The 72089-nt window shown below is 43.0% G+C and overlaps 4 protein-coding genes across 9 annotated transcripts in view; 2 read left to right on the top strand and 2 right to left on the bottom strand.

Moving 5' to 3' along the window:
* Window positions 1-7938: 7938 nt before the first annotated feature.
* LOC142500888 (uncharacterized) lies at window positions 7939-9500 on the bottom strand. Its single transcript, XM_075610167.1, has 2 exons — window positions 9433-9500; window positions 7939-9069 (listed from the first exon to the last, which is right to left on the bottom strand). Exons 1-2 carry the CDS (start codon window positions 9479-9481, stop codon window positions 7976-7978), a joined length of 1143 nt encoding a protein of 380 aa, XP_075466282.1. The 5' UTR covers window positions 9482-9500; the 3' UTR covers window positions 7939-7975.
* Window positions 9501-13303: 3803 nt separating this feature from the next.
* On the top strand, window positions 13304-43304 carry MMRN2 (multimerin 2). Of its 2 annotated transcripts, XM_075610524.1 has the most exons (7): window positions 13304-13668; window positions 32329-32451; window positions 34128-34234; window positions 35241-35315; window positions 36652-36807; window positions 38000-39907; window positions 41635-43304. In XM_075610524.1, exons 1-7 carry the CDS (start codon window positions 13388-13390, stop codon window positions 42015-42017), a joined length of 3033 nt encoding a protein of 1010 aa, XP_075466639.1. In that variant the 5' UTR covers window positions 13304-13387; the 3' UTR covers window positions 42018-43304. The 2 variants fall into 2 exon arrangements, with proteins under 2 accessions (XP_075466639.1, XP_075466640.1); XM_075610525.1 differs by lacking the exon at window positions 36652-36807.
* An 11591-nt stretch (window positions 43305-54895) lies between these two features.
* Window positions 54896-66234, top strand: LOC142501134 (uncharacterized). Of its 2 annotated transcripts, none has more exons than XM_075610527.1 (2): window positions 54896-57765; window positions 61356-61672. In XM_075610527.1, the coding sequence occupies exons 1-2, from the start codon at window positions 56592-56594 to the stop codon at window positions 61670-61672; spliced, it is 1491 nt and encodes a 496-aa protein (XP_075466642.1). In that variant the 5' UTR covers window positions 54896-56591. The 2 variants fall into 2 exon arrangements, with proteins under 2 accessions (XP_075466642.1, XP_075466641.1); XM_075610526.1 differs by lacking the exon at window positions 61356-61672 and adding an exon at window positions 64669-66234 and having other exon boundaries at window positions 55248-57765.
* Window positions 66235-69703: 3469 nt separating this feature from the next.
* Window positions 69704-72089, bottom strand: part of BMPR1A (bone morphogenetic protein receptor type 1A) — a 113883-nt gene continuing 111497 nt past the window's right edge. For all 4 annotated transcript variants that reach the window (XM_075610531.1, XM_075610528.1, XM_075610530.1 and 1 more), the window contains one exon: window positions 69704-72089. This exon is cut by the window's right edge and continues 1649 nt beyond it. The gene's annotated coding sequence lies outside the window, so the exon portion shown is untranslated.

The raw sequence follows: 72089 nt of genomic DNA on the forward strand, positions 1-72089 counted from the left end.
GGACAGGTTTTAAGCATATCCCAGTTTTAGCACAAAGTGTCTCAATCAGTGGCTCGGTCTTAAACTGAGCCACTGATTGAGCCACCGGTGCTGAAACAGGGATATCCTGAAAACCTGACCTGTTGGTGGCGCCTGAGGACTGGAGTTACCCGCACCTGTTCTAAAGTGACACAAACCTACCTTGCTAATGAAAATGTAAGACATCTCATTAACCATCTCCTTCCATGTGACACAGCCACAAGCAAAAATACTAAGCAAGAACTGTTACTCCTGGGTCTAAATACATAGACTATGGGCCTCATGCAGTAAGCGTTGATAAGGGAAATATGGCCATGTTATAGCCAAAATTGGGTTTGAGATTCAGTAAGCGCCGATAAGTGCTTCATATCGCCAGGTTTCGGAGCCGATAATTTGGTTATGGCCAGTCGCCTGCCGATAAGCCTGTTTTCGACACTGATCGCCACTTTTTTAAATCGGCTGGATTCAACAAAAAAAAACAGCTTATCGGGGCTGATCGGCACTACGAAATTGAGATGTTATGGCCGATTTCTCCCGCCAACTAAAGTTGGCATTTTGGACGGGAGAACGATCGCTAAGGCTGCCGGAACGGCACTTAGAAAAAAAAAATCTTCTGTACATCAATGGAAGTCAATGGAGCGGGGACGTATAACAGTATAGTACTGTTTACGTTTCATTGCTCACAATACAAGGGGGATTTGCATTACAGTGTGGGGGCATTCCCTGCATTGTGTCACAGCTGATGTGTCTTATTTGCATAACATTCGACTTTTACATGTTTTCAGCATTTGCGGGTCACATTACTCATCATGTGATGATGTGGCAAGGGAAAATACTATACTACACTCTTAAAGGAGAACCTCACATCATATCACACATTTTACTCAACTCAGCGACAATTATTTACATGATGTTACACATGTCACACATGTCACACATACACAGTATATTCATCTTCCTTTACATTACACAATGCTTGTAATGTGACACGCATCTTTAAACGTTCATGTACATCTGTATTCTCATGTTTACATATACTTTTGGGTCCTCCCTATTTTCATGACGTCACTTATTGGACGCTCAATCACATTGCATGTTTACATTGTAACCGTTGCATTACAAGCACTTCAACCTAACTTATACACACATGTACAGTAATTCATCATTGGGACACCTTGTAAACTCATTCTATACCAACTATCCTCCTTACACAAATGCATGCATATGCACACGACTATTCATTGTTGCCAACATGTCACAATAACATGGATAATTACACATGTTACACAAAACTTTTCCCACGTCAATCTCAGCCTTTTTGTCTCATTACATGACTGACTCTTGCGTTCACAAGTGTTACATGCATTGCACATGCAACTATTTATTTGCAAGCAATCTTTGTACAAAGCTTCACGTCACATCATTGCCAAATATCATCATTCCCTGCAGAATACACACAACAAATACTTAGAACAACAAGTGCACACAGCTTGCCACAGAAGTACTTTATTATGTTAATGTAACACCTTGCATTTTACTATGTCACCTGACATCATCACATACCTATTTAAAGGACGCACATTACCTGCTCATTCACAGCTACTCATTTCAAAATGTTGCGAATGTTTAGGAGACGCAGGAACATTCTTTTCTATGACATGCTTGATGATCAAGAGAATCATATAGGGCAAGGTAGGGACACACCGAGGGACAGTGACAGTGACGCGGATACGACAGGGACAGGGAGAGGGACAGGCCGAGGGACAGGTAGAGGGACAGGAGATCAGAGGAGAAGACAGAGGAGACAACTTGTGCCTCGTCCGCGTCTGTACAGGGAGAGAACCCTGTTAGATGGGATGAGTGAGGAGGAGATTGTAAGTCGCTATCGTTTGAGTTCAGCAGCAATCTTAGCTCTTTATGAGGAGATAAGGGGGGATTTAGATTTTTTCACAGCCAGAGGTCGTGCAGTCCCTGGGCTTGTTAAAATGCTGTGCTCATTACATTATCTTGCTTCCGCGTCATACCAGACAACTGTGGGCATAGTGGGCGGGGTCTCGCAATCTACATTCTCGCGGGCCTTGACCCAGTTTCTCTATGCACTCAATAGACGCGCTAGGAATTATATTCATTTTCCTACAGAGGCGACAGAGTGGCTGGAAGTCAGGACTGGCTTTTATAATATAGCAGGGATACCATGTGTGCTGGGTGCAATCGATTGCACACATGTTGCTTTGATTGCACCTAGTCAGAGTGAGCATGTGTACCGCAATCGGAAGCACTACCATTCACTCAATGTACAGGTGGTATGTGATGCGACGATGAGGATAATGCATGTGGTACCCAAGTTCCCTGGTTCCAGTCACGATTCCTCTATCCTGAGGAACTCTTCAGTCTTCCATGCGTTCGAAGAGGGACATTTTGAACCTGGTTGGCTGCTGGGTGAGTACATATTTACATGTTCTAACACAAAACACATGTTGATTTAGGAATGTTGGCATTGTAGAATTTGATCACTAATGTCAGCTTATGTGTGCTCCATTCATTATAGGTGACTCAGGATACGGAATTAGGCCGTGGCTCTTGACTCCGGTGCTAAACCCTCAAACTGAAGCAGAGGACAGGTACAATGCAGCCCATATATCTACAAGATCTGTTATAGAGAGGACATTTGGCCTACTCAAGACCAGGTTTAGGTGTCTGGACAGAACTGGTGGGGCTCTTCTATACAAGCCTCAAAAAGTGTCTGATATTATCCTTGCCTGTTGCATTTTGCACAATGTTGCACTCAGGCACAATGTACAGTCAGACCTAGCTGAGGCTTTGGTAGACGAGCATCCCACCCATGTAGCTGCTGAAAATGAACAAACAGCCAGTGGTGGCCAGACACGACAGAATCTCATCAATTCATTTTTTTCTTGTAAGTACAAACTCATATGTTCCTAGTACTACTTTTATAGTTTAATTATGTTATATTAACAATAATGTTTCTTTATATAACCTTCTGTTAGGACACAGATGAATATGGGTTGCACACCTTTCTTTTCTCTGCTGTGTGCACAAAGGGATGTGGCACCGGTATGTTATTGTTGCACAGGTTATATAATCCCTCTTCAATTGTACTTTAGTTGTGTGTATGTGAATACAACTTGGGTAACAAAGCAATAATATTTTAGCATTGTGTTATTCCTTATGCTAAGACAAAACACATATTATGCCCATAATCATTCATGCTTCTAGTATGCTTACATACAATGTTATTGGTGCAGTGTAACATGTACATCCATATGATGTGTACACCAGGCTGATTTACATTTTGAATGTCATGAAATATACATGGTGTTGTACATTTAACACCAAATACACACTTTGCTGTGTTGTTTACGGTACTGAAGATGGCATGTCAATGTTTGCAATTTATATATTGTTCCTTTGCATTATAGGTATATCTCCAGTATGACTGATCATGGTATGTATATTTGCTGACATCTCTCATAAGATGTGGCTACCTCAATCTTCCTATAATTATTGGAACTAAAAACCCAACATATTGGTTTAAACACAAATGTTACATATATGTACTTTCTGTATCATGTATATGCATTTAGCTACTCTTGAGCTTTCATGTGCATTGTATTACAAAATGATTACTCACATTTCATCACATTTTATGTATGTTTCCTTATAATTTCCATTAATGTAATATAGAGGTGGTTGGAGAAAAGGGGATAACTGTACTTATTTGTTTACTTACGGGAGCACATTCATCACTAGCATAGACACACTTTTTAAGACAACTGTTTGTGTCTCTATCAATTGGTGTAGGATCCATGTATAACACCGACAAATGATAACACCAGCTTTATTATGGTAGCTTATATCATCATATTGACTATACTATGTATTTCTAAACGATTAATAAACACAGTAAACTATAGTTAGTTAGGTTAATGAAATATACACAGAAACGTACTTCATAACATGATGGTGATGTCATATTCAGAACATCATGCATTGGAGGGGACCATAACATCTGGCCACTAACATTATTTGCTACAGTCCCAAACCATTTTATCTACATACCCATGTAACAAGAGATTTTAAAAATAAATGGCTACTTGGTTGTAAGTGTCCTTTACATTGGGAGAAGGAGTGGCTCACTGAGTAAAGACACACACTGGCACTGATAGTTTGAAGCAGGGGAGTCTGGTTCAATTCCCGGTGTGGGCTCCTTGTGACCTTGGCCAAGTCACTTTATCTCCCTGTGCCTCATGCGGAAAAAAAACATTTGTACGTTCCACGGGCCAGGGACCTCAGGCTGAAACATGTGTCTGTAAATCGCTGCGTACAACTAGCAGCCCTATACATGAACATGCTCATATTATTATTATTATTGTTACATAGTTTCGACAGTCATACGTTCCATTACATATTAGAATACACAAATGTGTTAGCAGAGTGGGAATGGTTGTTATATATAAAACACACCATGTCATAAAATGTTAGTAGTCATTAAAGAACACTCAATAAAAATTCATGAGGCACTCTTTTGCAACATCATTATGTTAATTAAGTGCTTATGCAATATAGGCATAAGGGTATCACATTTTTAATTGTTTGTTAATAAGCGCTGCAAGCAATATAAAATTAGTTCCATATGTACTATAGTAGTCGGTGGCTCCTCCTCACAATCATCTCATATAAAGGTAGACTCTTCTGAAATCATACATTGATCCGATTGTATCTTCCCCGACATCTCTGAAATACAGCAAACACATGATGGTCAAAGATGGCACCTTACTAGATATGCATCCGTGACAACGCGTTACGCAGCTCTATATGATTGTGTAGATACACACGTCAGTCACTTATATGTTAGAAGTAAAACTGTTCATCAGTATGTAATGTTTCTTTAAATTTGTAGCAGGCATAACTATGTATAAGAAGTGAACGTTGCCTGTATACTGAAAGATGTGCGCGCACATCTTTGTGTGCGCACGCACTTCACGCTTGGCTCCACTAACTGTTAGCGCATGCGCAAAACAAAGCGTACGTTGTGCGTTCAATACATGTTGAAAATACCAGTAAACATAACATCTTTATTTCAAATACAATGAAGACGAAACTACATTCGTTCTAAACGAGTACATCTGTATTCTTTTTAAACAGACGTGTTTGAACAGAAAGCACGGCCGATAACACAATGCGCAAATGCAATACGTGTGACGTCATGTTAAGCCAGCGTGAAACGCACGCTAACACTCCTCCCACTCAATTAACATTCGGCTAACGCCCAGGGTACGCCTACAAACACTGAGCCGCACGCATCACACACTGCAGTTACCGTTACTATAACAAAACATGACAGCCAATAGGCTTTGAGGCGCGCACGTCGCTTGGGGGCGGGACTTACATCACTAATCCTTTTTAAGGACGCCTTGGCCCATGACAAGGGTCCCACGTCATACGTGGTGGACCCGGTTTTCAATGTTGTAGATGTTGCATGATAACAAAACAGGTATGTGTTAGAGTAATGGTAAAATGTTGCTAATATGTTTAAAGGGATAGGAAAGTACGTATATTTATTCCGTCAGCAATGTGTACTACTCTTTCAGGTCCTACTATATTGTATTAGGAAACAATTTGTTTGTGATCGCTACATGTTATGCAGTCTGCAATGTTATGCTGTATCCACGCATTGAAAGTGAAAATGGTGGTTACAAAAAAAAAAAAAATTTAAACGCAGAGTCAACGCATAACGATTGTTATATTTACCATTCTTCTAGAATTAACTCTTCGCCTGGCTGCAACTGGTCGCTCCAGAAATGCAAGCCATTTTCATCCACGCTTAACCCAACCGCTGAATCCAGTATGGCACATATCTCCTCCAGGATGCGCTCATAGGAATCGCCACTGCTTTCTTCAAATAATTGGTCGGGAGGTAGGTTCATTTCTTCCGGTTCCCATTCCAATGCAATTTCAGCTGAAAGGCTTGGTACATAATCATAGTACTTTTGTTCTTGTACAATGTGGGTTTCAGGAATGGAGGCTGCAGATATTGCAGCACGTATCGATTCAAACGGATCAGTAGTAGCGGATACATTGCTATTGCCATTAGGAATAAATATGCCTTTCACGACAATATAAGTGCCGTCTTTCAGGAGAAATTGTTTTTCCGGGGCAATCTTCCAGAAACCATAGGTGTGTTGTAGCTTATCCTGGTCACGTTCAAAAAAGTCATTACTTGATAAAGTGAATCTTATTGAGGAATTAAAATTCCGTGCATGCTTACGGTCTTGGTAATAAGGATATTTTGCTCGAATGAAATCATCGATTTGGCGTGTGCTTGCTTTCTGTCCGCGACTGTTCAAGATGGCTTCACAGATCATGTACTTATACCCTAAAAGGGGATTAATATTGTTAACGAATTCATCAGCCATGTCTGAGTAGCACAAAAGCTGTGTGCAGGTCTGTGTTATTTGCTCATCAAAATGAATGTGCTGAATGGCTAACAAACTCCTGTTTTTCCTTGTCAAGGTCAACAAAAGTAACTACTTTGACTCCTTATTTCAAACGCCAATTGGATTTGTTTGTCTAATTGGGTTAACAGTTGTGGTTCGTGATATGGGACTGTGGGAGAAACATTTCTCCTTCTTTTATCTCGTTTGTGAAAAACATCCCTAGACTGTGAATGCGTTCACATAGTGTTTTTTTGAAAACTAACAAAGACCAGTGTGTGAAAATATTTCTTAGCCAGGCATATCAGTAAAAACACACCTGCAAAAAGAAATGTTTTTTCCCCGCTTACATTTCTGTGTGTATGTGAAAGTCTGGTTAACTCCCTGTCTGCATGAGTTTAAATACGTGTGTATATATATATATATATATATATATATATATATATATATATATATATATATATATATATATATATATATATATATATATATATAAATATATCTCTTATAAAAATATATATATATTTATATATAATATTTTTTTTTTTTTTATATTGCAGGAGTACACACAACATTGATGGCATTAAGTATACCTTGTATGAAACCTATTTAAATGGTGAGAAACATGATTGAATTAAGTAATAAACATTTGTTTAAGCACAATACTGTTAGAGTCTCATACTTAGGATATTTCTCAAACATTAGGCCTGTATTATTAAAATAGTGTTTTCACAAGGAAGCATGAAGTGTATTAGTTTGTGTATACCAGTTTATATAGTACTATATATATATATATATATATATATATATATATATATATATATATATATATATATATATATACACACACATATATACATATATATATACACATATATACATATATATATACACATATATACATATATATATACACATATATACATATATATATACACATATATACATATATATATATATATATACACACACTCACACTCACACTCACTCAGTGTGTGTGTGTGTGTGTGTGTGTGTGTGTGTATATATATTATTATACATTCTGAGATGTTATAGAAACGAACACACAACTGATTAAAGGACAAAATTACAATGGCCAAGCAAGGCAAAGGTAAGTAATAATTTACACATAATCCTGCTGTACACGTACAAGAAAGATGTTTGCACTTACTTAGGTGTTTTAATAATTGCATGTGACTAATATGCATATGCAATTCTTACATCAATTAACACACCCAAATGCAATGTTTTGCTGCAAAGTCAATGGCAGCTTCTCTAAACTTAGCAACTGGCTCCTGGTGGACCATTACTGAACAGACGATTACAACATAAATATTTATAACACAATTAATTATGAGTGTTAACATTTCCAAAACTTCACGTGTACAAGAACATAGTTGAAAGTTTGGAAACAACACAGTCTTCAGCATACATACAATAGTAATTAGATAATGTGAAGTCAACAAAACAAGGCCAAAGACATATTTTCTGAATTATAACATTTATTTTTTTTGTTCCTTTTGCGAGCGAGTAACAGGCCTGCTTGTTGTCTCTTGAATTTTCCTTTTTCTTTTGCCACCAACTTTAGGCACAACAGAGCCACTTTGAGTGGCCTCTGGTACTTCACGGGCAGGGCTTGTGGCCAGTGACTGTTCACCTACGGGGCTTGTGGCCAGTGACTCACCTACAGGGCTTGTGGCCAGTGACTCACCTACAGGGCTTTTGGGCAGTGATTCACCTACAGGGCTTTTGGGCAGCGATTCACCTACAGGGCTTTTGGGCAGCGATTCACCTACAGGGCTTTTGGGCAGCGACTCACCTACAGGGCTTTTGGGCAGCGACTCACCTACAGGGCTTTTGGGCAGCGATTCACCTACAGGGCTTTTGGGTAGTGACTGTTCACGGACAGGGCTTGTGCCCAGTGACACATGTGAGCAAGTTGGTAGACACTGCACAAGTGATGGTTGGTCTGTTTCATGTGTGTCTTTTGTTGTTTTTGACCAAAAACTGGTCAGTAGTAACTGCTTGTATTTTGTTTTTGTGGGCTCCTTTGTAGGTGTCAGCTGCTGATTTTGTACAGATGGCAGTGGTAGTATGTCGTCAGGAACCTGCACAGCAATCTCTGCTACTTGACCGGTAACATTTGGGCCTGGTGAATGAATATCAGATGAATGTGGTGAAAACTGACCTGCATGAACAGATCCTGGCTGGGAGGTGTTGAATTGTGGTACATTAGTCATTCTCCAGTAATTAGCTTGTGTTTGCTGAACAACTAATGCTTCGAATGAGGTGTTGATTTTTTGCAACTGTTTAGGCACTTCAATGAAGACTCTGTGGAGATGTGCCAATTGTGATACTGTTTCTTCCTGCAGTCCAATCATCCTTTCCAGCACTGTCATCATGTCTGAATGGCGACGATTTTCTGCGTCCACTATTTTTCCCTCTGAAGCTACAATTGCATCGTATGTGGAAGTTGATGGACGATTTGGCGGTACAACAGTTTCTATTGGCACCTCTTCATGGTCACATGATTGTATTTCAGTCTCTTCTGTGGCGTCATCCTCATCATACTCATCATCCTCATCACCATGATGTTCTAAAAAGAAATGTACACATTATTAAATGGCATGTTAATGTATGCTGTGTTACTATGTAATTGTACTATGTCCTAAGTAACACCTAACATGTTAGCATACGTTTTATAACCTCATTAAAAACTACCTTGACTTACGAATAATGTTTGGACTCAGTATGAAATATGAATGAATGAAAAGTTGCTCTAAACTCAGAAGTCCTACATGATAATTAACATCACTAACACAATACATGTTGCCTTACACTTAATTTTCACTGACACTAAGTAATCCTATTTAAAGAAGATGTGCAAAACAAATAATGCACATGACAACATAACATATAGAAGAGCACATATTATATGGCCAGCAAATGATACACTCACCTTCTAGTAGTGTTGAGCTGGCTGACCCAGGTGAAGACACTTGTTCCATCTCAGGTGACACATGTCCTCCAGGGGCAACTATATATAACAATAACATAAGTTTTACATTTACATGTGTAAATATTGAACAAACACTTATTGTATGTTCTGTATTTATGATTAACTAACAACATCAGTTCCTTAACCGAAAATGTGTGTGAAAGTGAACATAAATAGTTGTAATAACACTGTACATGCCTGTGTACTTAGAATTTTTGAGTTCCCTAACATACAACATACTATGTTTCTGCAGTAATGCGTGAGGATAAATAGATTAAATGAGTACATAAAAATCATATGTTGTGTAGTGATATCAGTATCATAATGTACATAACTATCATGAGATGACCATTCACAATGGTTATCATGAAGGTGGTCATATTGCAAAAAGTGTTGTTTTTGGTAGAGGATATGTGTGGTACATTAATCGAAGATGTGGCACACCTGAATGTGGCTGTGACTCAACAAGACAACACATGCAGTGTGTGATAATGTGTCTTTCATAGTAGTTCAACTATAGATATGAGTGAACTAATGTGTGACGTACGCTTTGATAAGTAATGAGTTGTTGGGGCATTTAGTAGCTAGAGTTAAGCTTTCAAATGAGTGTGATTAACTTCAGTTGTGCTATTCAGGTTGTAAGAAAGGTATTCCCTTCCCCAAAAAGCCTAATCAGCCACACCTTTCAATGACTTGAAACAGGTGCAAATGGTGTGAACTAAGTTGACCGTGAAATGAGGCTGTAATTAGTGTGTGTGCTGAACCCCACCCCCTCTGTTGAAGTGTATGCTGTGATGAGATATTAATTGCAGCTGCTTTAACACAATGGTAGATGAGCTAAGTAGTCATCTGCAGTGTTTAAGTTATGAAAACAATGACATAACATATGCTACGTGTGCCTCATTATGCTGTCTGTATATGACATAAAGCAAAAATGGACCTTTTCATAAGCAACTATAGATGTGTTAGTGCCAGTGATGTTTGTAGGCCGTTACATGCAATTTCTTTGATGCATGCTTAAAATAGGCAGTAATGTCATGTTTGTCGGAGTAAAATCAATAAAATACACAATAACATGATACATATTTCTGTTCTGTACCTGTAGCTACTAATAATTTCTCATGAACATGTGTTACACGTGTACTACCCTGTTGTTCCCCATCTTCGCCCACCATCAATTGCTTCCACTGCAGCTATGCATTTTGGGAATTCACATGTAAATGAGCACGCAATGGCACGTGCTATATTAGTTACTGCTTTTAGTAGGACTACTACATATATGTCTATTTTGAGATATATATATACAGAATCAGACATATACATATATAGATGCAGGTATGCTTATATTGTGAAGACAGTATAAAAAGCAGTGTAACTATGCAAAATAACTGTAAGCAACGACACGCCTAGTACAGTAATATTTATCACCTGCTGGAAATTGTGACGGATAAATTCCAATGTCACGGTCACCAGCCAAGCCTTCCACGACGACGGTAAGTAATTTTGGCCGAAGCAGCTCCTCCAATGGAGTCAATATGAGACGTTGTGGTGTGGGCCCACCTCCAGTGCCAGTAGCATGCACGCGTTGGTCTTGTATTTTCTTTTTCAATTTGGACCTAATATCATCAAATCTTTTCCGACAATGATACTTGTCCCTGACACTATTCCCACAGGCATTGACACCAATGACTATTGTGTCCCACATTTCTTTTTTGCTTGCTGCACTTGTCCGCCCTTGAAAAACATATAAAAGATATGAGGTAAATGAATAATAATATAAGCACCAGTTTCCTACACTGCTAGCTGTTCCAAGTGATAGCAAACATGCTGTTTTATGTGTAATATGTGCAGCACATGAGCATTCACTACTAAACCTATACATGTAAGCAAGGTTGCATTCATATTGTATGCAGTTCTGGCAAATTGACCGCCTGTGTTTATTTGTCCTTGTAAGGCATGATAAAAAGCTGTGTTTCCACACTAATGAACATAGAAAGATATTGTGTACCCATATTTGCATATGAACAAAACTCAGATGACCTAGGATCACATGTATTTGAATAATAAATGTAAAGTTACACTTACCTACTAAATGTCCATATATACTGTCATAGTGCTCCAGAATGCCAGTGACAAGAGCCCTATTTTCCTGGTCATTGAAGCGAGGATTACGTGGCTTCTCCACACGTTTTTTCCGAGCAGGTTTAGGGTCAGAGCTTGGCTGGTGCTGACTGGACTCTCCTTCTTCCAATGGAAGAGCCTCCAAAAGCTGGCCACCAGCAAGCACGCCACCACCATCCACCCCATCAGCAACTGCGCCACCAGCAGCACTCCCAGCACCAGCACTCCCACTCCTAGCACCAGCACTCACACTCCTAGCACCAGCACTCACACTCCTAGCACCAGCACTCACACTCCTAGCACCAGCACTCCCAGCACCAGCACTCCCACTCACAGCAACAGCACTCCCACTCCCAGCACCAGCACTCCCACTCCTAGCACCAGCACTCACACTCCTAGCACCAGCACTCCCAGCACCAGCACTCCCACTCACAGCAACAGCACTCCCACTCCCAGCACCAGCACTCCCACTCACAGCAACAGCACTCCCACTCCCAACAACAGCACTCCCACTCCCAACAACAGCACTCCCACTCCCAGCAACACCACTCGCAGCACCAGCACTCCCACTCCCAACAACAGCACTCCCACTCCCAGCAACACCACTCGGTGCACCAGCAACATCACTCCCCTGAACAGAACGTTCACTCCGACGCGTACTCCCACGAGTAGCACTCCCACTCCCACCAGCATCACTCTTCCCACGCTTTGCGGGCATACTTCCAGCACTCACAAAAAACAGACAAGAAATGTACAGGCAATCACACGACCCACTTCCACATATAAAACAAGACAAAGATGTAAACAAAACAACAAAGGACAAAGCTCACCCAATACACAACAAGTCTCTCAGTCAATATGCAAATGTTCAATCGTCCAGCTCTGTGCGTCTCTCTCTCTCTCTCACTCCCAACAACACAGAGAATGAATAGCAGTACACGTTGCCTTTAAATATGGCGCGCAATCAAAAACATGCTTGTTTCGCCTGATTCAGCAAGATTTGTGATTGTGCAACCTAACAGCACCCCGCCACGCACGCCGATACACCTGTGTGTGATCGGCTCATCATCGTGAGAGTGGGCGGATTTGTTTTCTGGTTGATTTTGAATGTATTCGGCACTTACTGCATACGGAGAGGGAAAAACGCCAATAACATGACTAATCGATAAGCTTGCCGATTTCACATAATCGTCGCTTACTGCATGAGGCCCTATGTGTCTGAGACTATGTGCCTGCCTATATAGTTTTTATTTAGAGCAATAATTATTGAATGATTGATCTTAGTAACACACGATCACTAGTAGTATATGACATTTAGTGAATGAATATGGGACGTTTTTTTATATGATGGTTTTTAAGGCACATAATGTAAACTTTACTGTATTTGCTTTGCCTTAAACTAACATCCTTTTCCTCCCCTCTAGCTGCCCGATTACACCCACCAGGGAGAAGGACTCTGATAAGACTGTGTTCCTGTTCACAGACTTTGTGAGAAGGCTGCCAGCATCCAAAGCTTCCTTGAAAAAATATCTTTTTTTTTCTCCCTAACTATATTTTGTGCTCACCACACAGGAACAGGCCTCACATTGTCTGCTGACCTTTCACATTTCCACACTGGTTGGGAGGGACTGTGAGGTTTTTTTTCCGTTCTTTGTTGAAAGCCTCCCCCCCCCCCACCCCCCACCCCCCACCCCTTTAGTTTTTAACTTGAAGTCAGTTCAAAGGGGATTCCAGAAGTCATTCAGCTCTGGCTCTTGGAAGTTCAAGTGGGACTTGGTTTACATGAGAAAGAACCATGGCAAGGAAGCTGAATGTTATGATGTGCTCCATTGGTCTTATACACTTGGTCACTTCTTCTCTAAGTCGACAGACCTATGATGCCGGATCTTCCCCTTTAGGGGCCAGACTGGAAGTCCATGGGGTATCCACATACCCACATGGACTCCCTTCACATCAGAGAGACTGGGAGAGGAAAGAAGTGTTGGATCAGGGCCCAATCCATGCACCAACTACTGAAACGTCACAAAGTGGTGAGGCTATGTCCCCTGAAACAGAACCACCATACCCAAGAGGAGGGTAAGTGCAGTGGTCGGTCATTTCTAACATGCGATTGTTTTTGCTTCTTTAACTTTTATAACCATATTATTGGCAGCTGTTTACGGAGAGATTACATTTTGATGTACTTTGATACCTAAAGCAGTTTCAAACCTTCCATAAAAATCTTGCCATATGAATTGTGTTTGACCTGTTGGTAATATACATGTTTATTCCTAGGAAAGTGGACATATTATTTAGACGTTGGAGTTCTACAATACAACATTGCATTGGAACCAATCTGTTCATCACATGGTGTCACCCACACCTTCCACTCATTATCCCAATGGTAGGGACACAAATTATAAGTCCAGCTCCCTGTGGTTATGCCTTTCACATAAGATCAGAACTCAAGACTCAGAGGACAGTTCATGGGTCCACTAAATATGGAATTCATAGTTACAGGAAATATATTCAGATGTGCAAAAACCACCGACGTTAAGATGTAAATCATCTATTCTTCCAAAATAATTGTTCAGAAATTGTTTGTTTCTCTGATAATATAAACTGCAATGCTGATTTAAAGCACACATTACTTAATATATTAAATGACAAGAAACAGAGATAGCGTGAACAAAACAGCTTGCGCCTCTTACTAAATCCAACTGTAAGAAAGCAAGTGACTTGGAATAATCTGAACTAATAGCCCGAAGTCAACAGCCAAAATGTATACTCAATGTATTTGATATGAAATTTCAATGTCCAGGTAAAATAAGTCCATAGTCCATTATATATATATATATATATATATATATATATATATATATATATATATATATATATATATATATATATATATATATATATATATAATCAAAAAATAAATAGATGATACCGTTCTGTGGCTTCTGTGTATATAATTATATTCTCTGATCTGTCTTCATCTGTTGGGCGATCCAAAATGTGGCATAATTGTATTAACCCCTTATCTGCTAAAAGGAGCCTGTGACACATTGCTCTGGTAGTGAATGGGTTAAGAAATTGTTGAGACCACAAAGCGATTATTTTACTTGAAAAAGAAATGGATTTAGCCCTCCCATTTTCTGGGAACAAATATCGACTTCAATCGTATATGCATTTCTGCAGGAGGAAAGTGATGTAAAATTCTAAAACAAATCTTAGCCCGGCTGTCAGTGTGTGCGTTACGGATGCAGGATTTAGGTTGGATTTATGTTCATAGAATTGTACAGTCCATGCCATTTTATGTTACACTATAAATTACATTTGAACTCCTTTTGAATAAAAGGGATGGGAATCCGACTTATTTAGGAAGGCTAGCTAAATTAGATTACATTAGAAAAGAGGCGTATAAGAGGGGATATGATAACTCTATACAAATATATTCAGCGTCAATACAAGGAGCTTTCAAAATAACTATTCATCCCAAGGGCAGTACAAATGACACAGGGTCATCCCTTACGGTTGGAAGAAAGATTTCACCAGAAACAAAGGAAAGGGTCTTTACAGTAAAGGCAGTTAAAATTTGGAATGTATTACCCATGGAGACTGTGATGGCAGATACAATAGATATCTTCAAGAAAAAAGAAGTTGGACCTTTTTTTAGAAATTAAAGGTATACAGGGATATATCAAATAAGTAAACACGGGAAGGATGTTATTCCAGGGAGAAATCTGATTGCCGTTACTGGAGTAAGGAAGGAATTTATGTTGTTCCCCTTATGAGAATAATTTCTTATTGGATAATGTGTCACGGGTTTTTTTGCTTGCCTTCCTCTGGATCAATATACTGTAAATACAACTATGGGATAAAGTATCTATCTAAATTTAACATACAGTAGGTTGAACATGATGGACATGTATTTTTCAACCTCATCTACTATGTAACCTTCCTTGGCAGGAGTTCACTCTGGCAGCTAACATAGTACAGTAATGTGTATTTCCTTATGATGCCTGCATTGCTTGTTACGTTTGTTATGTGTACTGTAGCCCTTCTAGGGTGAAAGAAAATGTTTCATGTTTCTTACGCTGATCACTATCTCATAGTACAGGAGTGGCCAACTCCAGACCACCAACAGGCCCGGTTTCCAGGATATCCCTGCTTCAGCACAGGTGGCTCAATTAGTGGCTCGGTGATAAGGATTGGGCTACCTGTGCTGAAGCAGGGATATCCTTAAAACCTGACTTGTTGGCGGCCCTTGAGTACTGGAGTTGCCCACTCCTGTCACAGGTCATCATGCAAGAAAGCCTGTGAATGTTGCTGTGCATAAATGGTAAAGGTTATTGATCAAACTCCCATGGATGCACAGATGGTGCGGAGCGTAATGAAATGAAATCGCCTCAGATTCATGAGGCACAAATCTGCTTGTGAGCTGTAGAATTTGGTGCTGCTGCACTGGGAACATTGCTCATTAGCGGAAACATTACCTCAGTGTGCAACTAAAAATAGACGGGTCGAGACGTTGTGGTCTCATAAATATGGAACTAGAACTCAGGCTTGGAAGACCTTTAACCTTTTAAACACACCCTGTTCTTTCCATTGTCACACCTAAAAATCCTCACTTTTCAAAGAAAGCCAGAATTAAAATCAGATTTCTCAGAACACCCTCAGTAGGAGGGTGGGCTGTAATATACCACTGGCTGGCAGCTGCAGTTCAAAAAGCAGCACAAAACAGGGGCTTGAACACTTCATTTAGTACCATGTATGCGTATACTGCTTTGTTCAACTTTGTACCAGTGCAAGGAATTCTGGGTATACCTATACAAATGAGCCGTCTTTTCATTTTCTGTTTCCAAACTTATTTTGCAAGGAATCAACTTATATTTTTGTGTGTGAAGCAAAATAGATGCTTGGCATCAATGAATAATGAACCACAGGTTTCAGTGTATAGCACCTATAGATATGGTGCAACTTGGTCAATAGCAGATGCACAGGAGCAGTCAGTGGGTAGATAAATACAGTATACAAGTGAAGCCACTTCCCTGCACTGGAGAAATTCTTAGTCTCATTCCTTTGAATGGAGCTGATCTTTTCTCCCGCACTGGAAATCTCCTTCATAACTCATTGATTAGGGGCCTTAAAAGGGTCAAATCAAAGATCTAATTACAAAGAAGCATTTATACTATTGAGTCTGCGTGCCTCACTCTTCCCGAACTGTAACTGGGCATTAACAATATTGTTCCTCTGTCACCTAAAGAAGATGCTTTTCATGCCCAGAGATCCCACTTTACAGGTGGTTTCAAAGGTGCTTCCAAATAATAGCAGCAGAGCACGATGCAGTTGAAGTTGGTGGTACAGTGAGATTGTATGTCCATTCTAGACTGTTACACTGACTTAGAACTTCCATATGCCACTATTTAATAAGTGAGGTGATGTCATAATACACCATATGGTTGATTCGTGTGAATAGGTGTCTTCTGGAATTGCACCTCTTAATGAATATGGATCTTAGTGCAAATGTGGTCTTATTGAGTGCGTCATGTCAGGTATTTCATTTTCAGTCCGATCAAGATATTTGGAAGTATCATCTGACAAAAGATGTAGATCAGGGGTAACCAACAGGTCAGGATTTCAGGTTAATCCTGCTTTAGCACAGGTGGCTCAATCAGTCCCTGCTTCAGCACAGGTGGATCAAGCAGAGGCTCAGTCTTTAACTGAGCCTCTGGCTCAGTCTTTGACTGAGCCTCTGCTCGAGCCACTTGTGTTGAAGCTGGGATATCCTAAAAACCTGACCTGTTGGTGTACCTCGGGTTGACCACCCCTGATCTAGATAAAGAAACAACTTGTGTTCTCTAATTACTCTTCTGTTGGGTGACATAAAGGGGTATTTCAGATGTTTGATTCAGGAAGAGTTTATTTGCGCACAGACGCCAAACCCTGGTCTTAAACACAAGTCACACCAGAACACAGTAGAGAATACAGGGAGTCTACATTAAAACGTACATGTTTAATGTCAGGAAAGGGAATACATACAAGTATAGTCATCTCCAAAAGCAAAAAAAAGGTCTAAAACCAGTGTCAAATCCGGCCAGGGCTTGAGAACATACCATTAAGGCCTGAAGCATTGTGTCTGTTACACATTGGGGGAATGCTTTCTGTCTTTTAAAATTGGGTTTATACCTTTTTGTTTATTATAGAAGAGGAGAAGTATTAGATGTTTTAACATGTTATAACACACCAAATGCATTTAAAAAAAAAAAAAAACATGTGCACATACGGCCTTCTTGAAACGTTCAATTGAAGGTTTCTATAAAATCTGGGAACCCTGGTTAACCAATTAATCTGAATCAAATCAGGATATAACCCCAGACGAATCTGAACCACAGAAGGGCCGTGAAGGATGGGTGCCGGGACCCGACCGGACGGGGAGAGGGTGGAATGACTCCCTCTCTCTCCCCCCTCCCCCTCCCTCCCCTCCCCTCTTTCTTTTTCCACACCCCAGGGACCATGACGTGGCCTTAGGGGATCTTTTCTTTCTTTCTCTCCCCCCCACATGAACAAGGAAAATACAACTGAATTAGGCCAATACTGATAATGTAAAACCAATGTCTGTAAAGATGATTATGCCTAATAAAAACGTTTGAAAAAAAAAAAAAAACCATGTGCATTACCCCTTAACCATTGTTTTCGATAGCACTACAGTTAAACAACGCGCAAGCGTCACCCGTGTATCACGTTAACTGGAGCGCTACTGTCTGCTACGTCTGTATATTTGCATACATTCCTTTTTGATTAAGTCTCCCTGTGTTCCCTACGGTGCCAGATCACTGTTGTGTTTTTGCTTTTGATCCGTGGATGTTTGGTGCCTACCACATCTCCGTGCACATCATCCCTATACTTTTACTTTTTGAGTGTTGTCCGAAATCCCCAAATGGTTATACTGGCCATAACCAGAGCATTGGCCGCGGATCAAGCCCAGTGCAGAAAATGCCCTTATAAGAATGAGTCAGGAGGGGAAGTAAGAACAATACAGGACTTCTGAAAAGCTTCTCGTGCGTTGCGTTTCCAGGAAAGCTCTCGGGAGACTTAATTAAGCTTTTCCTCTAGTGTGTCACTGCTCAAATCCAAACCTAACCATCAGTGAGCCCAGCTCATATCGTTGTTGAACATGAATCTTTATGGAGAGGTTGTACTGGCGGTCCTCGCTATTCGTTGCTTTCCGACAAACGGATCATCCGATGCGGCCCAATGCAATCCGCGGAACGCATTATCCGACCCTCTACGCATTAGCCACCACCATCGCCCATTAACAGAGGATCGGCTTTACGACGCTTTAACTCTCCGACGATAGTTTCCCGGAAGAGATTCCGTCGGATAACGGTGGACCTCCTGTATATTAAGATGCTATCCTATGTTTAAATGACTTCTTCTCACATACTGTATATTGATCCAGGAGACCACCCTTTGCGTTCTTCTGCGGCAAATAAAAAAACAAGCTTAACCTTTTGGGTTTGACAAAGATCTTCAGAATTTCCCATTATTGCCAGTAACGTTCAGCACTTCAGCAACACAGGAAAAGCTCCTGCAGTGATGCCTAAATCTTCAACAATTATAACCCCTTCATTGTCAGGGGCCTGAAGTACTATACTAAATAAGGGTCAGCTCTGATCAAGAATATCACCTTGGCACTTTGTAGTTCACTATTATAACAATGTGGTTCACAGCTTTCATATATATTAGGATAGATTGTAGAGGAGAAAGATGCTTGCAAGCAGTCTTTCTCTCCCTCTAGGGGTACTAGTAAATTGATTAGCCAATCTATATACTAACATGACCGATATCTAGGGTCCAAGTATATCCATTTTTTAGCTATTGGGTATTTTCCAATAGTGACTCCTTGTGAGACTTTTCTTAACCAACCGTATTTTCAGAGGGACAAAGTGAGCCCAGAGGCTCATAAGTTCAGCAATGTATTAACAGGCTTTATATTCAGTCACTTCACCTAACTATGTCAGGACTGAACTAAATGTGCTGTTCTAACACAATAGCTATACCTATACCTCCTTAATGATCTAGAGCAGCGTTTCCCAAATGGTGGGTCGCGACCCGGCACTGGGCCACGGCACCAAAATTGCCGGGTCGCAGCGAGGCTGGCCGCGCGGTGTCTCCCGTCCCCCCGCTCAAGTAAAAAAAATGGCGGCGATTCCCCCCGCGGTGCCGCGTGCTTGCGCAGGGCAAGCAGGGCCCGCTCCCTTCCTCCCCCCCACTCCCAACGTGGGGCAGAGGAGGAAGTACCAGCTCCTCTGCGGCCCGCACGTTACGTGGGGGAGGGTGGAAGTACAAGCTCCTACTTCGGCCCGCTTCCCCCCGTGGCCAGCTTCCCGAGCTCACCTCCCGTGGCACCCCCTCCCGAGCCCACCTCCCGTGCCCCCAAGCCCACCTCCCGTCCCGGGCAGCAGGGGATATCGGGGACAGCAGGGGAAAGCGTCCGGCGGCAAGGTAAGTCACCCCACCCAGTCACTGCCTCCCACCCAAGTGTCCCTGGCCCCCTAGCAACCCACCCAAGTGTCCCTGGCCCCCTAGCGACCCACCCAAGTGTCCCTGGCCCCCTAGCGACCCACCCAAGTGTCCCTGGCCCCCTAGCCTCCCACCCACCCAAGTGTCCCTGGCCCCCTAGCCTCTCACCCACCCAAGTGTCCCTGGCCCCCTAGCCTCTCACCCACCCAAGTGTCACTGGCCCCCTAGCCTCTCACCCACCCAAGTGTCCCTGGCCCCCTAGCCTCTCACCCACCCAAGTGTCCCTGGCCCCCTAGCCTCTCACCCACCCAAGTGTCCCTGGCCCCCTAGCCTCTCACCCACCCAAGTGTCCCTGGCCCCATAGCCTCCCACCCAAGTGTCCCTGGCCCCCTAACCTCTCACCCACCCAAGTGTCCCTGGCCCCCTAGCCTCTCACCCACCCAAGTGTCCCTGGCCCCCTAACCTCTCACCCACCCAAGTGTCCCTGGCCCCCTAGCCTCCCACCCACCCAAGTGTCCCTGCCCCCCCTCCAGTCACTCACATCCGTTGTTGCCTGTAATTCACTGTTTGTGTCTGTGTGCGTATAGGGGAGAGCGAGTGTGTGTGTATCAGTGTCTGTGTGTGTGTGTGTGTGTGTGTGTGTGTGTGTATCTGTGTGTATCTGTATCAGTGTGTGTGTGTGTGTGTGTGTGTGTGTGTGTGTGTGTGTGTATCTGTGTGTATCTGTGTGTATCTGTATCAGTGTGTGTGTGTGTGTGTGTGTCTGTCTGTATGTGAATCAGTGTCTGTGTGTATCAGTATCAGTGTGTGTGTGTGTGTGTGTGTGTGTGTGTGTGTGTGTGTGTGTGTGTGTGTGTGTGTGTGTGTGTGTGTGTGTGTGTGTGTGTGTGTGTGTGTGTGTGTGTGTGTGTGTGTGTGTGTGTGTGTGTGTGTGTAGCAGTGTCTCTGTGTGTGTAGCAGTGTCTCTGTGTGTTTAGCAGTGTCTCTGTGTGTGTAGCAGTGTGTGTGTATCAGTGTGTGTGTGTGTATCAGTGTGTGTGTGTGTGTGTGTGTGTGTAGCAGTGTCTGTGTGGCTGCGTGTGTGTCAGTGGCTGGGTGTGTGTGTCAGTGGCTGCGTGTGTGTGTATCAGTGGCTCTGTGTGTGTATCTGTGTGTGTGTCAGTGACTGCGTGTGTCAGTGGCTGTGTGTGTGTGTGTGTGTATCAGTGGCTGTGTATGTGTGTGTATCAGTGGCTGTGTGTGTGTGTATCAGCGGGTGTGTGTGTGTGTGTGTGTGTGTGTGTGTGTGTGTATATCAGTGGTTGTGTGTGTCTGTGCAGGCCCTATAGGCGATAACATATTTAGTGGGTCACGAAAAAGTTAAAAAATAACCGGGACACGGAAAAAAAAGTTTGGGAAACCCTGATCTAGAGGTTATCATCAATATCGACTACACCTGTACACACCTGTACGAAGCCGGTATAATTACTGCCTCTAATTACGGGGCCACACAGCCCTTTTATAGATCGCCTCGTTTGGTCTATTTTGATGCGCCACTTATTTTAATCTACTAGCTGAATAAAGATTATTTTTAATCATTCTCACATACATATTTTGATTAATGAGTGCTATTTTGAACTGAGTTCTTTCTCTTTGGTACATTCATAGCTTTCATAGTAACTATCTTATCATGTCAGCTACTGCATCGTTCCCTACACAAACACCCAATTCTGGAACAATAACTTTCAATGTGCAAACCGAGCCCACTCCTAGTGTGCATTTCCCCTGGCTGCCTATCTTACAGCGCAGATGAATCATACAGTAGATGTAATTTTCCAGGCTTGAAATCAAATGAAATCACTTATGCTCTTTGTCTGCCAGAAGAACTGTGCTCTCAGTATCCCTCCGACCGCCCCTCAGCAAATATTAAAAAGAGCGAATTTTTTATATCTTCTGGTAGCCACAGGATGCGGTAATGCAGAGCACAGCGGAACGACAGGACTGGGTGCAAGATCTCCTCCTCTTACGCCTCACTCTCTGACGAAGCGCCACACAGGCGTGAAACGCGTAAGAGGAGGAGATCTTGCACCCATACCTGTCTGAACCATGACGTGTTAATAAAGAATACTTTTTACTCTTCATCACTGCTGTGCTGTGGAGTCCTGTCGTTCCGCTGTGCTCTGCACTACCGCATCCTGTGGCTACCAGAATATCTACTTTACCCAGCAGAAGCACGCACATTCAGGGGAAAAACGGGCATGGTTCACGTGAGTTTCTATGCATTATTGCAATTACTGGGAGGTACTATACAGGTGACTTCAGGCGGTCTGAGACTGTGTCCTCATTGGGAGTGATGTGGTAGGGTTTATATATCTCTGCTTACACCACTTACCAGGACCATATATACATGTCTTTTATGTACACCCACCTGCATACCCCAGCACTCACTTGTGTTTAAAACCTACCGTTGATTAACGCTCTTCAATCAAGATTGTTTATATTGCCATCAACCCTGGTCATTTGTAGCACTATCTTAGAACATTGTTCTTTTACCCTGAATATTTTATATGGATTGATAGAAACATGGATTACATTAACGTGTCCAATTGAGGAGAGAGTAAATATGTATGTTCTCATGTAAAACATTTATATTGATGTATGTTCTCCTGTAAAACATTTATATTGATGTATGTTCTCCTGCAAAACATTTATATTGATGTATGTTCTCATGTAAAACATTTATATTGATGTATGTTCTCATGTAAAGCATATATATTGATGGAGCCTCACAATAAAAAAAATGTATGCTGTCCACAGTGAGGCTTTCATTTACAAAAAAATCTGCCGTGTTCTGGAGACGATTGCAAATTCACCCTCTTAAAATAGCCACCATTTCCTGTCATGGACGTGACTGTAATGGAATGTGCTTGAATAAATGCGTGTCCTTATGTGTGAGATACAATCCATGAGCTAACCCTCGTTATTTCGTTCTGCTCTCCCACTCTCTTTATCTTGACCCCTCTCCTTTCTTGTATTCTTTGGGATGTGCCCTAACGTGGTTCCTGTTTCCATCACATTTGTGCTGAGATCATTTCCAAGGAAGCGGCTATGTTTCCGTGATACCCATCGTTAATCAGGAGCGCGAAACCAGAGAGCCTTAGAATGTGGCTCCATGTCGGCTCACCTTCCAGCATGTTACGGAATCCTGGAGCTAGTCCTTTTGACATTGGCACATCCTTCAATGTCATTTATTCTGTTGTAACGTTTTTAGCAACCAGGAGGTTTCTTCTGGGATTCAAAATCCACCTCAGGGTCAAGGAAGAGTGCTGCTCGTGTGTCATTTAGTCCACAAAGAATGCAAACCTTCTGGGAACGCTGAAGAAAATTAATGTCATTGTGAACATACAATGACCCTTAAAAAGTCCCCACTTCCTAACATTGTTCGTTGCTCAGGCAGTTACAATTCCTGGTGTTTTCTCAGTGGGCGTTTGGCTAAACTGCTTATTTAGCTCATATGAAACACTACGAAACCTGAACATTTTTACTTTACCATTTTTGGATTTATTTTAAGAGATGACATTTTTTTTTATTACCAGTATGGAGAAGACTGACCCAGGCCAAGTTCATTAGCAAGAGTTGCACATTTCAGAGAAATCTGTAGCGAAAGCAATATTGTTGGGAACATATTCAAAGTTGGGAGTTGTAATTAGTGCTTTCAACTCGGCACTAACAAGCATCCCTAAATGTGCACTACCCCCCCCCCCCCGACCTCAGGGGGTGCTCAACTTCAGCTTTCAAGATATCCCTAATTCAGCACAGGTGGCTCAATCAATCAATCTTTGACTGAGCCACCGGTGCTTAAGTTGGGATATCATGAAAACCTGACCTGTTGGGGCGGGGGGAAGGGGGAGGGAAGGGGGGGAGGGAAGGGGGGGAGGGAAGGGGGGGGAGGGAAGGGGGGGAGGGAAGGGGGAGGGAAGGGGGGAGGGAAGGGGGGGGGGGAGGGAAGGGGGGGGGGGAAGGGGGAGGGAAGGGGGGGGGGAAGGGGGAGGGAAGAGGGGGGGGAAGGGGGAGGGAAGGGGGGGGGGAAGGGGGGGGGAAGGGGGGGGGCTTGAGTACTGGAGTTTGGAAACCCAGCACATATCAAAAATGGAACAAGACTTCAACTTCAGTGCTTCCTAAACAGAAAGCATCAGAATATGCAGAGTAACCAGAATTCTCTGCTAATTTGAGTAATTTGCATATACTTTTGTTGCCAGGTTCCTCCATTTGCTTCGCGACCCCCGTTACCTCCGCTGATGGTGGGAGTAGTGCGCGCGAAGCGGCCATAGGGGGAGAATAGCTCCCCAGAATATACAGCCCCAAGGGTGCACAGGGGCAGAGTCAGGCGACGCCAGGTAGCCAATAGGGCTGTAGGATCTCCCTGCAGGGGAGATTGGATACTTTTCGCGCGCTGAGCACCACCCCAGTCGGCATCAGGAGCAGCTAGGGGAAGGAGGTAGGGTGCAGGAGTCAGTGACTCCCTGCACTAGGCCAGCAGCCCCCTAGGCCCCAGATATCCCTGAGTCACCAGTAGTTTCAGTGTTGTAGGGACAGGCCCCAGGTTAGGGACCCTGCACCTTACTACACAGAGTCAGTTAGGGACACAGCGGACGCCGCTCGTCCATCCAGAGGTTTGGGCTCAGACCTCCGCTGCCGCTGCAGCAGCCATCCGGGTGGGATCGCCCCGGACGGTAGTTCCTGTATTCGTCAGCCTTTGGATCCTTTGTGAAGCTCCTTGGCAGGCCCGGGCACTGGAGTGCTCGGCAGGTAACCATCAACAAGTGCACCAACGATCCTACCTATATATATTATTAATACGGGACTAGTGGCTGCGCAGTCACACATATCATCTCCCTTTAAGGGTGCGGGACATATTGTGTGGGGTTATTGGACACGGGGTGGGATCACTCGGTGCAGGTGGGAGCGTCCTGCAAGACGCAGTAGTTAGTGTCTCCTCTAGAGAGGGACACCTGTTGATTTATGAATAAGTATATGCTATACAGTAAAGTCATTGGTTATTTTACATGCGGTGTGTGGAGTGATATATATGTAGCCCTCTTACCCCCACCCTAAGTGAGATTGGGGTGTGTAGGTGTATCTGACTACTTCTCAGTGTGGTGCTATACCTGTCGGCTCACAGGAGGGCTGAGCTTCCGCCATGGGGAACCTGGGGCATTTATACTAAGGGTACTTCCAACGATGCAGCGCCTCCACCTGCGATGGCTCCCACCATAGGGGGAGGGGTTCCTCGCAGGACAATCACAATAATCGATACTCACACAGATATATATATATTAACTAGGGACTTTACTCAACATGCAAGAAACAGATCACAGCAATATCAACATCATAACCTGTGTCCCTCCCTAGAGGAGACACTTACGGCGTCGCGCAGGACGCTTCCCAACACTAGGTGATCCCACCCAGTGTCCCGAGAATCCCCTCCCAATGTCCCGCACTCTAATAGAGAACGTGGGTGACTGCGCAGTCACTAATTAATGTGTTAGGCCTGTTGGTGCACATATATATTGAATACCTTCCGAGCACTCCGATGCTCGGGTCCGCAACAATCTTCTCAAAGGGTCAGACGTGCGATGCATCCATCTGATCCTATCCAGGTACTTCTCCAGGAACCCCAACGAGGGTCCCACCGCTTCACGGGAACACAACCGAATCACGGCAACACCAACCGCATCACGGGAACAGCAACCGCCGCTATCCCTGTCTATCCCTAACTAACCCTAAAGCGACAGGAACCCTAACCTAGGGCCTGTCCCTGATGAACCGCAACCTGGGGTGGCTTGGGGAAACTCCTAGGGCCTGCGGGGTAATAACCTGCCCCACTCCCCTAACTCATCCCAGTCCTGACACTCACTGAACCCTAACACTAACACTAACACTAGCAGCTACGCACTAGCAGCTACGCACTGCAAACTTCGTAACGCGTACAGCAACTTGCTGCACACTAGCACTATGCCTTCTTGTCAGGCCTCACAGCCCTGCCAGCCGTGATCCTGACAAGACAGCACACACACACGCACTAAGGGCAGCGTCCCTATCTGGGCCGTCCCTCAGCACTTACCCACTAACCTGGTGGGGAGTTGGGGCCTTACTTGGGATGTGGGGGACCTTACTCGATGCAGGAGCTGCACATGCTCTCTGCACCCTTCCTTCCCTCACAGCTCCCCAGCTCCAACTGCCGTTCTCAGCGCGCGAAATGTATCTTATTGCTCCCTCTGGAGATCCTTGGCCCTTATTGGCCACACGGAGGCACCTGATGTGCTTGCCCCTAAGCCTCATGGGAGTTGTAGTCCTGTGGAGGCTGCAAATACATTGGGGCCGCGTGCGCGCCTTTCCTGCGCCTGCGCGAATCCCTAATGGCCGTCGCAACCTCTCCTGAACAGTCCCTGCCCTCGCGCGACTTCTCCCTAGCTCTGGGGCCTTACCTGCGCCTGCGCGATCACTGCGCATGCGCGAGTCTCTCCGCAATGGCGGCGCCCTCCTCGCTAGCTGCCGGGACCGCAGCAACGCGATCGCGGCCTTAGCAACGGCCCGATCGTGTCCCCGGCAACCAGCCTGCACGCGGAGATAGCACGCTACTCCCTGCTCCGGCCCCCACCTTTGGAAGCAGCCGTCGGGTCCGTCGCTGGCTCCGGCGGCACCCACGACCACGCTGCTCCAAGGGAGGGAGGTCTCTAGGAGCTGCTGGAGACCTGGGTTACACTCTCCCCCTGGTGGAAAATCCAACGTCCCCGCTTGGGGAACGACATCAATCAACATAATAGTTATACAATCAAAATGCACAGTATAGAAAATACAACTCATCACATGGCAATTATATGACTGGGTACAATGAAATTCACACATAATACCCGAGGCTAGCTGAGACCATTTGTGGGGTGCCCCTAACTGATCATGTGGGGGTACCTCACTTGTGCGTCTGTGAGCCTCCGCTAGAAAAATCTCCTGTATAGCACGCTCTGGGGTGACAGTCACTGGTTCTGTACTACTTCCTCCCCCTGGTGGAAGGAATAGCACAGTGTCTCTTAACCGGGCCTTTACCCGGCCATCCGCGGCAGGGATGCGGTAGACCAGGAGGCCAGGACCTTTTCCACGGTCCACTACTTGACGAATGGCATGCTCCTTTTTGGGCTTAAAGGAGGCAAGTCTCCCTGGATCTTCCTTTACACAGTCCTTGTCCCTACGGACTTGCGAGGCTTCCACTGAGAAGCGAGCACTGGACAATGTCTCTGTTTCACCTGGCAGGGGGTAAAGAGTAGACACCCGACCACTGCGGTGATTCACGGTGGCCAACAGGTCCTCGGGGATGCTGTCAGTTCCCACCTCGGCTGTCTTGGAACCTGCCCCCGGCACTTCTGGGGCAGTCCACTTACGCGCTAAAAACTCGGGAGCGTTGGATCCCAGTCCTGGGACCACTTGTGTCGGAGCGCACGGGCTCATACTCCGTTCAGAAGCCGCAACTCTGGCCTTCTTCACGGCCAGCTCCATCGGAGATTGTGGGGAGTTAGGGAGTTCCTTACCACTCCACTGGCTTGGGATGGATTCTCCCAAGGAGGACACCTCCGCCAGGACGCGATGCAGAGGGGAGCCCTTCACCCGGGTGACCAGACTTAAGGAGCCATCGTGCTCCGCGGTCACCTGGAGGCTCACCCCCGACACCCCTGGGGCAGTCGACTCACCCTCATCGTCGTTTGGTACTGGTCCCCATTCTAGGACCGATGGTACCTCGGTAGTAGGTCGGACGGACCATTGTAGGGCGCACGGGCCCACAGCAGGGTCCGCAACATCGGGATACACCTCCTCTAGGGCACACGGGCCCACAGCAGGCTCTGCATCCGCCAAGATAGGGTGTTCATTGCTGTCACTAAAGTGGTCCGCCGGCAGGCGCATCACCACAAGTGACTGGTCGCTGGATTCACTAGAAGAAGGTGGGGGTATAGACACCTTACCCTGTGATTCTGGCATCGGCTGGCTTGGGCTCTGTGGTTCCTGTTCTACCACTAAGCCGTCCCCTTTGAGAGGGTCTGGAACCGTTTCTGCCACATGGTTTTGGACACACGGTTCCCCTGAGGCCTCTGGAATTAGGACAGATTGATTAGCAATGTCACTCACTTTTGCAGAGGGGTCAGGCTTCCCCGCTTCTTCTTTAACTGCCTCCATAGCTTGGGGTGTAATAGGCTTCAAGAACCGCACACCGCAGCATTCACATTCGGGCTCCCACGCCAATGCACCTCTAGAGCAGTCACAGGTGGGACTAAAACATTGTATACCCGGTTCTCCGCATACCTCAGTCGTCTTGAAGTCTAGCGGTAACTGGGACAGTTCGCCTCCCTCCTCATAGGCTTCTTGCAGGCAGGGGCACATTAGCATAAGGCCATCTACTCCTGGCGCTCGCCAGGCCACATACAGTACCGACACACTTTATTCGAGTGTGGTCGGTACCGCAAGCCGGGAAATCTCCCGGCTTGCTAGTGGCCGCCCCTCGGCGTGCCGCGCGTCATAGACGCGCGGTCACGCGTCTTCGGGAGCGTGCGCCCCCGGCACGCGCGTCCAGGGGCTCCCCGAGGGAGCCCTGGTGTCCCGCGATCGCGGGACGGCGGCAGGGGGTTCCGGGGGACCCGGCGGACCCGGCAGCGGTAGGGAGAGCGCCCCGATCGGAGGGCGCTCTTCCGCTGCTTCGGCGCGCGCCCGTCACTCTCGGGCGCGAGCCAGGCTACTGCTGCGGCAGAGAACGGGCAAATGCTCGAATAAACTCTGCCGCAGCAGTACACATTGAGGTGTATGTCCTGACAGTCTCTCTCATCCTCATCCTCAGAGAAGAAAGAGTCTATTACGGCATCACTGTATGGTTGAAGATAACAAGGCTTGCTCCCCCTGGTGGAATCTGAAGGAGGGGCACTTTCTACAAGGGAGTGGTTCTGGCTCTGTGCTGAGCCACTCACAGTGCAGGGGCGGGGTTCAGGGTTTCGCGCCCAACCCGGACAATACTCTGCAACAATTTCTTGCACAGTCCTGGTGCTCTCCCGACTTGGCGGGAGCCGCCATCTTAGGTGTGACTCACTGCTAGAGAGAGACTCCATTTTAATCACAGTCTCTGCAATTACACTAGGGCTCTCTGTATAGATAGGGGGGTAGCCTTCTGGTTTTCCCGCCAATCCCGGACAGTTTTCCTCAACACAATCTAGTGCAGGCTTGCAGTCAGCAGCACGTGCGTTCTCCTGCGTTGGCGGGAGACGCCATTTTACTAGGTCTGCGTACACTAGGGGGTATCCCTCAGACGGGCCCCCGGGCATACACAGGGCGGACGGTGCCTCTGCCAGGCATATATCCGCAATGGGGGTTGCTACAAAAAGTATTGTTTTCCATGGGGCCGTGGAATCGTGTTCTTCATCTAAAACACATGCGTGCGGCCACCCTGGAATTTTACGCATAGAGTACTGAACCTCAACCGCGGGCATAGTTGCGGGAAGGCCTCCTACTGCCACTACCCGGCCAGGCTCCATATACTGCCTCAAAGCCCAGGCAAGGACCTCGTGTCCGGACTTCACAAACATGGCGACAAAAAATTGAGACTTGGACAATTTGGGGAAAAAAATGGAACAGGGCACCCCAGGTCTGTATCTCAGCAGCGCCTCCAAATGTAGCCCTCTTACCCCCACCCTAAGTGAGATTGGGGTGTGTAGGTGTATCTGACTACTTCTCAGTGTGGTGCTATACCTGTCGGCTCACAGGAGGGCTGAGCTTCCGCCATGGGGAACCTGGGGCATTTATACTAAGGGTACTTACTTCCAACGATGCAGCGCCTCCACCTGCGATTGCTCCCACCATAGGGGGAGGGGTTCCTCGCAGGACAATCACAATAATCGATACTCACACAGATATATATATATTAACTAGGGACTTTACTCAACATGCAAGAAACAGATCACAGCAATATCAACATCATAACCTGTGTCCCTCCCTAGAGGAGACACTTACGGCGTCGCGCAGGACGCTTCCCAACACTAGGTGATCCCACCCAGTGTCCCGAGAATCCCCTCCCAATGTCCCGCACTCTAATAGAGAACGTGGGTGACTGCGCAGTCACTAATTAATGTGTTAGGCCTGTTGGTGCACATATATATTGAATACCTTCCGATCACTCCGATGCTCGGGTCCGCAACAATCTTCTCAAAGGGTCAGACGTGCGATGCATCCGTCTGATCCTATCCAGGTACTTCTCCAGGAACCCCAACGAGGGTCCCACCGCTTCACGGGAACACAACCGAATCACGGCAACACCAACCGCATCACGGGAACAGCAACCGCCGCTATCCCTGTCTATCCCTAACTAACCCTAAAGCGACAGGAACCCTAACCTAGGGCCTGTCCCTGATGAATCGCAACCTGGGGTGGCTTGGGGAAACTCCTAGGGCCTGCGGGGTAATAACCTGCCCCACTCCCCTAACTCATCCCAGTCCTGACACTCACTGAACCCTAACACTAACACTAACACTAGCAGCTACGCACTAGCAGCTACGCACTGCAAACTTCGTAACGCGTACAGCAACTTGCTGCACACTAGCACTATGCCTTCTTGTCAGGCCTCACAGCCCTGCCAGCCGTGATCCTGACAAGACAGCACACACACACGCACTAAGGGCAGCGTCCCTATCTGGGCCGTCCCTCAGCACTTACCCACTAACCAGGTGGGGAGTTGGGGCCTTACTTGGGATGTGGGGGACCTTACTCGATGCAGGAGCTGCACATGCTCTCTGCACCCTTCCGTCCCTCACAGCTCCCCAGCTCCAACTGCTGTTCTCAGCGCGCGAAATGTATCTTATTGCTCCCTCTGGAGATCCTTGGCCCTTATTGGCCACACGGAGGCACCTGATGTGCTTGCCCCTAAGCCTCATGGGAGTTGTAGTCCCGTGGAGGCTGCAAATACATTGGGGCCGCGTGCGCGCCATTCCTGCGCCTGCGCGAATCCCTAATGGCCGTCGCAACCTCTCCTGAACAGTCCCTGCCCTCGCGCGACTTCTCCCTAGCTCTGGGGCCTTGCCTGCGCGATCACTGCGCATGCGCGAGTCTCTCCGCAATGGCGGCGCCCTCCTCGCTAGCTGCCGGGACCGCAGCAACGCGATCGCGGCCTTAGCAACGGCCCGATCGCGTCCCCGGCAACCAGCCTGCTCGCGGAGATAGCACGCTACTCCCTGCTCCGGCCCCCACCTTTGGAAGCAGCCGTCGGGTCCGTCGCTGGCTCCGGCGGCACCCACGACCACGCTGCTCCAAGGGAGGGGGGTCTCTAGGAGCTGCTGTAGACCTGGGTTACATATATATATATATTTGTCCTGCGCGGAACCACTCCACGCAGGTGGAGGCGTTGCACCACGAGATTGTGTTATATGTATGTACCCCAGGCTCCTCGAGCGGAGGCTTAGGCTCCTGAGAGCCACGCAGGTATACACAGCAGGTAGTAGCGTCTGTATTCACAGGGAATACCCGTTACACTTTGCATATCTAAATTAGCATATTTCCCAGGTATCTCACTCCCTCTCACATAATATCAAGTTCGTTGAAGTGACCTCTGGTGGCAACAGGCAGGATCGCATGCTTTTGCAAAAACAGAAAAGTTTGTGCAAAAACTTGCAGCCCGAGCTTTGCCACTTTTGCCCATCTCTGATTATTAAGTAAAGTTATATATATATTGGCTGTTAGTAGATATGTGTCATTGAGCTGTTATTTTTAGGCTGCCCTTTGAGAAGCTATTAAGGGTCCATTATATCAGTGGTGGCCAACTCCAGTCCTCAACAGCTACAAAAATGTCAGGATTTCAGAATATCCCTGCTTCAGCACAGGTGGCTTAATCAGCAGCTCAGTCGAAGGCATTATATCAAATGAAGAAAAAGGCAGATATATCACATGGGCAAGAAGATCTTTTTAATTGCCATTAACGGTTCAGGAACTGTGGGGGATTTTTAGACATGCCCCAGTGAGGGTGCTTTAAAAGATGCTTCAAGTTGTATATGTACGTTTTCAGGGCCACTGCTATATATAGGCAGGAATAGACTACTGGTGTCAAACTCACACTGCACACAGACCACCGCAAACAAGTATCATCAAAATGTTTTTTAAGGGCATATATTATCATAATGCTTATTGCAAAATAATGCGAGAGGTTAATGGTTTAGGTTCTTTCTTCCCTAGAAACTGGTGTCCGTTTGTGCGCTCCCGAGTTGTGACGTACGTAGATTTGTGCAAAACTGACAAATTTGTGATCAGGTCCCAGCAGCCCTGTCCCAATGGAACCCCGGATTGCCAGAAAATTATGTGAGTACACACTGACATGGGGACCGTATCTGCAGAGGTCCCCAGACAATCTGTTGAAGGAATTATTAAATTAAAAATAGAAAATGTCATTTCAGGTTCTGTTTTTGTTTTTTTTTTAGTATATCAAAAGATTTCAGGATACGCTGTTAATTTATCATCAGGTAAACATTCTATCTGTAGTTTTAAGCGAAATATCAGAGTAGGGTAAACACTTCTTCTGATACAGCGTGCCTTAACTTTATTTTAACCCTTGCTTTTTCATTACAAGAGGCAGTGAAGGGAAGAAATCTCTATTTGATGCCCTGATGCATGTTTTAGGCTAACCCCCCCCCCCCAAAAAAAATTCTCGCAATTAGACAGTTGAAAGGATTTGTGTGACTATCCCTTTAAGAATGAGTACAAAAATCTCCTTTTTGCAGCCGCTTTCCTCATTTTTTTATTCTTGGACGTTACTTCCATACGTGCAGCCGGACTTGGAATTAAGTGTTGTGCACGGTGTTTTCCTACAGATGCCCTTCACTTACTTCCTCCTTCGGCCTATCAAACACGAGCAACAACACATATTGCCACACATTACAAGATGCAGATTCTAACCTCCTATTAGACACTAGCATGCGTCACAGATGTAGTACTCTAGCCAATCAAATGGTATCAATTGTTATGCTACGCCCCTGTAAAAAGGCTGGATATATCATTTGCAATTTCTTTGTGATACCATGTGAGTATATTTCTAGGTATGGCTTTCATCTGCTAATTAGTAAAAACCTGCTGAAGAATTACTCCATTGCATGTGTATCAAATTATTCCTTTATATATATTTATTCTTTAACACAGTGACCATTTAAATGTGTACAAAATTAGTGATTCATTATTCACATATAGTATTTACTATAAAATCTGCGATGCTGCTTTAATAATAATACCAAGATTCTATCACAAACTATGCACATTAAATTTGATGTGGAAGTTGGCATGTTTGTGTTGGTAGTGTATCTCTAAACTAAAATATGACCAAGGATTTACAGTGCCGGAAATTAAATGTCCAGATATAATACTGGCCACCTATAACAGAGCTGTCAAGTGGGTGTTAAAGAATACAGACTCTGCTTTCTGTTTGCGAGTACAGAATACAGGTTACTTACAATATACAGAACATGTACAGTTTCGGGAAAGTACACCTTATAGTTCCGCAACCCCCCATAAAATAATTTCAACTGCCTTCTGACATACATAAGGGTCTGACCTCAAGTCACTTAGTATCAGAATACGTCTGCCCTTTCTGTAAATAGTCAGAAAGGTAATTTAAAGGTGTATAGTGGTACCCAATGTAGAATGACACAAGTAGAATAACACACACAGTTATCATGGTGTAAACAAAATAAAGTTACTTGCAGAAATCTGCTGCAAGAACCGAATTGCTTAGTAAACATAAATTCACTTATACCAATACAAGACTCCCTAGCTGCATGCATAATGCTTTGAAAGTCTTTGAAATGACCAACATTTATCATTAAATAATATAAAAATGGCAGTGTTCGTCTATTTGTTTTGACCTTCTCCAAATGCAATACATGAGGAAGAGATTCAAAATGCAACCCATAGAAGTAAAACTTAGTAGAGTTTCATTGATGACATCTAAGAATAAGTTGGTTACCTAACGGAGATCTTTTACGTAGGTATCGGCATGCTCAGAAACCAGTATACAAAGTGAAACAGAAAGCAGTAACCAGCTTAGAATGGAAATGCTGCCCGGGGTACATTGGCACCAGCTGTGATCACATTGGTAAGAAAAGCACAAAATCATTCATTTATAAAAGAAAAAGTCATTAATTCCAATTGATGGAGGATTATAAACCTATTTACTGCCAGAGCAAGTTGGCCCTTATGGAAACAAAGTGGTTAATAAATAAATAAAAAAAACTTCTATATGTTCAACAATAACTACATTTGACAGATATATTTTGCTGGAACTTTACGTGAAATGTAAAACCAACTATTTCTCCATATAGTATTCATGAGTTCAGAGAAAAACCCTCTGGCTTCATCATTTATTTCATGTTGAATTATACCTGTATTATGGTATTATACCTAGGTTTACCGGTTTTAATGCTTTTGTTTATCCGGTATTTTAGTTTCTAATTAAAAATCAGTGTTATGCATTTATCTTTGCTCTTTTAATAGTTACTATGCTTCCTTTGGATTGCCTTTGTATCCCATCAGTGGGCTGGGTTGCTATAAGAGATCTAATTCAATTAGAAATTATTCTTCATTTACGTTTATCGGATTTAAAGGAGCAATGTATGCTTTTTTTAAATTACTGTTTTTTTTAACATAGGTTTGAAGCAGGAGGTCTCCAGAGCTGGATCCCATTCATTTCAGCCCCCGGCACCCCCTTCTTCCCGACATACAGACCTCCAAAGGGGGTGCTGCTATCTTGGCAAAGTTTAAAGATCCCGTGTCACATGGGCCAATAGGAAGCCGAAACTGATGACGTCACAGCTTCCTATTGGCCCACAGGGATCGGGAGCTTTAAAATGCTGCCATTCCGGTAACCATTCTTGCCAAGAGGAGCGGCTACAGGCTCCTCCTACGGAGTATCTCATAAAGCAGGGGTTCCTGCAGATGAAATTAATGGAGTTCGAAGACCCCCTGCTTCAATTCTATGATAAAATTTAAAAAATCGCCAGCTTGGATTGCCTCGTTAAATGGAAGTGCAAGATGATCAGTCCCTGGTGTTTTTTCGATTACAGTCTAAAGCCGGAATTCCTAATTCTACCATGTCATTGCAGATCCCAATTCTATTCACATCCCATCCCACCACACAGAAAGGACTGAGGAAGAGCAGGAACACTTATCCAACCCAGGTATGCTCATCCAACCTAATCATCCCATGAAACAGGAATATTTAGAAACTTGTAAACAAAATGTGTGCATTGTATTCATGGATTTGATAGTGAGACCCTCCCATGGGCTAAAACCATAGGCTGGAATTCACAAAGCTCTGATACAATGATACTCAGGGATATCAATTGTTAACCGCTATTGACTTGAACGTGTGATACATTGAATCGGAGCTTGGTGCATTTCCTGCTCAGAATCAGAGCATGGTGGTATACATTAATTTAACCCTTTTGATGACAGAGGGACCAGCCAAGCATTGACTGACCCCTCTGGCAAAAAATGGATTCATCTGGCAGTAGTTACACCTTTTTTCACTGTCCACTACTACAGGGACATGCAATATATGTGCTTTGCGACGCCTTACTGGCCCCTCTGAAAAGGTTATGTTTGTACGGTTAGCAAATCATCACTTTTAACTTTTCGTAACTTCCCAGTAAAAAGAACAACTAACCTTTTTGTGGTGCTTGTGTGTTTGAAGGAGAAGTAATGAGTTTCTGAGCAGAAGAAAATACTTACAAATAAAACCAACAAGTGTTTGGATAGAGATATTAATATTTATAGCAAGCTGGTGGCTATAGAATAAGACCACACAGGTTTCTGCTTCACAATTGACAAAATCTGGAGTACAGTGAAAGAACATTGTCTGACCCAACCTAAATTTCCATGCTCCTTTTGCCCAGTTCAGACGTGTACATTGGGAAAGATGTATATGAACTGTCCAAATTTTTAGATGTCATTTGTATGGAACTTCCAGTGGACTTATTTAATGGAGTACAATACTGCAGTGGCCAATGTCTACTTTTTGTAAATAACAAGCAATTATCTTAGAATTTAAAAAAAAAATCATTCAAATTTGCAGCAGGTCTATGGACAAACTGTGACCTCCTGGGCTAAGACTGGTTGACCATTGTATAATGAAGATGACCACTAAATTACACACATGTGGTGTGTATATGTATATGTATACATATGCAATACGATACCGCGTTGAAACGAAATCAGAGGCAGCGCTCCAATGAATAATCAAAAAATATATTGTGAGTTACAATGACACCATAACCGACGTTTCGGTCCGCAGACGGGACCTTTCTCAAGGTGATGATATATTCAGGTAAACATTTACAGTTGTAATAATTGGATATCTTTCTCAGACAATAAATTCAGCAGTGTGGAAGGGAACATTTTGTAGACCAACCTTGAGACAAATTGATTAAATTGCATGATTGTCGGACATATTCATTTCCACCTCACCTGACGTACTATTGGCCACTCTTGTGGTCTTACTGCCTACATCAACAGAGGTGTCTGAGATCATACAAGCAATTAAAAAACAGGAAACCCTCCTGGAGGATATCCAAAATGACATTCATCAGGCTACTAGCAACCTTCTGGACATGCAAAATGTTGTAGAAAACAATATCACCATCGCATCAAATGAGAACCAAACCAAGCCAGGTAAGCTGCCTGGGAGAACAGGAGGTGAATGTTACTTTGTATAGGGGGATTCTTATGTTGTAATAAGTGAATTTAAACACAAGAGTCTCCACATAGTGTGCAGTGATATATAGTTTCATACTTATTCTTTCCTGGGAGAAAGTGGCTTCTGGTAAGTAAAAAAACGTACATTTATAAGTTTGGCTATGTTTTAACTCCACATTAAAGAAGTGATGGGAAACACAAAAGTGACAAAAATCCTCCACTGTACAGCATACAGCAAATAAAAATATCACTTGTGAATGTGCACACGTGACTCAGACAGGTCTGCAACCCTGCTTCTCACCAGTATCTCTTAGTACAGGGGTGCACAAACTGGGGTCACGGCGGTTTCAGAGTCCCAGCGCTCTTCCCCAAAGCATTTAAATGAAATGCCGGGGGGCCGTGTGAGGCCTCTGTAACTTTCCTTACTGTGACTCAGTAGGCTTGGGTGATACGTTGCCATGGCAACACAGCGTCAAATGACCCTGCTGCATCATTTGACCCTTCAGACAAGGTATGGGGGGAAGCGAGCAGTGGGGGAGAGCAGGCAGGGGGGCGCAGGGCAAAAATTTGTGTACCCCTGTCTTAGCATACAGTGTTTCCACTGCAGTCACGGATTCTGGGAAATGACATGCAAATGAGCACCCAATGTCACCTTTTGCTTTAAATGCTATGTGCAAGTAATTTTAACATATATTTCTCTAAATATTGGAAAACAGTTGAATAAATCTATGGACAGCAGAACTAGCTACATTTTTATGTGTTTTTCATTTCCTCCTGTAGTAACCGTTGTCCATTTTTTACAACTGGGATTTTTCTTTGTATAGCTAACTGTATATTTTATAGCAAATGAAATAGGCCCTTCACTTCCAGTGTATTCATCTGATGTAATAGGGATATCACAAGGCATAAAGGAAAAGTAAATGGAAGAGCAACAGAGCATTTTAAATGAATCACAGAAACCCCATAATGCCAGATGTAATTTCACCAAACTCTTGGCTACAAACGTAGGCAGTAAGTGTACCTTGGTCAATTGTGCTTTTAAGAACAGACATGGAAAATAGTTGTAATCTTTTCCATGTAAGTCCCATTTAAAGTAAGTCTGTCCATAAGTGAGAACATGATTTGGTCACATGTGAAAGACATTCAAAACCCTGTCTTTTTATTACAGAAGTTGAAGACCGGCTTCTCCGAGAAGTGTTTCTACCTCATGTGGAAAACTTTCTTAGGGAGCACTTTAATCCAATGTGGAACAGCTTTAACAAAAGCCTACAGAATCTTTCCAGTATGGTGAAGAACCTCTCAGGAAATGTTGAAACCAACAGGAAAAGAATGGATAAATTCCTGGAAAATACTGTGCCGAAGAAAGACCTTCATGAGCTTGGAACCAAGTTTGAGTCAAAAATTCAGGAAAACATTGTCAAACTTGAGCAAATGAAACGCGAAATGAATAACCACTTCCATACACAGCAGACTGGAATCCATTATAATTTCACCATGATAAAAGCAGACACAGACGTGAAGTTCAAAAGGCATCAGAAGGTGCAGACGTCTCACTTTACACATTTGAATAATAGCATTGCTGACCTTAGGAGAGAACAGGACATTTTTCAAGATGACATCCAAGCTATAAATCGAAATATCACAGATTTGTGGATAGCTTGTGGCCCAAGAGAAGGAGAAACAACACATATTACTAACCATCAAATTAATGAGACTCTTGCAAAATATGGAAAACAGATTACAGATTTATTTGAAGAGTCAGATGCAACGTTTGACCAAATTTCTGCTGTGGAGAAAGGGTTTAAGGAATTGAGGACCCAATTTAAAAACAATGCGGATGAAGTTCAGATGGCCTTCATAGAGAAAAGTCTCATCATGGAAGAAAACAAAGACTTTCTTCTGAGACAGATAATGGAACTTAATTATACTATTACCAATGTACAAGAAAGTGACGATCTATTAACAAATTGTGACTGTCAGAAAATGACTTTGGATTTGGTTGCTCTAGAAGAAGTGCAGAGGAACGTCTCAAACCTGCTTAAGGATGTTTTGTTTGGTTTAAAAGAAGTGAAGCAAAAGGAAAAAAGTTCAACAAGTTCTCTGCAGAATTCAGTTGAAGACCTTTCAATGGCCCTGCAACTTAATCGTCAATCCCTAACAGCTCAACAGGAACAAGGAAGAAGCCTAATGCATGTTACCTCCAAGTTGAAATCCCAGGCTGCAAATGTTTCAGATGATGTTGAATTCCTGAAGAAGGCCAACACGCTGACGACTAACCATATCCAACTCCTTGATAGTTCTTTCAGCTCTCTTCTGGAGGATGCAATGAGACATGAGAGAGCCTTGGAAGCTTTGCTTGGGGATGAAATTCTAGAGGTTTTGTCTGAAGATAACCCCGAAGCTCTAAAGATGTCAATACTACAAATTTATGAAGTTCTCAATGAGACGCTGAGCAGGCTTGAAAAGCAACAATTAACTACCGATTCCATTAAAGACAGGATGCTTTTTCTGGAGCTACAACCTAGGAACCGAGATTCACCTGGTTCTTCTACTGTCTTCCATCTTGAACAGCAAACAGAAAGCATGAAACACGATGGTCAATTTAAAGAGAGCCTATTGGAACACATGGAACCAAACCATGAAGCCTCAAAGGATGATGTTTTGGATGTGTCCGCATATAGCGATATCATGACCTTGAAAAAGGACATCAAGCACTTGGGTGTGAAAGTGAAGAAGCTAGAATCTTACTTTACTGATGGAAATGATTGCTGTAATGACACCATAGTAAATTCCTTAAAATCCCTCAATGTTTCTGTAGGATCTATGAGGGTGGAAATTATGTCCTTAAGAGAGCTGTTTGGGGGACACCTGGACATTTTTCAAAAGATATTTGGGAATTATGAAGACATGATTGCCTCTAATATAACTCTTGACATTGCAAAGGTTCAAGCCTTGATTGCTAAGAAGATGAAAAAGAATCAAAGAATGGGACAGTTACAAAACAGAAAGAGAGATAAAAAACAGACGGAGAAGCTATGGCAACCTGAAATATTAGAGGGTAACAGTCCAAACCAAGGTATGATTTAAACATTTATGCTGTATGACTCAGAGTATCCCTTATTCCATAGAAAGACTTTGGGCAAATGGGAATATTAGCATTTTCCCACAGCCTAGCCACCTTGGACAATAAGTGGAAATGCAACTTTGAGTCAAACTGATGGTGCATAAAAGCATTACCAGATAGTATTTTTGCCAATTAATTCTTCTAAAGCATCAATTCAGTGGAGAGATGCACAAAATGTTCTCTGAATTTCACAAAACAAGCACAATTCACTTAATTTTAATAAAACATTTAGGAAAAAAGGGCAATTTCCACAATAATTCTTTTTTTATCAAGCATTACAAGATCACATGACCCCTTATAGACTTCAATTTTTTACAAAATCTGGATAAAATTGGTAGATTGGTAGAGCAGCACCTCCAGATTGTTGCCATTCTAGAACAATCTGGGCCCTTTCCTCCACTTGGCCAGAATACAAGGCCCAGGTAAAAATGATGTTGGGTCCTTGGTGACACCACACACGAATTTATCTTTGAAGAACTCATGATGATCCCTTAAAAGGTATTACAACCTACATTGAATCTACTCTGATGTTAAGAAATATGACCGTCCAAAGAGATTTACAATAATGTGTGAAACATTTCTGCTGTTCTAGTCAACACAGCAGATCATTTTTATTGATGGAAACGAAGAAGTTAAACGTAACAAGTCAAAGATCATCACAAATTGCATGACTGGCCCAAACCAATTAAACCCACAGCCTTAATAACCAAGGCTAAAAACCTCATCCAACATTCCATACTTTAACCAGGCTGTGAGATATTTTAGTATTTAAGAATCTATAAAGATAACTGGTTATCAATCAGGGCACCTTGCTGAACATAATCATAGGCACAGTGAGCGCTTGAAGTAAAGGGAAGCACAGTGCAGGGTGGGCATGTTAACAGATGCACACATTTTACATCTTTCAACGATGCGCATCATAAATTAGCGCTCCCACGGAAATCTATTAAGAGCTTGAACATGATCAATTATTTATGAGTATCTACTGGATTCAATCAGTGTAATAGAATTTGGAGCTGCTTCAGCATTTTCGTTTGTGGAAAAGTAATAAACAATGAGAAAGCCACTTAAGGAAAGAACATTAAAAAATGCCTGAAATGAATTATCTGATGCTCTCCCAACATTTATTATTTTTTTCTAATGCCACACATTATAGCAGTCAGCGTTCATGGTTTTATAAAGAGGAAACAGTAAAGACATTGTAGTAAGGGACATATTTTCTCTTTCTGTGTCATTTTTTGTGTTATATTTGTCAGTATATCTGGGGTGAGGTGACATGGGTATAAAAGCATGTGCAGTATTAATGCAAAACTGTATAAAAAATAACCTACCAGATCTAGCAAAGAAAAATAACCCTATTTCTCTCAATCTGGTTTTATTTCTATTTGGTAAATTGTATGTAATGCTGAGACTTTTCTAAGTGTTTCTTTATCAGTCTGATGTATTGGTTTACAACTTACGGTACACTACATCATATACTTATTTGAGTTTAATTGCATTTTATTGAAGAAACCCCATAGCGAGTGTTTCTTTTGTATCAAATTTGGAAATAAGCCAAAATCGTGTTCCAAAAGTTTACACTCACATTTCGAGTACCGAGGAAACAACCCCTGCATACCCATTACTGATTTGTGTAACTATGCTGTTGCTTAAACATGTCTACTTCAATATTTTCCCAGATTCTCCCGTTGCTTTTTCTGCTGGGTTTTCTGAAGGTGCAGATGGAGTCAAAATCTTACGGTTCAACGACGTTTTCCTGAACTATGGAAATGTTTTTTCTCCCGAAGACGGTCATTTCACAGCACCCCATGGTGGAGTCTATACGTTTGCGGTCAGTGTGGATTTTGGTCCTGGGAATGCACTGGGAAATTTAGTTTTTGGTGGACGCCAACAAATAGCCCTTCACAGCAGTGGTAACCAACAGGCGGAAAGTATTAAACACAGTTTCACAGTGGTAGAACTTCAGAAGGATGAGAAAGTATGGTTCGAACTTCTCCAGGGTTCAATTAAGAAGAACTCATTTGGAACTACTCTTGCTGGCTATATGATATTCAAAACGTGAGACTCTCAATAGACATCATGGATACGTCTTTTGTGATCAGCATTCCAAAAAATAAAAAAATAAACATTCATCTCAAGTGGAGACTGGTAGTTATAGCTCTATGTAAGTTTTTGCTTCCATGCCTAATTTACAGCTCGTGTTCCAGTTCGGTTTGGCATAAGGCTTCTGACTTTTGTGGCAAGCTTGTTTGGACTTTTTATATTTGGAATCGCTGTAAAAGTTCCCACCACCCATCGCAAGCATTTTACATTTCGGTAGTCTAGACTTCAGTTGGCTGTAGGGAAGTTTAGAAAAATGACTCAAGTTGGTGAGATTTAAGCTTGATAAATCCCCCAAAAAATGAAATTCAAGTTAGGCTTCAATGACGAGGACTACAACGTCACTGTTTCTGCATAAGAGAACGTTGATAAGCGCGTCGTAAGTCGAACACAACAATTGAAAATAGCTCATCCTTCCATCACTTGGCGAACAATTAGAAAGCCTCAACTTTTCATTGGTGGAAAAACATTGCTGGAAAGGAGTTAACAGAAGGTGTACATTAAAACGAAACTTTGCATCATTCAGTAAGAAGCAGCAAGAAGTATCTAACCACAATGCATCTCCATCTGAAAGACTATGGAGTATATGGAGCAAAGCAATCTTGTGCGTGTCAGCGGCCATGTGTGTTATGGTACTTAGCTCCGATTTCATAGTATATGCGATATCTTGTGATGTGGGCAGTGGGAAACGGACAAGCTACATGAAGCACATATTGTAATGATGTATCAAATGATGTGCCTCCTTTTGTGTTCTTTAAAAAAAAAAAAAGACATTTTAGGTGGATTGGTTAAAATGATGTAGCTTAAATTTAAAAATTGGAACAGAAAATGCTGCAGTAATTGATTTTTTTTTTAACACAATTTCTGTGTTAAATCACATTGTTCTAATAAACAAATTGTGATACTGGATAGGGGTGCCGGTCAGTAACAAACCAAGCTATTTAATTTATATAAGAAGAAATAACACGTTTGTTCATTTTCAATATATTCACTACTGCTCAAGATCACCTTTTCACTGTATTTGTAGCATTTTATTAAATGATGTTGTGATTTTAGATATAAATCTACACAAGTATGTATTTGTAGATAAATGTACACTTTGGTGATCTATTTTTAGCTTTTGAAATACTAAATGCTTTAGGGAAATCTAATAGCTGGACGTATATCAGTTTTGAGATAATTAAATATTGTCTGTCGTGTTCTGGAAACACTACATAAATGAACCATTTAAAGCCGATGTTGTCATTTCTTGTGTGCTCAGGGTAAAATCACTTTATATCATAATAATACTGAATGCATCCCATGTAGAGATGGGCCAATCCACCCAAATCCGTCTCACGGATTTTCTCACAGTTAACCCTCAAAATCTGTTTCTTGGTGTAAAATCCGCGGACAGATTTGGTCGGTTTTAATCCGCGCGGATTCACCAAAATCCGCCATTGGATACAACCCGTGGGCGGATTTGTAGAGTTTTTAAGAATCCGCCAACGGATTGCTGAATTCACGGATTGGATTCTACAAATCCATCCACGGGTAGCAAATCCGGAGTGTACTGGTAATAATAATTTTAAAATCCTCAAGAATGCAAATCGCCCTTTTTGAGATTGATGCGCGGAAATCCACAGACCAAAGGACCCGGCCGATCCGCTGCAGATCCAAAACTGCCCCCAAAAATTGGCCCGTCTCTAAACCCATCTATGTGTATATGTGATTCTAACAGTTACAGGGAAGCCTGGATCACATTGCTTTACATTGGGAACTGCACGTGAAACATACAGTAAGATCTACTGCAGGTGCCTTTAAAAAAAAAATCTTATTTGAATATTTATATTGATACATTGAAATGTAACTAGACATTTTGTTCACATTTTCTAGTTTATCAGCAGGTGCTCCAAAATAAATAATTGTAGTGGGGCATTTAATAACTTTAAACCAATTCCACCGAGGAGCTTCAAGTCACCACATGTTCGTTATCTAACAAACCAGCTCAACACTGCCACTGTGTGGATAAAACAAAATCATTTAGACTTACAGTATAGTAGTCAGGATCGCCAATAGAATATTTGGGGCCCAGGATAAACTTGAGGAATGGGGCCCCCTTCAAATGTTACATCAATCACATTTGGTCTACTTTGCCCCATCATGTGTCTCTTCCTCCTTCCCCCTCATGTCTCTCCTTAGTGTCTCTCTCTCGCTTCCTTCATGTCCTATCTTTTAGACAACTTCTGTGTCTCTGCTCTCCCCTCCTCATGCATTTCATTCTTTTCCTACTTCCTTTTTATTATTTTCTGCCACTGTTTCTCGATATAATTTCAATCTGACCTATCATTCCTCCAATGTCTCTCTCCCCCCATGACTTATTCCCACCCCCCATGTAATTCTTTCTCCCTTTTCCTCCCCCCCCAGACTGTCTCTCACGCACCCTCCACCCCCGCCTCTCTCCCCTTTTCTGTCCCCGCCTGTCTCTCGCACCCCCCAAGCATGTCTTGCTTCCTTTTCCCCCCCAGCCTGTCTCTTGCTCCCCTTGCCCCCCCCCCCTTGCCGGTCCCATGCTCCCCTTGTGCCCCCAGAGTCTGTCTCTGACTCCCCTTGTCCCTCCCTGCCGTCCCCCTTGCTCCCCTTGTCCTGTCCCTTCCCTGCCTGTCCCTTGCTCCCCTTGTCCCCCCCCCCAGCCTGTCCTTCGCGCCCCTTCTCCCTCCTGCCCGTCTCTCACTCCCCTTCCTCCATCTCTCGCTCCTTCTCCCACCCCGCCTCTCTCGCTCCCATTCTCTCCCCTCCCACACCAGCCTGTGTTTCAGTCTCCCCACCAGTCTCTCTCTTGCTCTCCCCCCCCCAGCCTGTCTCTTGCTCCCCTTTCCCCCCCAGCCTGTCCCTCGCTACCCTTTCCCCCCCAGCCTGTCCCTCGCTCCACTGTTCCCCCCAGCCTGTCCCTTGCTCCCCTGTTCCCCCCAGCCTGTCCCTTGCTCCCCTGTTCCCCCCAGCCTGTCCCTTGCTCCCCTGTTCCCCCCAGCCTGTCCCTTGCTCCCCTGTTCCCCCCAGCCTGTCCCTCGCTCCCCTGTTCCCCCCAGCCTGTCCCTCGCTCCCCTGTTCCCCCCAGCCTGTCCCTTGCTCCCCAGTTCCCCCCAGCCTGTCCCTTGCTCCCATTTTCCCCACAGCCTGTCCCTCGCTCCCCTTCCCCCCCAGCCTGTCCCTTGCTCCCCTGTTCACCCCAGCCTGTCCCTCGCTCCCATTTTCCCCACAGCCTGTCCCTTGCTCCCCTTCCCCCCCAGCCTGTCCCATGCTCCCCTGTTCCCCCCAGCCTGTCCCTTGCTCCCCTGTTCCCCCCAGCCTGTCCCTTGCTCCCCTGTTCCCCCCAGCCTGTCCCTTGCTCCCCTGTTCCCCCCAGCCTGTCCCTTGCTCCCCTGTTCCCCCCAGCCTGTCCCTTGCTCCCATTTTCCCCACAGCCTGTCCCTCGCTCCCCTTCCCCCCCAGCCTGTCCCTTGCTCCCCTGTTCCCCCCAGCCTGTCCCTTGCTCCCCTGTTCCCCCCAGCCTGTCCCTTGCTCCCCTGTTCCCCCCAGCCTGTCCCTTGCTCCCATTTTCCCCACAGCATGTCCCTTGCTCCCCTTCCCCCCCAGCCTGTCCCATGCTCCCCTGTTCCCCCCAGCCTGTCCCTTGCTCCCCTGTTCCCCCCCAGCCTGTCCCTTGCTCCCCTGTTCCCCCCAGCCTGTCCCTTGCTCCCCTGTTCCCCCCAGCCTGTCCCTTGCTCCCCTGTTCCCCCCAGCCTGTCCCTTGCTCCCCTGTTCCCCCCAGCCTGTCCCTTGCTCCCGTTCCCCCCAGCCTGTCCCTTGCTCCCCTGTTCCCCCCAGCCTGTCCTTCATTCCCCCTGCCCATTTCTCGCTCCCCTTTTTCACCCTGTAACTCGCTCCTTCTCCCCCCAGCTTGTCTCTCACTCCCCCCACCAGTCTGTCTCTCACTCCCCCCCCCAGCCTGTCTTGCTCCCCCTTTTCCCCCAGCCTCTCACTCCCCCTTTTTCCAGCCTCTCACTCCCCACCCCCAGCCTCTCGCTCCCCATGCCCTCAAGCCTGTCTCTCGCTCCTCATCTCTCCCCCCAGCCTGTCTCTCGCTCCTCATCTCTCCCCCCAGCCTGTCTCTCGCACCCCATCTCCCACCCAGCCTGTCTCTCGCACCCCATCTCCCCCCCAGCCTGTCTCACACCCCATCTCCCCCCCAGCCTGTCTCTCTCACCCCATCTCCCCCCAGCCTGTCTCTCGCACCCCATCTCCCCCCCAGCCTGTCTCTCGCACCCCATCTCCCTCCGTCTTTCTCCTCTCCCTCCTCCAGCTCACCTTAGCATCTATCTCCTCCCCTGTCCAATATATGTTCCTCCACCCCCCCCCCCCCCGGCACATCTTTCTCTTCCTACACTGTTTGTCTCATTATCTGTGTTCTCCCCTCATGTATTTATCTTATTTCCCCCTCAAGACTTTTTCCCTCCCCCTTTTCTCACACGCCATTTTCTTTATTTAACCCAACATGTTTCTCCCCCCCCACCCCCACCCCCCCACACCATGTATTGTCCCATATGTAACCCTCTCTCTAACACTCCAATCTGACGTTTTTCTCAGTATCTTTTTTTCTTTTCCTTCCCCTTTCTCCCCCTCCTGCCTCTCTCCCCGCCCCTTTTAGACCTCTCGTCTTCATTTTCATATCTGTATTTCCCCCTTCTGATTTAACCCTTCCCTCACCTTCCCCAGTCATTAGCTCCACGCTGCTCTACTTGAGGCCCCGCCCCCTAACCTAGGCACCGCCCACCTATAGAGGCTCTGCACAGGAAGTTATTTCCCCTCTCTGCTTCCTGCTGTATCTCAGGGTCCCCGCAGGTAATTAATGTGCAGGCAGCAGGGCCGCCAACAGAAATCATGGGGCCCGGGACAAATGAAAGGAGCCACCCCCCCCCCACCGAACCCATAGCGCACCTACCACGAAAAAATATCTTTTAGCGCGCAACTTTTACTTAACTGTTTTCTTATTGTGATAGAGAAAAAAACATTACAATGCAACCTGCTTATTTTTATATTGTCAACAAAAGGCATCTGACTGCTTGCTTGGGTGGGTGAGTGGGTGGGTGGGTGAATGACAGTAGAATTACAGTTGGGTGAATGACAGTGTGTGGGTGAAAGTGGGTGGGTGAAAGTGAGTTGGTGGGTTTAAGTAGGTGGGTCGGTGAGTGAATGACACTTGGTGGGTGGGTGAATGACACACTTGGGTGAATGACACTGGGTGGGGGTGTGGGTCTATGGGTGGGTGAATGACACTGGGTTAAATGACACACTTGAATGACAAACTTGAATGACACTTTGAATGACACTTTGAATGACACTGGGTGGGTGGGTGAATGACAGTTGGGTTGGTGAATGACAGTTGAATGACGGTGGGTGGGTGAATGAATGAATGACAGTGGGTGAATGACGGTGGTGGGTGGGAGAATGACGGTGGGTGGGAGAATGACGGTGGGTGGGTGGGTGAATGATGGTGTGTGGATGACAGTGACTGAGTGACTGGGTGGGTGGGAGACAGTGACTGGGTGGGTGGGAGACAGTGACTGGGTGGGTAGGAGACAGTGACTGGGTGGGTGGGAGACAGTGACTGGGTGGGTGGGAGACAGTGACTGGGTGGGTGGGAGACAGTGACTGGGTGGGTGGGTGACAGTGACTGGGAGACAGTGGGTGGGTGACAGTCAGTGACTGGGTGGGTGACAGTGACTAGGTGGGTGGGAGACAGTGACTGGGTGGGAGAGAGAAACTGGGTGGGTGACAGTCAGTGACTGGGTGGGTGGGAGACAGTGACTGGGTGGGTGGGTGGGAGACAGTGACTGGGTGGGTGGGTGGGAGACAGTGACTGGGTGGGTGGGTGGGAGACAGTGACTGGGTGGGTGGGTGGGAGACAGTGACTTGGGTGGAAGACTGTGACTAGACAGTGATTGGGTGGGTGGGAGACAGTGACTGGTTGGGTGACAGTGACAGTGGGTGACAGTGACAGTAGGTGACAGCGACAGTGGGTGGGGTAACTTACCTTGATCGGGTGGGTGCAGCTTGCCACCGGACACTTCCCCCTCCTGCCCCGATATCCCCACGGCAGCTGCCTGGGACAGGAGGTGGGCTTAGGGCTTAGAGGGGGCGGACACGGGAGGTGGGCTCGGGGGGCGCGCGGGAAGCTGGCCGCGGGGGAGGGGGGGGGAAAGCAGGCCGCAGGTGGACAGGTACTTCCCCCTCCGTCCCTGCCCTGCGCATGCGCGTTGGGGGGGGTGAGCGGGCCCTGCTTGCCCTGCGCGTTGGGAGCGGAGGGAGGGTGAGCGGGCCCTACTTATGCGCGCCAGGACCGTGGGGGAATCGCCGCCATTTTTTTTTTACATTTTTTTTTATTTATTTAAATAACTGGCGCCCAGCCGCGCAGGGGTGCAGCTTGCCGCCGTACGCTTCCCCCTCCTGCCCCCGATATCCCCGCGGCAGCTGCCCGGGACGGGAGGTGGGCATAGGGCTTAGAGGGGGCGGGCACGGGAGGTGGGCCTGGGAGGGTGGGGGGAAAATGGGAGGTGGGCTCGGGGTGCACGGCGGGAGGTAGACTCGGGGGGGTGCGCGGGAAGCTGACCGCTGTATTTTCCGAGCAACATTTGATGTACACTGAGCACATTGTACCTGAACCACGTCATAGACAATATTCTAATGATCTGGAAAGGTTGTGAAGATCTTTTTTGACTAATTTGTTAAGCGATTGAATGTCAATTCTTTAAAGCTGAAATTGACTACAGACTTCAGTACAAATTAAATCTCATTCCTGGATTTTAACATTTCTAAATATATGAATAATCCCATCCAAACCACAGTATTCAGAAAAAGCACCACAACAAACAAACAGTCTGCTATCATCCCAAACCAAGCCTATTAAATCATCGATATCAGGCATCCCAACAAGCCAATATCTAAGGCCAAGGAGAAATTGTTCTATTGAAGAGAACTAAAGATAAAAGCTAAAAACCTTAGCGAACACTTTCTCAAATCGAAGCTATTCCTTAGGTTCTTTAAAATGGTCTTCGGTCTCTACTAAGGTAGAGTCATCACAGATTCGCTGTATAGGCACATACAATCATTGTTGGCAACAAACTGTTTTCTCTAAAGATTGGCATGTCTTAAGATTAGATGTAGATCTAGCCAAAGTTCTTCATGAAACCCCAAGTATCACAAGTAGAAGGTCTCAAAACCTGAGATGTTTTGGTCCACGACCACATTCACGGGAACCAACTACAAGTTGCCTTAGGTCTCCACTTACAGGTGTAACAAGTGTAAACCGTGTAAACATATACTACCAAATTTGGAGTAGGTTCTCTTGGGCACTGGAAAATATGTGGAAACAAGAACACAGTGTAATACGTTCGAATATATAGCACAACTTTCTGGTTATACAAAGTTAGAACTCACACTATCTTGAGTAATGTGCATGAACCTCAATTAATACGGGAATTCAATGACAACTCAGCAAGGTCCTCTACTTTCCGGGACCCCCGGAAGGTAAGGAGGGGAACAAACACCCTTAAACCGGCGCCTCTGCCAAGTGCTACAAACAGCAACTGGCAGCACATCGGCCCCTCAGGGAAAGAGTTGCTGTGCCCTCCCCATATTGCCATGGCAACCCGTGACACCAACATGACATGAAGTATCCCAAGATACAGGACTTTACCCACTCGATACTAGAGTCATATTCCAGAGGTTGAATTATTATAATTATTGATACAAGACTGTAAATATTCCAAATTCATTGGAGCACCTATATATATGTGTTCAATCCCCGTGAATTTAAGGACTTGAATATCTCCTCCATGTTCTTGCACAACATGTCTTGCTATAAGCGTGTCACGTTGGTTGCGCACTGACCCAATATGTTCTAGGATCCTAGTTCTGAACAGTCTGTGGGTTTTTCCCACATACTGTTTCCCACATGAACAGTTAACTAGGTAAATAACTCTCGTTGTTACACAATTGATAAATTCTTTAATTTTGAATGTTTTGGAGTGTGCAGAGCCTGAAAATTTTTTTGTAACTGTTGTTACTGAGTCACAGGCTTTGCACCTACCACACCAACTGGTTTTGGACCCAGCCATGTTCTGGTAGGTTTTTCACAAAAAATGACTGTGGACCAGTTGATCTTTGATGTTCCGGGCACGTTTGCATGTCATACTTGGAGTGGATTGTAAGATCTTTTGTAGATCTTTGTCCCCCATTAAAATGTTGTCGTCCCCAATGACGACTCTGCCTAACCTCCAGTCACAGCTGGAAAAATTTGGCCGGGTATCAGGGTATAAAATTAACAGCGATAAATCTGAAGCCCTGAACCTATCACTTCTCGCCCCCGAGGTAAAACTATTGCAAATTAATTTTAGTTATAAATGGAGCCCTAACAACATTAAATACCTAGGGATCAGAATCGCAAATTCTTATGCTGCCCTATTTAAATATAATTTCCCCCCCTTATTTACAGAAATTAAAAAAACCTCCAGTGCTGGAACAAGTACCACATTTCATGGCTCGGAAGAGTGACATCTGTTAAGATGAACATCCTTCCCAGGCTACAGTACGTCTTCCAGACCCTCCCGGTCTGTGTTCCGCTGGCAGACCTCAAAAGCATTCAAAATAGTATTTTCCAATTCATCTGGAAGGACAAAAAGCTGCGGGTGGCTAGATCGGTAATGTTGGCACCACGGGAGTGTGGAGGTCTGGGAGTACCAGATATAATTAATTATTATCAAGCGACCCACCTAAAACAAGCGATAGTTTGGAACAACGATCCAGTGTCTTGCGGCTGGTTGGAAATTGAGTCCTCCTGTGTCGCTCCCCTCTCACTCGGGGCAATACTTTGGTCCGGAGGGGGAGAGAAGATAATATCGGACAGAACAGGCCTGGGAGCAATGAGATGCATGTGGAAAATTTGGACAAAAACAAGAAATAAATATAAACTGACGTCTTCCCCCTCCATACTCACTCCCATTTTTGGTAACCCTGAATTCCCTCCGGGTTGTGTCCCAGGGAACCTTAAAGCATTTAGTTTGGCTAACATGAAATCAGCAAGAGATCTAATAGACAAAGGGACTCTTATTCCGTTACTTGATTTACAGGAGAAATGCCTCCCCATGAAACTCCCACTTTATGGTTATCTTCAGATCAGACACTTTCTCCTAACAATTTCCCAAACATCCAAATTTGAAGGTCCAACGTCTTTTGAAAAGATGTGTATGGTGGGCACATACCGGAAGGGTCTGATCTCAGAGATTTACGCGGGGCTAGCACGGTCCAGGAGTCCCGTCAACCACAATTATATGTTGAAATGGGCTGAAGACCTCAATCTTGATATAGACAGAGATGAATGGGAGGATATTTGGGAAGCAGCAGCCAAAACTTCTATTTGCACTACTACTAAGGAAAATATATATAAGATTCTATTTCCATGGTACTTAATCCCGAGTAGGCTGAGCCGGATCTTCCCTGGCCTGTCTGACCTCTGTTGGAGGGGGTGCGGCCAGAGAGGAGATCTGGTGCATATATGGTGGACATGCCCAAAGATCCAGACTTTCTGGAATATGATATGCTCATTGGTTGAGCAGACGGTAGGAGTTGAGGTCCGGATGGACCCGCTGATATGCCTACTCGCGAAACCCATCGAAGATATCTCTGTCCCTCTTAAAAAACTGGCCTCGTTCATCCTGACTGCGGCTCGCTGCTCAATAGCAGCTAATTGGAAAAAGATTAAACCCCCTTCTAAGCAAATGGTCCTTCGCAAGGTAAGCGAGGTCAAGCTTATGGAATACCTATCGGCGCTCCTGAAACAGAATATAGTACAATATGAGAAAGTTTGGGCACAGTGGCCTTATAATTAAAGAGATTAAAAATGAGATATGGATGCTTCAGTTGGACTCTGCATTAGACCACTAACCCCTCTAAGGGGGAGTTCATGTCTACTCAGGGTCTTTTGACAAGGTGGAGGGGAGGACAACTACACCCCTTCCCTTAGCTCTCCCCGTTCCTATCCCCTCTCTCCCCCCTTCTTCTGTTCTTCTCTCTTCTCCCCCTCTCTCTCTCTGCCTATCCTTTACAGTACTAATATAAGGGGTTTGATCTAAGATCCTCCTAAAACTGTTAATTCTCCCGGACGGGATCTACATAGTAGAATCTAAATGCATAGGAGGTTACAAAATACTAGGGGCAGATCGCCTCTTCTCGATCAATCAACCTTGAGATGCTTCGGGTTGTTCACTTTTAAATGTATATGTTAATTAAGTTTACTGTCTATAAACAACCATGTGATGTGAATGTACCCCTGTCAGAAAACAATAAAAATGTTTGAAATAAAAAAAATGTGCCAATGTTTAGATAGGATATTCCTTAGATTACCCCACTGGCTGCTGTATCTACCAATAAATCTAATTGTTTCGTTATTGGTCTCTTTAATTTTTAGTGTATTAGTCAGAAGGGTCGGTCTAGGTGTATTCAGGGCTCGCTTGTAGGCCCTGTTGATCACTTTTAGACTATGGCCCCTTTCAATTAACCTTTTTTTTTTTTCATATCAGTCGACTATGTTTAGTATTCATCTACAGTGGAGCAATTACGTCTGAGACAAAGGAATTGGCCTGTGGCTATATTGGTTATGGTGTGCCTAGGAGGATGGCTATTCACCAGTAGCAGGCTATTCGTGGCCGTTGCCTTGCAGAAAATGGTGGTTGCCAACCTTCCCTCACAGTTAGTCAAAATTGTTAAGTCAAGAAAATCAATTTTATCTTTACTAATTTGATGGGTCAATCTTAGATTGTATTGATTATGGTTGAGTGCCACAATGAACTCTAGGAGACGATTCTCCGTACCTCTCCACAGCATCAGAATGTTGTCAATGAAACGAATCCATAAAATGACATGTGGAGTGTACCGGTCCATAGACTCAGCGAAGACCACACTCGCTTCCCACCAGCCCAGATACAGATAAGCATAGGTGGGGGCAACTGTGGTTCTCATGGCCGTTCTTTGCATCGGATAATAGATTTTGCCATTGAACAAAAAATATTTTTTTGTAAGAGTGAAGTCCAACAACTTGAGGATTAACTCGTTGCGATTTTGCATACAGATATTCCTAGCTGCCAAAAAATAGCCAACTGCTCGGATGCCGCTCTGATGTGGAATACTAGTATATAGACTTTCCACATACAGTCCAACAAGGAATGTCTGTTCATCAATGTGTATATCCTCAAGTTTAAGTAGCGCATCTTTTGTCTCTCAAATAGGAGGGTAGAAAGGAGACAAAAGGTCTTAGGAAGTTATCCAGATACATGCTTGCCTTTGAAGTTAAATCGTCTATTCCGGACAATATTGGTCTCCCAGGAGGTGGAATAGTATGTTTATGGATTTTTGGGATATAATAAAACGTGGCCAGTTGTGGTGACTTAATAGAGATAAAGTTCAGCTCATTTTTTGAGATCACTTTTAGTTCAGCAGCTTCTTTCAAAATTGTCATCAGTTCTGTCTGAATCTTTAGTTGGATCTGATTCCAGAACTTTATAACATTGTCTGTCTGATAAGAGGCGTAGACATTCTTGTACATACAGTAATCATTTTTTTTTCCAAAATAACTGGTTTGCCACCCTTATCAGATGATTTAATGACAATGGTTTAATCTGCTTCTAGATCTTTTAAAGCTATGGGGCCTATGCAGAGAGCAGCGCTATTTCGAAATTCGCCATTTTTTGGAGAAAATCGCGCAGAAAGCAGCAGAAAATGGCGAGTTCCGAAAAACGCGCCAATTTTTCTTTTCTATTTGTAAAACTCGCCTCGCGGCTGGCGAGAACCTCAATCTCGCCAGTTTTAAAAATATCCGTATGCAGAGAGGCGCGAACGGCATCTAGCGGCTGTTCGCGCCAATAAAATGGCGCGATTGTCTCCTTTTTGCCTCGCCAGAAAAAACTGGCAAGAAGCTGCCGCTCGCGGCCATTGCAAAGGGAAAAAAAAGGCGCGAATTTGTTTTTACACGGTTCTGAAGCGCGCATCTCGCCAATTTAAACTCGCCACACGCATCCATGTTAAACATAGCAGAATTCGCACTTTTCTGCATATGGAGAATAAAACTCTCCAAAAAAGCTACTTTTTAATAAATTCGCCAATTTTAAAATTCGCTGCTCTCTGCATAGGCCCCTATATGTTCTAGATAGCAAAGATTGAATTTATTAGTTTGAAGTTTGAGCTTAACTATGTCTCGTCACAAGACGTGTAAACACGTCTACACTAGTACATGTTTCAACTGGTGGTGTGAAGGGGGATTTGTTTTTAAGGTATGTAAAGGGACCTTCTCCTTGAGGTCTCTCCTCAGTTAGACTTTCTAGAATGGCAATATTAGCCAGATCTAGCTGGTTGCCATCTTCTAATAGAGTGTTCAAGTTTGACATCTGTTGATGCCGAGCAAATAATTTATGCAACAATAGTTTCCTTGAAAACAGATTGATGTCTTTCACGGTTTCAAAAATGTCAATTTTATTAGTGTGACAGATTCATTTTTTACTATAAAAGTATGTGATTTGACGACTCATTTGGGATATCGGGGCCATGATTTTATAGGTATTGAACATGAACTAAATATTACTGACATTCTTTCAGTGGTTGCAAGCTCAATACTACTATCACCTTACCCCTTTTTTACCAGGATTTTTCCAAATAAAAATCCTATTGAACTTAAGCTATCTAACTACATCTTGTTAATAATGAGATTAACATCATACGAGATATTTATTTATTATTCATTCATAATTCAACAATTCTTTTAAGTAATTTTTAAGCTTGTCTGAACATGTGTCATCCTTCTTGAGTTGCTTCATAGATTAGCACACTCCTGCAATAAGCTTAATTTATTTTATTTTGTCAATTCTAGTCATACATAGTAATATATTTACTTACGATATCTTGTCAGTCCTATATATGGCATAACTTGTGGGTGACGGCTCACCAAATTTTTAATGGAGCCCTAGTGATTCACCCATATGGAACGTACTAGCAACCATCACCAGGGACTGCCCATATAGCTATTTGGGGATTATCCCTTGTTCCCTGCTGAGGCTACTTTACCACCCATTTTTAACTGGTTTTATTATGAGTCTGCGCCGTTTTTTAAGGTTCAATAAAATTTGATTATTTTTGACCTATTAAGGTTTTTAGTGGTTACTGTCCTCCCACAGTGTTGGGAGCAGTTACTTTGTGTACTAGTATAAGCCAATTAGACATTGTGTCGGGGAGTATTTAACCCCCTTTATTTCAGCAGCCATGGAGTGCAACTATTAGGGATCTTTGGGAGACTTTGTGATCTTCTGGTTTGTGTTTCAGTCCTACAAATGTCAAGGGACCCAATACATTTTTAAACGTGCTTTTTGATTTCTACATACTTAACTAAGTCTGATCATTCTACATCCTGACAAACAAAGGGCTAGAACTAATAGTAATGAACAATGCCAACCCACTAAAACAGTGGATTGGTCTATATCAATTGACACACCCACTAGAGAAAGTGTTATGGATTACAGGTATTTTCTGGCATATAACGCATAATGAATACAGGTCACAGGTACTTATATACGTAGTATCATAGTAAGGCCTAGTATAGCTTAGAGTATATTGTTAAAATCCTGGTTTTTCTTGTCTTAGAAATAATAGCTTGTTTTGCTCAGAAGTGGCAGGATATTAGGACAGGTTACAAAGACATAAAAGGGGAACTTATAACGGTAAACACGCCGTGGTTAGAACAGTAACTTATGAAATCCAAGGTTACTAAATACAAGTCCTAAGATCGTAAACATCATACGTCACAAACCACAGAGTATGGACACATGACACGTGACACACGTACGCAGTAACTAATACACTCTATATTAGGTTGGCCCGACTCCATGTTAGATCAGAGAGAGAGAGAAAGAGAACCGAACTTAAGTGTGAAGTTACACAGATGAGACTGGGACTGGCTGGCCTGACGTAATATCTTTTGGTTTGTGAGTATTGACAATGCATATCTAGTTATAATCTCTGCATAGTTAGGAATGGATTGGTAACATACTGTAACTGTTAGCCATTGGCTTATAAGAAGCTTGTTCTGATATTTCTGATATTTCTGAATATTGTTGTAATACAATAAAGGATAAACCTTTTCTTATACAAACTCTGAGTACCCTTTCTTTATAAATAATAATCTCACGATACCCTCCATATATCATAATATGTGAGGGTGTGGCCGAGGCTTTTTCAAGTGCAACATTCTTGGTTTGTGTTCTCTGCTTAGAGCAGGATATAACTCACCATAAGGCGACACTTGATAAAGAGAGGTAGGATTGAACCCAGATTATGGCGCTCCAACGTGGTTAATTACTCATGAGTTGTATAATAAATCTGACGTTACCCATTTAATCTTGAAAGTACACGTGTATGCTATTTCCTCTTTATAAAAGAGAAGGTACAATTTTCATTATATATATATATATAGTATATCATGGCTGTTACGGATTTTGCACGAGTTGCAGATCTGAATGTTTTAATGAGGAATCAGTATCAGAGAAATCTGATTGACGGTGAAACTCTGGCATTTGAAATTCAATTTGGCCCGTGGGGACCTGGGGCAAGATACTGCTATCTAACAATAGACACCACAACTGATCCAAACACATATCAGTATGTACAACAGGCATATGATCCGTTAATACACACGATCATTAATTTGACACATAATGCAGCGACTGTCATTTTGGGACAACAGCCTGTGATTGCTACAGGCGTGGACAGACATGGTCCTATTAATTCTGGTGCGAAATATGGGGAGAATCGCACACACTTATTTACACCAGTTACATTACTTGAGTTAACACCAGCAGCACGCGACGTTCTGACAGAGCGCGGAAATGCAACTGCAGAAATCACGCTGTTAAGAGAAATTGTTAATGCCCTCTTCGCAATTAGAGGAGCTGCTCCAGCGTTGATTGATGTACCAGCTCGGGTACAAGTTTGTATTCCCATGGCGAACATTAAGGCTACTATTGGAAAGTTGCCAACTAATCCAAAAGACATTGCATTGTGGCTTAATGAGAGAACGCATTGTTTAGATGGGGTGTATCCTACACCGACCGCAAATCAGAAACTTGCTTTGGTAAATTCCCTGCTACCAGCGGGTTTGTCAATCACATTAGCTGAAGCACGAGACTGGGATTCAGTCATCAGCAATGTGTATGAGAAAACCCATGGAAAAGTTACGATCTCATCACTGGCAGATACGCTAGGACAAGTTAATAAGACTAGTGGGATTGTAGCAGCTTATATTCTAGGGTTACGCTTTACACAAGGCAACCATGAGATTGTGTGGGGTTGTCTGAAGGCTTTGATTAAGGGACAGGGTTTGCTGTTAGACCTTGAAAGACAAATTCAAGGTGTACCAGTGGAACAAAAACCAATTATGGTTCCTGAGATTCTGAAAAATACTTACACTCTTGTTGGCAGATCACTCACTGGGGATCCGATTGGATTAACTAAGCCACAAACCAGTGACAGGAAACCTGAGAGATCAAACGCAGAAAAGAGGGGAAATTTTCTTGTCCAAGAGAGAAAGTGGAGACCTCCGTTCACCCAATATCAGACTCCAGTTTATCCTAGAGACGAGCAGTGGGACAGAAGAGGTAATTTTCAAAGAGATAATAGAAGTTTTCAGACTGCTACACAAAGACAAAACACTCCTACACCACAGACTACACAACAAAATACACGCTTTGAACAGCAAGCTCGTAGTGAGGGTGCAGTGTCCAGATATAATCTGAGACAATACATTAAAACTCCTGACAGATATGGGCAAGGCAAGGCTAGCGAAATTAAATTTCGTGACAAGCGTACAGGTTTTGCTACGCAGACTTCAGGATTAACGAACAGCCAACGTGAGGTTAAACAGGCTGCAGCAGCGACGACACCGGCGAGCACAGAGAAATTTGTTGGGAAGATAACTCACCTCCCTACAGACTTCCTCTTTGAGGAATGACAAACTTAACGTTAAACATTCACTACAAGGGAAAAGATTACACTGGCCTATTAGACACACAAGCCGACATATCCCTTGTAAGAACTGATATTTTAATAGATGAAAATTATGTACACGACATCACGATACAAACAATTGAGGGAAATGGCACTTATCCTTCATATTATTTAGACTTAAAAATTAATGACAGGCGAGTTTCTATTGAATTAGTTGAACATGACAGATTAGGTTGTGACTTTCTTATAGCATACAAAGATGTGGCTTCCTTCTTTACAATAAAAGAGGAAGTTACAGAAAACCGCAAGCATACGGAATTGACTGTGAAATTTGACTTGGAAAAAATTATCACAGATCAATGCAATGAAAGTGCTTTTAATGATAAAACAAAATTGTATAATTGGTTAATGACACACAAATATATTTTTCAACAGTGGGAAAATCAGGTCGGATTTAGAAAACAAATCGTACACAATATTAATACATGTTCTACACTACCAAAGAAACAGGCACAATATAAAATTAATCATGCCGCCTTACCAAGCATACAAATTGTAATCAATGATTTACTTAAACAAGGAGTACTGCTTGAACAGTATAGCCAAATGAATACTGCAGTATATCCAGTGCCTAAAAAAGATGGTTCATGGCGAATGGTGTTAGATTATAGGGAAGTGAACAGAGTCACACCTTCAGTGGCAGCACAGAACACACATTCACCTTCAATCTTAAGCGGATTACAGCGTAAACGCTTTAAAACTACGTTTGACTTAAGCAATGGGTATTTTAGCCACCCAATCACGCCTGAGAGTTATTGGCTAACCGCATTTACCTGGCAAGGTAAACAATTGGTTTTTACACGCTTACCACAAGGTTTTGTAAATAGTCCAGCTTTATTCACTGCAGACGTAGTCTCACTATTGTCTAAGTTTGCCAATACAGAAATTTATGTTGATGACGTTTATTTATCACATGACACAGAAGAAGAGCATTTTAAAGCTATGACAGAAGTGTTAATTACATTGACAGAAGCAGGTTACCTTGTTTCCCTAAAGAAATCTCAGCTTGCAAGAGAAACTGTGACATTTTTAGGCTTTGAAATAGCTGAAAATGGCAGAGGCCTCTCTACTAATTACAGAGAAAAAGTTTCCAACATCAGTGTTCCAAAATCACTAAAACAGTTAAGAAGCATTATTGGGTTACTGAATTTTTCAATGACGTTTATCCCAGATTTTAATGTACTGATTGAACCATTACATCACGCAACATCACGCGAGATTAAGTCAGAGCAGACTAGACCGAAAACACCTTTTAAATGGTTAACAGTTGAGGATGAGGCATTGCGAAAGTTATTAGCAGCAGTTAATGATGCTTCCTACTTAGCGCAGCGCGACCCGACAAAACCATTGTCAGCTTATGTCAACATTTCACCACTAGCTGCATACATTAGAATTTACAATGCTATGGAGACAGTACCAATTACATTATTATCTTATGTATTTACAAACACAGAGAAGAGATATTTGTCGCTTGAAAAACTATTATCAGCAATTACACTCACAGTGCTAAAATCACGTGATTTGGCACAGGGACAGGATATCTATATATACACTTCAGTAGCTTCACTAGCAACATTGCAGAAACAGACCATTCCGGATAGGAAGGCGTTAAGAAGTCGCTGGTTAAAATGGTATACCATTATAGAAGATCCCCAAATACATTTTGTGCATGATAAAACTTTAACTACATTAGACGACCTCCCATCCCCCTTTGAAGGGGTAACATGGGAAAATCAAACACACCCAAATGACTTTTACACATGCATTTTCTACACAGATGGTTCAGCTGTAGACTCCAGCAAAGAAGGAGTGAATAAATCTGCAGGTTCAGGAATTGCAAAATATGATGCACATATGAATTTGTTGCATAGTTGGCAATTACCTGTAGGAGACCACTCTGCACAGTTTGCAGAGATTCATGCTTTAGCTTTTGCTATGAAAGAAGCACTTACAGTTAAGGGACATGTACTTATAGTTACAGATTCCGCTTATTTAGCACGTTCAGCATTGCAGGACCTACCAATTTGGAGATCAAATGGATTTTTAAATGCCAAAAGGAAACCACTAACGCATATAGCTAAGTGGAAGGCCATTGCGGCCTATCTTGATCAAAAGCCTGATATTGAAATTGTACACGAGCCAGCGCACAGAACGCTTGGTTCATCGGTTCATACTATGGGTAACCAGTTTGCAGATAGTCTCGCGCAAACTGTAAGTCAGAAATTTGCCGTTAACAAAGTGTTAACAAGGGCACAGTCAAAGTCAGCCAGTCTCGATGCAGAGTTATATGCTTGTCTGGATACCACCAGGCCTAATCCACCTGGGTATCCTAAGAAATACTCATTTAAACAAGTCAACAATAATTGCATGGTTGTAATTGATGCTAATGAATTCATTGTTCCCCCTGTAGCAAGCAGAATGCAGATCGCTACGCAAGCACACGACAGTGTGGGACACCCTCACCTAGGGAGAGAAAATGTTTTGTTGACACTGAAACACAAATACTGGTGGCCGAACATGAGGAAAACAGTTAAGACAGTTCTAAGCAACTGTAAACCATGTCGGTTGGTGAACGCTCCTAATCATCAGACCCCACCATTTATTATTAATGCAATACCGAACAAACCGTTTGATTTAATATATTTGGACCATATTGGACCTTTGCCAGCATCACATTCCTACAAACATGTTTTGGTTTGTGTTGATGCTTGTACAAGGTTTACGTGGTTATACCCCGTTCGTGGTACGACATCTAGCTCTACGCTTAAATGTCTCAACACCTTAGTAAGTGTGGCTAAGCCCAAGGCCTTTCATTCCGATGGTGGACCTGCTTTCACAGCGGCAGAAACCAAGGAATGGGCCGCAACATTAGGTGTTGATTGGGCCTTCAGCTCACCGTGGCACCCGGAAAGCGCTGGGATCGCTGAGCGTAGAAATTACGAGGTAAAACGACTTTTAACCAAAATGCTATCTAATCGTCCTACACAGTGGTATCCACTCTTAGTTACGGTTCAAATTGGCCTAAATAATATTCCTAACTCAGTAACTGGTAAAACACCCCATGAACTGTTATATGGTACTCCTATGAATACACCGTTTACTAATGATTCTATTTCTGTCCCAGGGAGACTTGAACAAATATTAATTTTACAGGAATTGAGGGATTCTTTTTCCCATACAGCCCACACACCACGTAATCCTGCAGCTTGGACGCCGCAGATTGGACATTCGGTCCAGGAGAGGGTTGCTAAGGTAAAGCCGTTGCGGCCTAAGTGGAAGAAACCTACCACGATACTTAAAAAGATAAATGAAAGAACCTTTATCATCCAAGATACAAAAGGAAAAGAAAGAAAAGTGAGTATCGATAATCTTAAGCCTACAGCACATTGCAGTAATGTCACTGTTCAAGATGGAGGAGACACCGTATCTGCGACAGACTTCGATCGAGCTGCAGCCTCTCGAAGCACAGATTGCAAGACAACAGAATGTGGAAAATAATCACGCAGGTGAGGTCCTACAAGCTGAAGCTGACTTCCCTGACAGTGACCAAAGACATATATATGTGTTACCTGCCATACCGGATCAACGCAACATTTACCAGAAGGCCTATCAAACAGTGGCTAAGGTGATCACAAAGAAAAGACTGTTAAAGACTATTTTGTGTTTCTCAATCTGTTTTGCTTTTCTAGCAATATCAGCCAGCGTTATTTTCAGGTTACAATGGCATTTTGTGACTCAGCAAGAAGGAGAGATCATCGACTGGAAACGTACAGCAGCACACGGTATTACCACACCAGACTCCGGCATCGTGAAACGAGGACTACATTACGATTTGAAACCGGTGGACATACAGTCGGTGGGTATACCTCAAGGTGTGTATTGGAAGCCGTTTCCTAAACCTATCATCCAGAAACGAAAGACTTTGGGGATTTCACAGGTTGTGCTGTTTGATTCTACTGTGCTAGCTAAAGAAGCTGGTATAACTACGCCAGAAGGAAGGAAGCTGGTGACACAACATCTGAATGCACAGATGCAACAGCTGCAATCTACAAGCCTGAAATATGATTTACCCCTTCATGACCATTGGAAGCAGCAAAGCTACCGTGAACAACGTTGTCATGCTGAATTTGGACATTGTTATTTCATTGACTTTCAAGGAACACGTAAATGGCCAACGAAGGAGCTGAAAGCTGATCATTGCCCTCGGCCTGGTGTGACCATGGACAATATAAGGTATAAGCAATACCCTATTTTCTATCTGAATACAGGTCAAATTACTCAGAACGGATTCGTTCCCAATGGACAGACTGATCCAAGAGTGGCATTCTGGGAAGGTGCTGAAGAAGAAGAGTACAGAATACCTGGGGGGGTAAGACCGTATATATCTGCTGTTTTTTGTACTGACAGTATTTACTCAGGATGGTGGAACTCATCAATAACCGCTGAGGACCTGTTACACAAACTTCAAGATGTGATGGAAGATGCTAAAACTGGACAGCTAAAGACAGCAGCACTTCCGAAAGAATGGAATACAAAAGGTGATGGTATGTTGTTTCGTGAACCTACAGCATGGGACACTTGCACTCAACCACGCTTTGCTACATTTACCAATACGACATACTACAGCCATTCATGTAAAGGTTTCAAGAATGCGTGTGGTATCACATTGGAGAAATTGATTAATGAAGGAATCTGTGATAAGGACACTACAGTATTCAAGTACGGTTGTAAACCGTGTTCCTTTTATTACAATCTCACGCAAGGCTATTTTAACTGGCAACCGAAAATGATTGATCAAGGATTTTTACATTTTTCTGGGTTACGAGGTTTTTGGTGTGTGGAGCGAATAGTGATTATGAAACCTAATTACAAAGTCTACTCCCTGTTCCAGAAATGTCTCAATGATAGTTTGCATATGAATGTTGACACGGTAATCAGGGCAATGAGCGATTTGATGAATGTTCAAATAGCTCCAGATGATAAACCCTGTGAGTATGACACGTGCACCACACGTAATATTGTTAACATGCCCTACTCAGAGGCAATGTGGGGTACGAATGCAACGATTAATGCCATAGTGTATTATGAAAATGACACAGAGTTCATGAATGAATGTAAAGTTTCAAGTAAAACATCTGCAAGAAAATTGCTTACTAACGATGATATTCTTATAACCACAGGACACCTGCTGAGTGATTCTGTTTCTGTTATAAGTCAAATCTCTGACTCAAATGATGAAGAATTAAGGAGAGGTATTTTGGTGTTAAGAGATCACATGATAAAATTTGCTTCCTACACAATTTCAGATATAACAGTGTTATCTGAAGAAATTAAAGCTTTGGTTATTCTTAATCACATTACTTCTATCAGGTTAACATTGCAAAGTAAAAAGGTTGACATATCACTTTTAAATCTCACTTTAATCACACAGACTCTCAATTTAAGTCCGAAAGAATCTGAAATCCTGGCATATGTTTCACAAACCACAGTTTATGACATACGAGAAAGAAACCACAGACGGGTTCATAACCCTGATGACTCATTATGGGAAGTTTTTATATACTATGAATTATTTATTCCAGGAGACGTGTATACAACAAATTGGGAACTGCTTAATTTTGGACACATAACACACACAGGTTCTTATTTCGCAAGGATGCAGGTTGCGCAACCATTTCAATACATGTCTGTGAAATGTGATCGTAAATTTTTCATCAGCACTATAAGATGTGTTGATAGAGGTTACTTGATTTGTGATGACATTATACAGCACATGCCTTGCAATGATCAAATGCAAGGTAGCAACTGCCCGATAACTGTAATGCCTATTCAAACCCCTTTTACATTAATTCACAGCCTAGATAATGGGAGTTACATAGTGTTATCTACAGAAAAGGATTGCGATATTCCTCCTTTTCAGGCATCACTTGTCACGGTTAATGGGAGTATACAGTGTTATGGTACTACACTTATTCCACCTCTGTTACATCAGAAATTCACATCTGGAGTACATTTCCAGGTACCAGCTATCACTCTGATCCTTCCTCACATGACAGCCTATTTGGCACATTTAAAGAAGATGAAGGTTACTATAGGGTTCACACATGATATAGTACATACCCTTTTACAGAGAGTTCACAGTGAATTACTACGTGTTGATTTGCACCCAGGTGATTTTCCCCAGTGGTTAACTACACTGGGTGAGTCATTGAAAACTTTTTGGCCAATGACAGGTAATTTTTTGACAAAGATAGGCACTAGCCTACAATCTACTGGTAAAAGTATCTTTAGTGGACTGGGAAATGCGTTTGGAATCCTAGGTTATTTAAAACCAATATTGTTTTTTATTTTAGGGATAATAATCCTTGTTATTTTGCTTCGTATTTTCTCATTTCTTCCGAAGATGAAGATGAAGAGGCGTTCAGCTTAATCACATTTTGCTTTATAGCATATATTCTTATATTTTTACCTAGATACTAATATACTGTTTTAAGCACACAGGTCAAATCTAACCTGCTGCAGTATGCTTTGTTGCAAGGACACAGACGAAAAGAAAGATGCTTCACAAATCTTGCGTCTACCACGTTCCTATCAGACCTCCATGAGGATGTACTTAGATGAACTGGTTTTGCCAAATCGGAAACCCCGCAAAGTGCATGCAGTTCACGATACGATGAGAGACTTTATGTATCAGGACTCTCTTGCTTCCTCTGGACCGTTTTCTGTTTTAACACCTAATGGGACATTGCTACCGCGTAGCTTGCTAATGTTATGTAATTTTTGGCAAGTGAAATCTTTGCTGTCTCTTGGTGATCAACCCAACTTCAAGTGTAGAGACATCCACCGTCAAATATTTCAAATGTCTTTTTATACAATTGAAGAAGGTCATATCAGTATTGTCAGCCACGGGTCATATAATTGTACCACTTTGCTTGCATGTTCAGGTAATAAACATCAACATTGTTTTGGTGCCCGTTGGAATACTACGCTCTTGAGTGTGTATGAAAGCCAACATCAACCCGCTTTACAATTGGGTGATTTTTACAAATTGATACCTTCCCATCGTGGAATAACTTGTGCACATATGCGCAGTTGTGGGTGTTTTGGCGATCAGTCACATACTCCTATGAGTTCAAGCTCATCTACATCAGAGAGCTGTGACACGGTCTTCCAATAGTACACATAATGAATATTTTCTGCTTTGATAGTTTTTCCTGCATTTGCAAAAATATGATAATTATGTGTAGGAGAGGGTGTTATGGATTACAGGTATTTTCTGGCATATAACGCATAATGAATACAGGTCACAGGTACTTATATACGTAGTATCATAGTAAGGCCTAGTATAGCTTAGAGTATATTGTTAAAATCCTGGTTTTTCTTGTCTTAGAAATAATAGCTTGTTTTGCTCAGAAGTGGCAGGATATTAGGACAGGTTACAAAGACATAAAAGGGGAACTTATAACGGTAAACACGCCGTGGTTAGAACAGTAACTTATGAAATCCAAGGTTACTAAATACAAGTCCTAAGATCGTAAACATCATACGTCACAAACCACAGAGTATGGACACATGACACGTGACACACGTACGCAGTAACTAATACACTCTATATTAGGTTGGCCCGACTCCATGTTAGATCAGAGAGAGAGAGAAAGAGAACCGAACTTAAGTGTGAAGTTACACAGATGAGACTGGGACTGGCTGGCCTGACGTAATATCTTTTGGTTTGTGAGTATTGACAATGCATATCTAGTTATAATCTCTGCATAGTTAGGAATGGATTGGTAACATACTGTAACTGTTAGCCATTGGCTTATAAGAAGCTTGTTCTGATATTTCTGATATTTCTGAATATTGTTGTAATACAATAAAGGATAAACCTTTTCTTATACAAACTCTGAGTACCCTTTCTTTATAAATAATAATCTCACGATACCCTCCATATATCATAATATGTGAGGGTGTGGCCGAGGCTTTTTCAAGTGCAACATTCTTGGTTTGTGTTCTCTGCTTAGAGCAGGATATAACTCACCATAAGGCGACACTTGATAAAGAGAGGTAGGATTGAACCCAGATTAAAAGTATTTAAAGTAACTACAGCTACATACCTTTACTCCTCCCCTGACAAAGTATACTGAAACATACAAAACGTATGTAGGGTTTTACGACACCACGACGGTGGCGTCAACTGAGGTGGTGGCTTGAATCTGCTCCGTCTTGCTCCCGGAACTATCCCGCTGCCAAGAATATATGAACACTGTTGTATAATGGCATAATTTACTATTCAAATCTAGCACATAGCAAAGTTTTGCTCCATACCTACACTAGAACTAGATTATGTGGTGTATTATCTGGGCTTTATATTTGTTGATTGTTGCCCACACGCTGCTTCAGTAATTGCGGGATCTGGATACACTGTGATGTGACTTGGCTACACTACACATGGCATGTTATTAGATACAAAGGACTTCATTATTATATTCACTGCATAGGGTTTTGTTACAATATAACACCTGGGTAAGGAGATTTTACATCTCCACCGATTATACAATTCTGTTGCTTATACATTAGGTAGCAACTGGAAGGTTGTAACTGTCTTACATTGCCATAGATTTGGTGGTAATAGAACAATGCATAGGGTGTGTACTAGTAACACATGACCATTACTGTGCTGTTTATTTAGTCAGCGGTATTTGGATTGAGTCTATGGTGTGCACATTTATTCACCTATAGACTTCTCCGAGACATCAATTATTGTGCTTGTATTTAAGTGGGATTACTAATATATGCACTGGTCTTATTCCAGCCTCATTTTTATGTCTTGGACTGATGTGCAGTAACACCCTGAACAAATCGCATTTTGCAGCTAAGGAGCTAAACCAATGGTTTTGTTTTTAACTGTATAGGACTGACTAGTGTAGGTACTAATAAATCTGATATTCGTGTCAGTCTCTTTTCTGGTATTCTTTGTCAGTAGTTTAGACCTATCTGATACCAGTGCTCTATGATACACTTTTTGGACTATCATCTTACTGTATTCACGTTCATGGAATCTGGCTTTCATGTCGGTCGCTTGTTTTTTTAATTCCATTGTCGTGGAACAGTTGCGGTGTAGCCAGAGGAATTGTCCTGTATGGATATTTATGACATCTAACATAGAAAAATTGACTAAGGATATCAAAGATAGGAAACAAAAGAAGTATTTACGTGACTTTGCCGATTTTAGAGATGGAAAGATCTTTACATTTAGAACACGTTATCAACAAGCTAGATCCCAATACCAAGTCACCAAGTCCTTCACAGACTCTACCAAGACAGTTTCCTTTAAGATTAAAAGTTTTATTAACTGCCAAACAGGAGTAGTTTATTTGATCACCTGCGATTGAGGGAAAATGTATGTAGGTAAAACTCGTAGACCGTTAAAAACAAGAATACTGGAACACATTGGGGCAATAAGGAATGCCCATGATACACCGGTGGCAAAACACGTAATTGATGCCCATGACGGCAACAGCAACTCATTACACTTTGCGGGCATGGAACATGTTACTCCTGGTCCACGAAGAGGTAACTGCGACAAACGTCTACTTCAGAGGGAATGTTGCTGGATATACCAGCCCCATACATTAAGTCCTGATGGACTTAATGAAGGATTCATCTATTCTTACTTTTAAACCAAAAATACCGTTAATACACACACCATACAAATCACTATCATCACTTTAATTTCCTATAAATCCCATGTATCTATATTGTTAATTAGAACAGTCCTTGGTTTTAATATACTCCTACCTACTCACTATATTATCAACTCACCTAAACGGTTACATAAGGGATCCAGGTATATAGTTTAAATTCACTTCTGATCTGTATTGACCATTTTGGGCAGATCACACTAGGTTTCTCACACTCCTACACCAATACTTATAAGTTATATTGTATCATGCTGATGATTAGCAAGATAAATATATACATGCATGTGTATAATCAGTATATTCCATATACACTTATCACCCCTATCACATTATCTCAAGCACAATACTTATTTCTATTGTAATTTTGGGTAGATTAGCTCATCAATAAACTACTATATTTACTTATCTTTAATAGGGTTATCAATTGGATTAAGGTATAAAATCTAGTGATCTGTATTGACCATTTTAGGCAGATCATACTAGTCTACTTACATTCCTACACTTTCAACATTCAAATGTATATTGGCTAATATTAGGCAATTACAAGAGATATATATATATATAATTCTATATATCTCCAATATCATTAGCACAAAGGTCAATACCTCCACAGTAGACGTTAACATTGTTCTCTATAACATATTGCAACAGTCGCTTGAAGCTACTCTAACCACCACTGTGGTCCAGTATATCCACATAAATATATATACATCTCTTATCATACATGACTATACGGGTAGTTTGATCCATATATTGTCTGACGCCTAGTGAACAGCAGTACCACTCTCTATACATATATTTCTAAGGGGGGTGCTGAGTGTTTAATGTAAATATTTTTTGGCATAATATTTTTCTGAGCTTATGCATCAGTCTCATTACTTGTCCATTCATTAAACCTAAAGTGGAACCCGACTATTATCGGGTCTCACGTGGTCACCTGTGTCTATTGGTGAACAGAGAGCCGCGCCTCCCCTTTAACACTGTGCTGTATATATACTCACGTACTTGATCAGTAATTTAGACTCATCCCCCCTGAATAAGCGTGGTTTACACGCGAAACGTGCATCGAGAAGTAGGACGTAACTTTCGTAACGTCATTGCAGTTGCGACATCTCAGCCCTTCCTAATAGGGCGTTAACTTTTTCATATTACCGGGTCCTCTGTGACCATTTATTTCCCCTTGTAAAATATTGCCATGCTGGCTTTGATATAAATTTGATCAATAATTCAATAATTTGATCAATCTTTTTTGTGTCTACCCTTTATTTAATTTAGCTTTATTAAAAGTTAAATATTATTAGCCCTGGGTGAGCACCGTAAGTGCAATTCTTTTAAGTGAATCCGTAAATCAGATTTCCGATATCCAATTTGTTCAGCATTAGTTAACCATCACCACACGACACACAACCGAGTGCTAAAAAAGCATAAAGGAGAAGGAGCAGCTCAGTGAGTACAGACACTAACTCAGTATGAAGCAGGGGAACCTGGTTGCATTCCTGGTGTCAGCGCCTTGTGACCTTGGGCAAGTCACTTTATCTCCCAAATTCATAGATTGTAAGCTCAACTCGGACTGTGTATGTAAAATTCTTGTGCTGTGTACCGCACGCTATACTGCAATTGTGAAGCGATTGAAAAGTGCTATATGAAAATTATTATTACGTGAAGACCGTCTTCTTTCTGATGATATTCAGCTGACAATTCATTTCTACGTAATAAATCAAAATGATCTTTTGTGGCATAACACAACCTTCAGCAGGAACATTGTTATTAAATAAAGGAAATAATTAATACAAATATGTTATCCAAGGAATAGGAAAATTCATGACAACAGTTTACTAAAATAAGCTTATTTACTTAGAAATGATACATTGGACATAGTCTGTGTACAGAACAAAGCAATTTATGGTAAACTTAATATAAGGCACCTTTGAAACCAGATGCTGTACAAAATACATTTAGTGTGTTACATTTTAAAAGGTTATTCTACATTTCTGGCATATATAGAACAATAGTATAACCATACTGCTTAGTTCACTAGTCTCATCATTGTCTATTTACAATTACACTACATTAACTACAATGTTATTTCACTGTATACATTATACTACACATTTTAGATTAGACATTGGTAACATTAGGACAAAGGACCATGTCACAGGTTAGAATACAATTCCCTTTGATCCCTTCCATGCTGGAGAGGACTTCAGAGCACAGAGAGGGTTAAGTATTAGCATCCAGTGAAATTAGGTGGAGGAGATTTATTTATTGTTTAATTAAAGGTTTGGCTAAAATATTTATAAATTGTTCAAGTTTACTCTTTTTTAACCAATCGGCAAAGTAATGAGAGTGGAGGAACAGGGAAGGAGGTAGCGATATTTGGTAATAATGACAGTATATACTGGATTAGAGAGAGAATAGGCTTTGTGATCTGTTAACACTGCAAATATTTTGTTTTTTTAAGATTGCAAATACCTAACACCTATATCCTTTTTATATTTATTAATTCACTCACATTTTTGACACATAAATATGGATGCTGTTAATGTGCCACAGTTGATACAATGCAGTCAATACATGTTTTGAATGAGTTTCTAATTGGCCTTTAATGGTTGTTTTTCTTTTAAAGTATCTACTGATGCAATGCATAGAAATTTCCTCCATCGTATTAATACAATTTATGTATGTTGGCAAATATATATAAAAAAAAATACTACATGCTCCAGGTAAAGGAATATTAGAAATATAATTTCCCATAGAAGTGAGCCGAGACAATGGAAATGTGACAAGCAAAACAACGGGTAGGTGAAAATTGCATTTTTTTGTTTCAAATCCCTTTTTCCTTAAAAACTGACAGGTAACATACTATATTAGAGCCAAAATGACAGTGCAATCAGGCACTCCAGTAGCAGGGTTACCATCACATCAGGGAAAAATCATGCACATTACAGCAATCTACAGCACTCATTTTTATGTGTACAGATGTTATAGGACTAGCAGGTTTTGGCTGAGGAAATCAGTTTAATATTTCTGATCCCAATAGAATTTTTTGCGTGTTGGAATAGCAACTGCAGAGAGATATCTGGCCCATCTTACCCTGATTTACTGGAGCTACTTGGTCAAATTTAGCTAGCCTCAAGTAGCTTGGAGAATTATGCTTAAAGAACAGTTTAAAAAATTAGTTTAAGCTTAACTTAAAACCCAAACCAAGTGGTTAGATAGAAGTTACAGCACACTTTTTAGAAGGACACAACTGAAGAGGAGATACGGACAAAAAGGTTTCCACATGTTCAGTCTCAAACTATGGAAGATTTCCCGATGAGTGTTGGGGTCAGCAGGAAAAAGCAATTTGCGCAGACTAAAAAAAAAAACAATAAACATTTGGCTATTTAAATACTGGACCTTTAAAAGGTTAAACTGCAGACCAATTAGAACACATAAATGACCCCTTTTCATATGGTGTTATTTGTTGCAAGTATATCATTTCCCTAAACACCTATTACATTAATTCCACTTAACTTGATTGCCACCTTCACAAAAGCATCTATGGTAACCCAACTCTTGTAGTATCTGATCAAAATAGTTATTTATGGGCAGCCTTTAAATTCACAGTACACCACAAATTAAGAAGCTTCTGTGATTACACAGATTTGTTCAAAGTTTGCAGAACCAACAACTGTTAAAGAGCAAACCTGTAACTATGTGATTTCTCCTGCATCCCAGCTATTCTGTATCTCAGTTATTCTGCGTTGCAGCTATTCTGTATCTCAGTTATTCTGCGTCGCAGCTATTCTGTATCTCAGTTATTCTGCGTTGCAGCTATTCTGTATCTCAGTTATTCTGCGTCGCAGCTATTCTGTATCTCAGTTATTCTGCGGCGCAGCTATTCTGTATCTCAGTTATTCTGCGTCGCAGCTATTCTGTATCTCAGTTATTCTGCGTCGCAGCTATTCTGTATCTCAGTTATTCTGCGTCGCAGCTATTCTGCATCCCAGTTGCCTCCATGAACGCTTAATTACTTTTGGCATAGGACGGTTATTAGTGACTATATATTGGGTCAATGACCCATTTATCATTCGTTCCCGATTTCACCAACTCATTTTGTAAACAAAAAAAAACTCAGATGAAACTTGGCAACAAATATTAAAATGAACATTAAAAACAGATTGGTGAAAAATGCAATTAAATGATGTATTTGCCACCTCAGTTGTTCACGGTTT

The sequence above is a fragment of the Ascaphus truei genome, chromosome 8 (assembly GCF_040206685.1).
Source record: "Ascaphus truei isolate aAscTru1 chromosome 8, aAscTru1.hap1, whole genome shotgun sequence".
NCBI lineage: Eukaryota > Metazoa > Chordata > Amphibia > Anura > Ascaphidae > Ascaphus > Ascaphus truei.

What these genes read in the sequence shown, in the direction of transcription:
- LOC142501134 (XM_075610526.1), top strand. Translation starts at nt 56,592, where the DNA reads ATGGCTGTTACGGATTTTGCACGAGTTGCAGATCTGAATGTTTTAATG. An exon ending in CGAGCAGTGGGACAGAAGAG is followed by an intron (nt 57,766 to 64,668) that starts GTAATTTTCAAA and finishes TACTGTTTTAAG; the next exon opens with CACACAGGTCAAATCTAACC.
- LOC142500888 (XM_075610167.1), bottom strand. Translation starts at nt 9,481, where the DNA reads ATGGAACAAGTGTCTTCACCTGGGTCAGCCAGCTCAACACTACTAGAA. An exon ending in CAGCTCAACACTACTAGAAG is followed by an intron (nt 9,070 to 9,432) that starts GTGAGTGTATCA and finishes ATTTCTTTTTAG; the next exon opens with AACATCATGGTGATGAGGAT.
- MMRN2 (XM_075610524.1), top strand. Translation starts at nt 13,388, where the DNA reads ATGGCAAGGAAGCTGAATGTTATGATGTGCTCCATTGGTCTTATACAC. An exon ending in CACCAGCTGTGATCACATTG is followed by an intron (nt 34,235 to 35,240) that starts GTAAGAAAAGCA and finishes ATGTCATTGCAG; the next exon opens with ATCCCAATTCTATTCACATC. An exon ending in GGAACACTTATCCAACCCAG is followed by an intron (nt 35,316 to 36,651) that starts GTATGCTCATCC and finishes CTACATCAACAG; the next exon opens with AGGTGTCTGAGATCATACAA.